We start from the raw sequence: 72,089 nt of genomic DNA, 5'->3' as shown, positions 1-72,089 counted from the left end.
CAAAGGGTGATGATTGTTGGCTTTCTTCACAATGATATGGGTATTTTGTGAGAGAAAGTAGACGTGTAGAATTTGTTTCCTACACTAGTTTATAGAGGATGCATGTTTACACAATGATTTATGTGGAGAAAACCCTTTCAAGAGAAAAACCTCATTCTCCAAAGAAACTCAATGTATTATTCATTAATTAAGTGTTAGAACTCACTTAGAAAGTCCTAGCCTTTGTATGAGTATAACCAATAAGAGATCCAAAGTAATTTTGATAGCATAAGAGTACCTATAAAACTCAATATGAAACCTCCATCGCAAGCACCTAATAAAGATGAGAAGCAATACATGAAACCATCAAAAGGTAATTAAGAAATCATAAGCTAAAACCACCCAAAATGTGGCACCCAAGTTTTTAATCAAAATCCATCACCTAAATCCCAAGATGAATCCATATGCTAAAAATAACATATTCATTCCACTTGTATAAGCTCATTATTATTAGCTCACCAACCTAGGCTCTTAATTTTGGCTCCATTATGTCTAACCAAAAGTGTATTATGACCTATCATAATATGCATCGTAAGTTGGTCAACAGTGGTAACTCCATCTTACAACATGTTTATGCATCACAAATACTCTTACATTTCTAACATGGAGGCTCAACTTTTGGAGGTTACAACTTTTGATTTGTGAAGTTAATTGAGCCTTTTCCTTTTTAAATTGAAGATTTTGAAAGATCCACATTGTCATCACCTACTTAGTTTGATTAAGACTATTTTGACTTTCTTTGGGACCAAAATTAACCTCTAGGTCCCTAAAATTTATATTTTTGTATTATATAAGCCCTAATTTTTTAATTTTTTTTATTCTCAACATTAGGATGGAAGCACCTGTCTAAATTTCTCCCACTTTTTGAACACCTTGAAAGATCAAAGGAAATCAACAAAACTATCAACTGTTTGCTAGGGGCTCATAAACTTACTACATGATATTCTGCAAAATGTCAACTTTCTTTAACATCACCCTACCATCCTCTACCAAGTCATGAAGAAAAATGGTACCATACATCTAAGTGTTAAATAGACTCCCATCAAAGGTTGGGTTCTTTGCCAAACATATACCACTCTAATTGTCACAAAGAAATCTTATAACTTCTTGATGCAACACCACGTTTCAAAATATTCTCTTAAGCTAGATAACCTCCTTGAATGAATGAGTAGTTATCATGTAAGTAGCTTCCATAATGGATAAAATGACCATAGTCTATCACCTCCTCATCTAACTAGTAGTGTCAAAAAATAAATTGAACACATATCCATTAGTAGATCTTCTACTATCGACATCACGTAATCACTATAATCAATAAATATCCACTAAGTGTTGGTCCCTTATAGAATCACCATGATTAAAAATAGAGTAATCAAAGGTGCACTATAAATATTCAAAGAACCCCTTGGTTGCACCCTAACGATCTCAACCAAGATTAGTCATAAAGTAGCTCAACATTCCCATTGCTTGGGCAATCTTTAGTCTAGTGCAAATCATTACATACATCAAACTTCCAATTGCATTATCATAAGGAACAAGAGACATATCTTGCATCTCTAGCAGTACAATAGGGAATTATTCAATTGAAATAAATATTGGAATAGGGACACTCAATGGTCTACTAGTTATCATGCTAAAAATTACAATATAGAGTTCTTCCTCTAGTCCAAACAAAGATTTTGTTCACCCCATCTCTTTTGATCTCCATACCCAAGATATACTTAGCAACTCCCAAGTCCTTCATGCCAAACTATACTAAAAATTTAGAATTTAAATCACAAAGCTCATCCTTACTATTACTAAAAATAACATATTTATGTACAATGTGATAATAAGGAATCTATCACTATCTACACTATAATACACACAATGATCCAATTTGGATCTCAAAAAACCTAATCCCAACACAAATGAATCAAATTTTTGGTACCACATTCTAGGAGGTTGTTTGCTCGACCATACAAAAAGATTCTATAAAATAAAAACCCCTTGCCTTTAACAACATTGTGGTCTACACGTGTCCTATAGATCCCTTATTCCAAATCATCATGTAGGGATGTTGTTTTCATATTCATTATCTCTAAATTAAAAGTTGTTGCTATTAAGAAATATGGGTAAGGATACACAGAGAAGCTGCTAATATTTCTCACACAAACATTACGATGCTTCACTACACCTTATTTAAATTCATTACATATATATAGGAGTTCAATCTCCTACAATATAAGAAACTCCTATAACAACATACTAATGTTATGAGTTGTTTTAACAACTCATAACCAAATAACAAATAACCTACAAGAATGCTTTGATATTCTCAACACTCAACAAACCTATCAACTTATTATGTGACTATTAATAATATTAAGTTGTTTTTCAACAACTTAATATTATAATACTTATTTTATACAACTAATCAACACCTATGTGAAGACTAATTCCCAACAATACAGATAACAAGAAGATGATAGATGTCAACTTAGCAATCGAAAAAAAGTTCACCAAAGTGTATCCCCTTTACTTGGGAATATCCTTTTATAGTCACTATTGTCTTTTACTTTTCAACATTATCATTTGAAAGGATCTTTTCCTTTAGAACATATTTACATCCAACAATTTTTTTACCTCTTGTCAATGATACTATATATGTCCCACTTGTCATTCTTCTTCAACATATCCATCTCTTTCTCCATAGGTGTTGTCCAAGAATCAAAGTTAGCCATGTACATTGCCTCATTCATATTTAAAGGCTCATCAATATTATTAATCAAACAAAAATACATCTCTAATCAAGATTATACTTATTTGGTTATTGTCTTTGTAATAACCCACTTCACTCAATCCAAAAATCTCAACTATTTTTTTTTTTTTTTTGGTATACAAATATTGGTCTCTTGTTCTTTGTGTGTGTGTGTGTGTGTTTGATTCAATCGCATACTCAGGTACATCTATCCAAACGGGATAGGCATCCATCCAACCGGGATGGGCATCTAACCATACAGGTTAGGCATATGTCCATATGAGACATGAGGTTTCATCTATCCAATCCGAGATAGGCATCTACCCAAACGGGGTAGGCATCTATTCATAAGAATAAGATATGCTCTGGTCAGAGACTTTAGACTCATCGGGACCATCCGGGTCCTGAGTCACTCTCTAAATACTTCACTCCCCTACTAGGAATACACCAAGGTCGCCGTCTTTAGGAGTATATAAAAATAATTATATAAACAAGATTGAAAATCGCCTCGAAACTTAGCCTAAAGCCTCGAGAAGTAGCGAATCCATACGGGATTCCTTCTGAGTATGCATTGAATTAATTTTAACCTTCCAATTAGCGTTATTTGTACCCTTTGAATGAGGGGCAAGGAACTTAAAAAAAAACCACCAACTCACCCATAACCAAAACCTAATCCCCATCCCCAAACGCCTGAGTACAAGGGACAACTCCATCCCTAGACTGCCTACATACCCATTTTGGCACAAGATCAAGGCGTAAAGTATGTACTTTTGGTTTCTAACTATGGTTTAATGTAAACTATATGGTGGGTACGAAACTCTTTCTAGGGTCAATGTCCTAGACAGTTTCTCCGCGGTTGCTACCCACGATGGTAGCTCTATAGAAAAAAGGCTCAAGGTGGCCTTCCGCTTGTGGCCCAAGATAACTAAGTCCTATTTCATATTAAATACATCACCCTTAATCCGTTATCATCTGCTAAAATCATCAAGATAAAATAAATTTCTAAGATCATCACACACATCTAAGCCCTAATGGGGTTTTCTAAAGTTGAACTGATTGGATGTAAATTCATTTTAAAATTAATCTTTTTAGATTATCGATCCAAGGGGGATTACCTGCCCCTTGGATTTTAACTTCCAAATGACCCTTATTTCTCCCCTGCGCTTTATAGGGACGATGCCAAAAACGTCGTTGTTGCAACTTTATTAGGCGTTAAGTGCAGTAGTTCAACACATCAACATTACCTGTAAGTGTGACCTAGAGGCACCATAGATACCAAACACTGCTAGATTTAGGTTTCAACTCCTCTTGTTTAGTTGTCTAACTAGGAATTTAACTTTGATTTCATGAATCTTAAATGAAGCAATGTACCAATACAATTATGAAAAAGAAACTAAAATATACAAGGAATTATTGCTTGAAATAAAAAACTAAGGTATAAATTTTTACGTAATTGAAAAGAACATAAACAAATCAACTACTTGGGAAAAGTATTTTTCTTGAAAGAAAACTATGATAATAATTAAAACTCTGAAAAACTTGAACTCAATACATGAAGTACTAATTGCTTGGAAAACTATGATATTTTTTAAAGTTCTTATGAAAATTATTTAAATTACTTGCAAGATACTAATTGTTTTGACAAAACTATTAAACTCTTAAACATGGATCCTATTACTTGAAGGCATTAAATAACAAAAATTCGAAATGAATTTAATACTTATATGTTTGAAAGGGAAAAACTATTAAACAATAAGCTTGATAACCACATTATTTTTAATTACTAATTGTTTGAAAATAAGACTAGAAAGGAGTACAAATACTTGCAAATTGACCAATGTAAATAGCAATGAGGCTCCTAATAAATGATTCTAATCAATCTACTTTTGCTTGCCACATCGTTTGCAAGATTATAAAGAGATAACTAACTACTCCTTTCACTTGAAGTAACGTTAACTTAATCCTTAGACATTTTCTACAAATAATAACTTTTTTTCAAATACTTAGAAGAGAGCTAAAGTTTGCTCCCTAAATTTCCCTCAATTAAAATTGTTGTTTAATTTTCTAAGTGATCATGGAATAGATTTCTTGAAAACTCATTTGCTTGATTAAGATGGAATCCAAAAAATCTAGAACAACCAAATCTAACTTTATTCAGCTTCCCAACTAAGGTTCATTACAAACAAAAGATGTGTACTAAATTTGAGTTTGGCCAAATAAGTCAAGTTTAATAGTCTCATGAAGTGGGATCTTAGTTTTTGTTTCGTTCCATTTGCTAAACTATTTTGATTTTCATGGTTTGGAATAATTTGGTTTTCAAATAAACTTTCTTAGCATCCTAATTAATACTAATTCTTGCAAAATAGATTATATCATTATGAAAATTTTAACTATGCAATTCATCACCAAGTTTAAATGCTAATTAGATTGTTGGCAGTGGGCCAGCGTCCCTCGCGGGGATTCGCGACATGGTTTAACAAACTCTTGTGGATTCTATAAGTCTAGTGGTTGTATTGAGCATTGGCAAGTCGATCTTTTGGTGCAATGACAACCCTAACTTGTAACAAGTGGTATCAGAGCTTGGTCACAGGTTCGAATCATGCAAGTCGCGGCAAGTGACGCTGGGAGGGGGATTGTTGGTAGTGGTCCAGCGTCCCTCGCGGGGATTTGTGACATGTTTAACAACCTCTTGTGGATTCTATAAGTCTAGTGGTTGTATCAAGCATTGACAAGTCGATCTTTTGGTGCAACGACAACCCTAACTTGTAAGAAGATTCATCTATACTAATTACTTGAAATGTAAATGCAACTTCTCCTTTTACTAGTCTTATGAGCCTTAAATTCTAGGAGATACAATCATATAAATTTTAGCTATTAATAGATTTGACTATTTTCATAGCCTTGTATTCTCTATATCTTGAAATCTAACTTTGCATAAAGAAACAATCAAATATTTGACTTTTGAATTAGATCACTTTACTTGAAATACATAAATAGGTAACTACATATCTAAACACATTTACTTGGGAGGTAAATCCATTTATCCCTTAATACTTTACACTAATTGAAATGTATTGAATATCTTGAGGGTGTCTATTTTCTACTAGAATTATTTGAGGTTAACATAGTAATACTTGGTGAAAGAACCCATGTATTGAAATAATTTCATTTATTTTAGCTTGTGCAAAAGCTTTCCAAGGTGCATTATGAATGCAATATCATTTCCCCATTCATTTGTTTTCACAATTCAAACTAATTTATCTAATAAGGAGATTTAATTATTATCCTAAGAAAAACTATTTCAAGGTAGTGGATCTCTTGATGTTTGATTATCCATCTCAATTTCATATGTTAATTGTCCACTAGCTTCTTGCAAATTTTAACCATTTAAAATCCAAAGGAGCTCTTTCCCCATCATTAAAGAAATAATAAATACTTTAGAAATAAGATATTTGCTACAGGAAAAGTCCAAATTTGCAACTTGTGTTGCAGAACACAGAAAACAACTCAAAGTGTCTTTAAGTAATCAAAAAAAGGAAATTGAGGCCAGTACCATGCCCTTCCTCCATGAGTTGATTGAAGGGGATGATGGTGGTCTTCAAGATACCACCAATGCCATTTGCATTATAATTCTGGGGGTTGAATGTAGGGGTAATTGGGACATCCTTGGGGAAAAGAACATCCCTCCCATAGTTGTCGATTCAAACACTCCCTTGGAGGCCAAGGTTGAGGGGGAGGGGACACAAAACCCTACCACACCCCTTGATTTAGCATCAGGTGACATTGATGGGGATTTGGGGCTGGCCATCCCCCCTTTCGACCAAGCCATTGAGGATGATCATGGCACTGGACCCTGTGTGGAACCTGATGAATGTGAGGTTAACAACAATGGTGGGGATAAGCCATTCTCCCTAGATTCTAGAATCTTTGACTTTGGATCTAATTATGGGGAAGGGGACTTATCAAGAAATAAATCCAAGAAAAAAAGAAGGAAAAGATCTCCTAAGGTATCTAAGGAGGCATCAATTAGGAAGGAATCATTGGGACCCGAACAACTCTCTAAACTAAGGAAAAAAAGAGGTAGACCACTCTCAATAGTGGCCTTTGACGAATCATTGGGACCCGAACAACTTTCTGAACTAAGGAAAAAAAGAGGTAGACCACTCTCAACAGTGGCCTTTGACGCTAGTCACCTCTCTAATCCTGGGGATTGGCCTAAGTTCTTCGAGGGATTTAAGTTCCCGATGGACACTACTGAACAACCCTCCTAATGTTGAAAGCCATCTCATGGAACATCAGGGGCCTTAAGGCTCCTGATAGGAAATATGTGGTCAAAAGATTTCTAAATATGCACAAATATATTGGTTGTCTTATGCTTCGGGAGTTAAAATCAGTGGGATTCACCTCAGAGGTTGATTAAAATCCATTTGGAGGGAGGCCACTCCCTTATATACCAACCACCCTAAAGGAAGAGGAGGAGATGCAATTTTATTTAACCCTAACTGGGCTAATAAGGTGGAAAAATGGGGGCAATCCACTTGTGCAAGGGCAGCATGGACTGTCATTCAGAATGGCAACTCCACCTTTGACATATGCTCAATTTATGCCTCCAATGACTACCGGAGAAAGGGAAAGTATGTGGGAATGGATTGCTAACTTGGAGGATATCCCCTGGTTCCTGGGAGGGGATTTCAACATGGTAGTAAATGCTCAAGATAAACAGGGAGGTAATAAGGTGGAATGGAAGGGTAGTGGGAAAGGATGACTAACAAGATGAAATTGATTGATCCTCTAGCAAGAAATAAGGGTGAGTATAAATCAATATGGTACACTTGGTGTAACCATCAATAGTATAATAAAAGAGTCTACTGCAGGCTTGATAGATTTGATTTCAACAAAGACTTCTTTGAAATTATTAAAAATGATGGGGGAGTTCAGTATGTTGTCATACCATATACACTTTCAGATCATCATCCTATTATGATAGGACTAAAGCTAACTGATAATAGGGTGACCCCACCAAACCCTAGCTCAAACTTTAGAATGAACACTAGTCTTTTAAAGGATGAGGACCTGAAATGTGCCCTGTGTCTAGTCAAAATGTTTAATAAATATGGTAATCCCCAAATGTCCAACATAGAGAGATGGAATCAGAATATTAAAACCTGGACCTCACTTTGTCAAGCTGTGGGTAAAAAGAAGGCGAAAGATGCCAGAGCCTCTGCATTACAACTGCACAATGCCCTCCAAGTGGCTGAACTGGAACTCCAAGAGGACCCTGAGAATATATCACTCACCAACCAACTTGTTAGGGTCAAGACCGATCTTAGAAGATTGCAGAATCATAAAATCAAAGGATGGAGAGCTAGGGCTAAATTGAATTGGTTAGCTATAGGAGATCGAGGATCTAAATTCTTCTTTCATATTCTTAAAATGAAACAAGCCAGAGAAAAAATTGATAACTATCTGGGATAAGAATAAGAACCTATCTGAACCAACTGAAATTCTTGAATGCTTTGCCCAGTTCTACAAGAATCTATTCTCTACTGAACCAAGTAGGGAGGAACAGGAAAATGCCAGAAAGATTATTATGTCCTTAGTCCCTAAACTTATTGACAAGGAGGATAGTAAGGTACTTGAAATGGATATTACAAAAGAATAAATCAGGGGAGCTATCTTGGCTCTTAGCAATGACAAATCCCCCGGCCCTGATGGGTTTCCAGTAGAATTTTATAAAGAAAACATTGGATGGATTATTGATGATCTACACTCCCTATACACTGAGGCGATAAATAGTGGCTCCTTAGGCAAGAATATTAACCAAGGTCTAATAAAGCTCATTCCCAAGGAAGGAGACAAAACCCTACTTAAAAATTGGAGACCTATCACACTGTTGAATGTGTCTTACAAAATTTTAGCTAAGTTGGTTGCATGCAGATTGGAAAAAATCTTGCCTAAGATTGTCAGCACTACTCAAAGAGGGTTTGTTAAAGGATGGTATATACTGGAAAACTTAATTACATGTTGGGAGTCCTTGCACTGGCTGAAGGAATCAGGGCAGAGTGGAGCCATGTTGCTCCTAGATTTTGAGAAAGCTTATGACAGGAGAGAATGGGACTATATCATTCAGATGCTTCAATCATTAGGCTTCCCCCCTAGATTTTGTAATATGGTCAGAACTTTACTATGTGATGCCAATGTTGTTGTTGAAGCCAATGGATTAAGGTCCTTCAATTTCACACTTACTAGATCCATCAGACAGGGGTGCCCTTTAGCTCCTGCCTCTTTGTTCTAGTTGTTGATGCAATGTTCTACCTACTTAAGGACTCCTCTTCTACTCCCCTTGTTAGGGGTATAACATTACCTAACAAGGAGGAAATTTTTAATGTCCAATTTGTTGATGACATTGCACTATTAATTAAGCTTGAGGAAGAGAACCTTGCTGCCCTGATGAAAAATATTGATATCTTTTGTCTAGCATCTGGCAGCAAGATTTCTTTACACAAATCCAATCTTCTTGGTTGGAATGACAACCCTCCGGGCTGGCTTACAAAGTTCTCTCTCAATTGGTTGGGCCCAACACAAATTGTAAAATATCTAGGTATTCCCTTCTTTGTCCTCCCAAATCTAAAAGAAATGTGGGATTGGGTAAGGAACAAGATTGATAAGAAACTCTCCAAGTGGAATAAGAATTTTCTCTCCTTGGATGGAAGATTCCATGTGTGTCAAAAAATATTGGCCTCATATAATATCTATTTCTCATCAGCCTGGCTATTTAAGAACTACCAGTTTAACCATGTCCAAAAGCAGATTAGAGAATTCTTATGGTCATATGGCAAGGGTACTAAGAAACGACATGAAATCAAGTGGGAGTGGTGCACTATGAATAAACTATTTGATGGGATGGGGTTGAAAGACCTAAAGCTACAAAGCATCGCTCTTGGTTCCAAGTGGATCCTTAAGGCCATGGAAGGTAATGAGCCATGAAAAGTGCTTATAAGGAATAATATTATATGCTCAATTCCTAAGAAAGCTAAGAAATGGAAGGGCCTCCCACTACTTGATAGTCTTATGGGGCAGTTTGAGGTAGCTCCAGCTAGGTCTGATATCTTCAAGTCCTTATGGAAGGTCGGGGAACATGTGAGACACTTGGTGAATATAAAAGTTGATGGCACTAAACAGGGGAATATTGTTGATGACAGATCAATATGGTGGAATTTATTTCATAATGGGAAACCGTTGGCCACTCTCCAAGGTTGTTATGCATTGAAATGGCATAATAGGGGTATTAAACACTTTGAACAATTGTTTACAAATAACCAACTCAGATCGTGGGAGGAGCTGCAACTCACCTTTTCTATCTCGGAATCTCAGAGCAGGATGTATAACATACTTAGAATGGCATTATCCTCTGCTCTCCCCCCCTCTCGTCCCCTTCTCCCTCGCCCTCCCATGACTGCACTTTGTTTGGACTGATGGCACACCTCTCCCTTCCCTAAAAGCCAAATGCATATATTCTAGACTCACTGAGGCCGATACCATTTTTTTGCACCTTAACAAATGTTGGGACCTAAACTAGGAACCGAAGACCTAGAAAGATTGTCTAAGTAGGTTTTGGATGGCTCATAATGAACCAAAAAAATAATTCTTTGGTTGGCGCCTACTGCTAAATAAACTCCCCATAAAAAATAAGGAAGGTGCTTTATTAAGTTGTAGCATATGCAGAGTACCCGAATCTGTGAAACATATCTTCTTTGTATGCCATTTTGCTAAAGAAATATGGAGACTATTTGGTTTTAACTTAGAATTTGTTTCTCTTGATTACATAGATTTTATTCTAGGCTATATCAAGGGTTGTAGGAGAATTGAAAATATCTTTTGGTCTTGTTTTTCTTTGGAAGTTCTTTGGCTCATTTGGAGGTATCGCAATGATGGCATATTTAATAGTAATACCAGGCACCTCACTGAGTCTCTTAGGAGACTCATTGCTCATTCTATTTCCATGCAGGTCACTGTTGTGCTTAAACTTGACTCGAACAAGTTTGACAGGTGGATCAAGGAGGGGGCCACTACAATGTACGTCTGTGAACTATCACACGGATTCACTTGGGAAAGGGATGAACCAGGCAAAGTAGCTTTTGAACAAGCTTTGATGGCCTTCATGAGGCAATTGGAATGTAGACAGATGCATATGGAGATCATTCAGGAGGAGGCTGACCTGATCAGTGAGCGCACATCCCATCCTCATAAGAAAGATATACTCGATGGTCGGGTGGAAGTGTGGGAGGAAGGAAGTATGGGCTGGGTGGCATGGCTCCCCCCACTAGGAAACAACAGCTCACCAGATGCTGAAATCTTAATTCCTTAGCTAATGCTTAGTATGTTTTAATGTTAATTTTGTCTACAAGTATGTATATCAATTGTAATCATCCTTGATATAGTGGAGGTGCCTGTTAACTGTGTATTTTGTATATGCACCTTCTATTGGTGCCCCGGCTACTGTTGAACTCAGTCTTTTTGTTGATGCTATGTTATGCTTTTTTGATATCTAATCCAAAAAAAATAAAAAAATTGCAACTTAATTAAACTCCAATATGAAATAGATTCATTATTAAATAACAAAATTACTATTCACCAAGAATGAATTTTTTTCGTAACCTTACAAAATAATTTTAATTATCAAATGTACAAATTAATTTTAATGATACAAATAGATAAATAATTAATTTAACAACTTAAAATATAAATTAATTCAACTATTTGAATAACCTAAATATTAATTATAAATTATATTTAATTAAATAAAACAATTTTTAATTAATAATTCCAAAATACAAATGAATTATTTTTATAATGTAATTAATTTTAATTATTCTTAACTACAAAAATAAATTTTATTTATTTTAATAATCGAAATTTAGTAACATAAATAAATTTTAATTAATTAAATAAAACAATTTTTAATTAATAATTCCAAAATCCAAATGAATTATTTTTATAATATAATTAATTTTAATTATTCTTAACTACAAAAATAAATTTTATTTATTTTAATAATCAAAATTAAGTAACATAAATAAATTATATTTAATTAAATAAAAAGGACTTTTGTATAATAAAGAGGGAAGGGTCCCGTGGGCCCCACACCCCCTACGGGTCCCTTTCTAAACTGCAGTGGTCTGCACAAGAAAATAGTTGGGTTTGGTGGGGCTCCAACAATATCTATCCTCTCCACCGACAAGCCACGTGGCCTCCTAGCTACAAAATGGGGCTTAATTATATTTAATGAATAAACAAAGCTATATCGGGGGCTGGCGGTTTGAACAGCCAACTTCCCCCCACCGATCAGCCCTTGAAATAAATGCATGCACCGCTCAAACTAAATTTAAATTGAATTTGAAATTTTAACATATTAATTTATTCGATATTAATATTATTATTTTAAATATATATATATATATATATTAAATTTTAATTTTAAGTAAATAAACTTAAATTCAATAACAGCTTAAATAAAAAAAACCAAGAATATGATTTTAATTAAATTCTAATTTATTTATTATTGTTATATATATATATATATATATATAACAAAAAGAAAAATATTTTGTCTGTATACATATATTGTTTCATATCATATTAGAAATCTAATATTTTATTTAATTATTTTATTTTATAGGAAATGATTGATCTAATCAAAGAGGAGGGTTTTCAAAAAAATAACTTAAATCTATATACATTCTTGAAAGGAAATCCACTAACTCGTTAAACCAAAATGAAAGTAAGATATACTAGTTTATTTCATAGATGCACATATATTTATTCTATCAAAATGTGAACAAGGAGACATGCATGCATAGCTCCTCTATCAAAATCTTAAACAAGAAAAGAGTACATGCATATGTATTTCCTCCATTAAAATTTGAAAACATGCAAAACATATTTCATTTATCAAATCTAAACAAAGAAGGGTATATATCATTATATTTCCTTTATCAAAACTTAAAACAATGAAGGATGATAATGTAATTCCTATATTATTTAACCCTCCCTCTTTTGATTTAATCAAAATATCAAAATGTTTCTTCTGTAAACTACATAACTTTTCAAAGAAAACAACATGCATGCAAATAAAATAAATCCTCATTCTTTCCCATTGTGAAAGAAAACATGAAGGTACAAGTATATTAAAAAGATTGGAAGAGAGAGGAAGAGAGGAACCTAGATCTACATGATGAATGAAAACCTTGTAGTTGAATTGACTCTCATTTACCAGCCAGCCTTTTTCATTCCTCTTGCTGTAATCTAGTAAAATAAATCTTCTCCAAAACCTCTAAAATCCTATCTCATTCTATGCAATATGGCTACAAAATTCATCCTATGACTAACATGATTTGAAAATAAATTTAAGAATTCAAAGACTACTTTTCACAAAACAATGAACTCCCCTTTTTGAAAATCTAGAATTCAATATGTAGAACAAGAGGGTCATTTCCCACTACAAAAGAATTAAATGATTCACATATTCTTTTTTCCAAAATAATTCCATGCAAAAATGATTAATGTCATAGTAGGGGTTACATGCAAAAATTTGAATTAGAGATTATCTTCTAGAATCTTCTCATTTCTTCCTACAACATGTGCTAAATTAACATATTGAAAAAAAAAAAGTAATTTCCAAATTAATTTCATGCAAATTGATAGTGGGGGTTACATGCAAGAAATTTGAATTTGAAATTTGAAGTTGAGATTCTTTCCCAAAACATATTTTCATGCAAGACATATTCCTTACAACTTGTCATAGTTGCGGTTACATTTGATCATTCATTTAAAATCTAAATTTGAATTTCGTTTATAGGATCTTATTATCTCTCCCATGCCATGTGTTCAATCAGAATATTGAGGAAATGATAAATAAATTATGACCTCACATGCGAATCGCCACTTATTAATTCTTCTCAAATAAAAATTTCAACCATATTCAATTTTTCATCTCCAACTAACATTGCTCATAAATTAATAATAATAATAATAATAATAATAATAATAATAATAATAGCAAATCTAATCAAGGTCTAAAAAGAGGGTTACGTTAGTCTTTGTCAAGTGGACCCCCTTAAGTGTTGAGGTGGAGGTTCTATCTCATCTCCTAAACTATTATAACTCATCACATTGCTCCTTTTTAGGTCTTCATAAGTTTTCAATTCAACCTTCTCAATCTTTGGAATTAGTTGAATCAAATCTTTCTTCACATCCATTTCTTGTTTCAACATTAAAAAATAAGATTATCTTTCTAAAAATAACATTTTTGGTGTACAAAACTCTTATAACCATAAGGTCCAAAATCTTGTGCCCTTACACACTAACATCATAGCTAATGAAAGTAAATTTCACTAGCTTATTCTAAAAGTTTATTGCTTTTGACTAGACACATTTGTAAATATTTTACAATAGAAAACATAGAGATAATGTAATGAATGTTTTTCGCTTTCACATACCTATAAAGGAGTCTTGGCAATTGTTGGGACACAAATGAAAATAAATTCAATTTTATGTTTTAGTGATGGTTGGTACTCAAGTCTTAAGTTTAGTTTAATCCCATGTCAATCTAGGGTGTAAACTTGTGAAACACATAATGGTTGTAAATAAGATAAGGTAGTGGAACAACTTCCTACACTAATCTTAAGAGGCAAGCTATGCAAAGCTTTTCATATCTTTACAATAGCTATAGGAACTAAACATAATACCATTCATACCACAACATGGTGATTTACATGGGAAAATCTCTTTTAGGAGAAAAACCCCACACTCCAAAAGTCGTCCAATATATTATTCAAAAATCAACAAGATTAAAATATACTTGTAAAGGTAAGACCTTCAGTCCTTGATAATGTTTGCAATTGACAAATTTTTTATGATGATAAGGATTTGGTTAGATTTTGCAATGCATTGATGAATATGAGTATTAAGAAATTGATTTCAAAAAATTTGTAGAAGTTGTGGATGAAAAAGAAACATTGTTTGGAAATGAGGTTATCCAAATCAAGACAAATAAAAAACCAAAAGGATTACTTGCTTTAGAAAGGGCATTTGACAATAGTGACAAATACGCTACTAAATCTACCCTAACCAACAATCAAGATCTAGAAGAAGTAAATATGGGTACAATAAGAATGCTCCTAAGAAGGTATATATTGGTAAGGAACTTAATCCACAAATCAGAACAATGTCAATTATCTAACTAAAAAAATATAAGCATGTTTTTGCATGGCCCTATGATGACTTGAAGGCATATAGGGAGGATTTATTCTAGCATGAGATTCATTTAAAGCCAAGAGCCAAACCTTTTAGGCAGAAACATAGACCAATTAATCCAACTCTAGCCCCTAAGATGTAGCAATAAATAATGAAACTCAAAGATGGGGGGATTATCAAAGCAATTAGACACTCTACATGGGTTTCAAACTTAGTCCTAGTCATAAAGAAGAATGGGGATATTAGATTATGTGTGGATTTTAGGAACTTAAATGTATCTTCTTTGAAAGATAATTATCATTTTGCCTATTATGGAAGCCATGTTACAAAAGGTAACCGGTTGTGAACTAATGTCTATGATGGATAGATTTTCTAGATATAATTAGGTGAAAGTGAAAGAGTCATAACAATATAAGACTGCTTTCACCACACCATGGGGCAGATATGTGTATGTTAGAATGCCCTTTGGATTAACAAACACGGGAGTACATTTCAGAGAGTAATGGATGTTGCATTTACAAATCTCATAGATTCTATCATGGCACTAAATAAAGATGATGTAACTTCTTCCTCTATGAAGGTAGAGGATCATCGTATGCATTTGGAAAAAAATGTTAGAGCTTTGGAGTAAGGTATATCTCTTTACCCTAAGAAATTTACTTTCAATATTACTAAAGGGAAACTTCTAGGGCATATTGTATCGAAGGATGGAATCAAAATTGATCCAGATAGAGTTACTACCACAGATAAGATTTCAATTCCTAAGATAATCAAATGAATTCAATCATTCTTTGGCTAGATTAACTTTGTAAGAAGGTTTGTTACAAATTTTACTAAAACCATATCAAAGATGTTAAGAAAAGGTGAATCAGTGTCATGGGGAAATGAGGTTGTTCAAGCATTCTATGGCATCAACGATTCCATTAAGAGTGCTCTTGTTTTAAAACTCTTGATTTTTCTAAACCTTTTTAGTTGTTTTCTTTTGTATCATTTGATATTGTTGTTGCAGTTTTGTTGCAAAAGAATGATGAAGGATACGAGCAACCTATTGCATTTTTTAGTAAATATTTGCAAACAACATAATTGAAGTATGATATTATGGAGAAATAGGCATATTATCTAGTTAAAACAATGAAAACTTTCAAGCCTTATTTGGTTCGTGCTCGGATTGTAGCATATGTTCCTCATTTTATTGTTAAAGATATCTTTACTCAACAAGAAGTAACGTGAAGAAAGTGTATATGGATAAATAAGATACATGAATTCAATACTGATATCCAAATTATAAAGTTGTTTAGAGGACAACGGTTAGCCAAGTTGATGGTTGAATCTAACCTTGAAGCATGGCAAGTGAATGTGGTTGAAGAAAGTGTACCATCCATGAGATGCACAATACAAGATTTTGAGTGGTATAAGGATATTGTTTAGTACTTGCAAGACTTGACATGTCCAGCTCACTTGACTTAAAAAAAATTTTAAAAGGGACATTGAAGTTGCAAGCAATAAAATACACTATTTTGCATAGGGATTTGTATTGGAGAAATCTTGTTGGTATTTTGCTAAGGCATGTTGATCGAGATTAGGCTTCCAAGATTCCAGTTGAGATGCATAATGAAATATGTGGAGGACATTACATAGGTAAAACCACTACACATAAGATTCTTAGGTTTGGTTATTGGCAGCCTACACTTTTCATTGATGTACAAAAAAGGTAAGAAGTTGTGATGCTTATCAAAGACTTTCAAGGAATTGAAAGATACAAGTGTCTTGCCACTTAGAACGATAATAGTTGAAGCTCCTTTTCAACATTGGGGAATTGATTTTACTGGTGAGATTGCATAGAAGTCAAGTGGTGGACATGTTGGATTTTACTTGTAGTTGATTACTTAACCAAGTGGAACGAGCCAATTCCAACGAGGAAAGCTACAAGCAAAATTGTTGTAGATTTTGTTTTGGAACACATTATAACTAGGTTTGGGGTACCTATCAAGTTGATGACTACCAATACAATGTGTTTCAGGCAAGAAGAATTTGTTGACTTATGTAATGATTATGGAATAAGTTTGTCTTATCCCTCACCTTATCATTCTCAAGGTAATGGCTAGGCAAAAATCTAGTAACACGAGTTTGATGAAGATTTTCAAAAGGATCCCCATTTTGAAACGAGGTTCCATTTCTTCGTTCTTGGCAGATAAATCCTTGACTCTATCATTACTATTCATGAAAGCATACATTCGTTGGTGGAATCGAAGAAACAAGGCTTCCTGATGAAGTTGGACTTATCTAAAGCCTATGATCGTGTGGAGTGGGGCTTCTTGGGTAAGGTGCTTGGTGCTTTTGGCTTCTGTGATAAGTTTATTCAGTTGATTGACCAACTTATCTCGATTCCTTCTTTCTCTATCATTGTGAATGGTGTGCCTTCCCCCTTTCTTTAAAACTTCTAGGGGCATCAGGCAAGGGGGTCCCATCTCTCCTATTCTCTTCATTATTCTAGCTGAATGTCTGGGTAGATTTATTAGCAAAAAATTTTCTCAAGGGCTTCTATTGGGAATCTCTCCCTTTCTAGTTTCAAAGCTTGTACCCACCAACAATTTATTGATAATACCATCTTAATGGGTACTTCATTGATCAAAGAAGCGTCCACTATGAAGAACCTCCTCAAGACTTATAGTTCTGCTATGGGTCAAACGATTAATTGGGAGAAGAAAAAAAATCCTTCTTCAACACCCCAGAGGAAAGACAGATTAGGATGGCCCAGATCCTTGGTTGCCAAATTGGAAAGCCTCCATCTATTTACTTGGGTCTTCCTTTGGGCACGAAACCTACAGAGTTGTTCCAATAATTAGGCTATAAATGTTATCGGGCCTAATTTATCAGCCTAATTTATCAGCCTAATTTTAGAGTGGGTTACTTTCAGTAATCTCATGATTGTGAGTTCAAGCTAGTGTACAAAGGATCGTGATTCTTTGACATTGCATGAGTATGATGCAATAAAGGGAATTGGCAGGCTTTTATCTTGTAAATCATAACGTACAATATTTTTAAAAATCAGATGAGAGCCACCTACATCAACAACAATGGAAAAGAGCAATGAAAGCCTTGCCATGTCAATTGAGGGAGTCTTAGATAGATTGTTTTAATTCAAATTGATTATTGCATGATTTCATTGTTATTTAGGAGTAATAATTAGATTTAGAGTTGTGTTTCGCTCTTTGATAATCTGATTTATGCAATTTATGCCTATTTGTTTCCTAAGTACATTTAGTGAACCTGACGTGAAACACTCTGACCTTTATTTTTTGTTTTGACATGTTTTGCATATCAATACAGACATAGGAAATTGGATGTCGCAGTTGCATACACAAAATTTCGCAATTGTCCTGACACCATGGCGCAATTGATCAGACAGGATGTCACTACTCTGACTACTTTGTCTCAAATGCAACGGGAGATACGACATAAGTTATGTTTGGTTTCTTCTTCTGATTTAGTACTCCTTTGCCAGATGAACTTGGAGCATAGGGAAAAACAAAATTCATGGGATTTTAAGCTCAAGTCGGTGTTGTGGATTGATAGGGTGACAATATAAAAAAGGCCACAAAAAATTCCTTCTGAGTTGGTCTATGCGCAAACACCTTGGGTACCAGAACATTCAACTAAGTACCAATGATGTCTAATTAAGCATCGTGAGGTTAATTCAAGACTAATGTCAATGAAGGCACTTGAGTCTTGACTATACAAGTCAATGCATGCAAGAGCTCAAAGCCCTTGTGATCTGAGATAAGTAAATCTTTCAGATTATTAATGATAGGGATTGCCTAAGTATACAAAGAGTCTCAATTAAGGAGATCTTGAAAGTCCCTTAGGTTCTCTTGCAAAGAGTAAACCTACTCAAAAGGTACCCTAAAAGAAACGTCATGGTCTATAAGAGAATATCCAAGGGGATTATATGGTTGAGAGTTTATCAAATTAAAAAGATTAACATTTAAGGTTGGAGAGTTACGATCACTTGAAAACATTGGGCCTAGTCTAGGAGGGTTGTGAATGTGCCTTGATTCAGATGCATTTAGATTTTGCAAGCTCCTATTGACTACAGTCCCAAAAGTAGTAGACTAGGTCTTGAAGCTCATATAAAGCTATCATAACACATGATCTAGCAAACCTTGGAAAACAAGATTTGAAGACTTGTGAAAAGTTTTTACATCTTTGTTTTCAAGAAGATTTTCTATTTTTAAACAAGTATTTCTCTAAAGGATGTGTTCCACTCAGGTAAATCTGAAGGTAACCACAACCTTTAGGTTTATCTAATTATTAGCAAAATATAGGTTTTCAGGTAACCACAACCTTTAGGTTTATCTAATTATTAGCAAAATATAGGTTTTCAGTAAGTATAAAATTGAATTAAATTCTCGAGACTTTAGGGACAGACAATGTGGACCACAAAGGTCTTTTGGACAGCCTAGTTAACTCTCTATCTCGGACAAAACCATCTTCACGATGTTCAAGGTCTAGGAAATGCTAATGCAACTACATGACATACTTAACGGATTATAACAACTGAAAAGAGCACTTTGAATAAAGCTGAACTCTTTACAACTCAATATCCTAATTAATTACAACATAACTCTTTTCAGTTGTTATAATCTGTTAAGTATGTCACATAGTTGCATTAGCATGAATGGTGTATTGTACAACATAACTCTTTACAACTCAATATCCTAATTAATTACAATGAATTAAGACGTCTTTTTATAAAACACTATTAAATAGAGTCTATAAAATATAGGGGACAAAATGTGTTAAAAATTAAAGTTAAAACTTCAAACAAAATACTTATTTTCAATTTAATGCCACAATTTAGACGAGAAACTATATTTTGACTCCAAATTCATGGGACAAGAAAAAATTGAATCAATCAATAATAACTTTTAAAAACAAATGCACCACCTAATCAAAATGAATCCAAAACTAATAAAAAAATGTATCCAAAACTGAATTAAAAAAATGCAAGGTATGCAAATTTCATTATTACAATATGTTCTCTAACTATTATCATCCCGATGATGGATAACGTTGATGCAAAAATTTACACAATCTACTCCGGAAGCAGCTGATTACTATTATTAAATTATTTCCACGTGTATCTACAATGGATTTGTTGACATGAACCGAAATATCTAATACGATTCAATTAGATTTTTCTTAGATGAACTTTTAATATAATACAGTTTTGGTTTTTTTTAAGAAAATAAAATTCGGACAAGTAATAAATGTGCTTTAAGACGAAACCAAAATGTGTATTCGTTGTTGGAGTGCCGTAATCTATTTGTATAAAACTAAAACCTTCAAACCTCTTAGATTAACATAAATGATAATACAAGTCAACAAAAAAGAATATTCATGAAAATTAAATATATTAAATTCTAAATTGTATGTTATGATTTTTATTTTTTATTTGTGTGTATAGAGACTGTCGAATGTCATAACTAATATGTGATTGTAATATTTTTGTGTGCTCCTGCTTTTAAACTTCATTTTTTAAAATTTGTGTATTGCATTTTTTTATTTACAAGCATATAGACTGCAGAAAATTCACTTAAATCAATTCTAATATCAGATCAAAATCGTAAATATAAGCCTTGATTTGATCATCCATGTTGCAGTGCATCTCAGAATTTCAACAGTTGAGCCTTCTTTCAGGTCTCTTTCACCGCATTAGCTTTCAGTACAAGAGAATAAACCAGGCGTTATGCCATGAGTGGCATGCAGTTTTGCAACAAAAATTGAATTGTGAACATAAACATGTAGCTAACCACAAGCGATAAACAAATAGAGATTCTCTCACTGTCGCTTCAGCCCCTGTATTTTCCAAATGAATATCCAAAATCCTATGCACAAGTTATTGCATTCCTCAGGAACAACTAGAGCTTAGACCCATTCAATAAGAGAAATATTATTCATTAAATAGAGTGCATGGACATGAAAACTGAAGATATCCATCCATTTAACATTTACTTATCGAATCATCAACTTCCATGCATCAAACTGCCTTGAGAATCTATATCTATGGAAGCTTCGTAAGAGATGAAAAATCCTGCAGGGTTGTAAGAAAGTGGCAGCTCTTTCATACCCCGTAAAGGCACCAACTCATGTAGGTCTGCCTCTGATTAATCACTTGGAAACTTGAATACGGTATAAATTTATATCAGCTCTGAGATTAATCAATTTGAAATTTGCATTTGGCACCATTTTCTATCTTTTTGTAATGTGTGAGCACAGAGAAAGGAAGAAAAATATTAAGTTAATTTTGCATCGTGAAGATCAACAACAATCAATGAGTACAAAAAATCAACATTGTATTAGACTACAATCTTAGGCATTACTTATACACTGCAGGCTATTTTGAAGCAAATCTGGTTGGCACATAATGGAAAACCACCTAAAAAGGAGATTGTGATCACTAAATAGCCACAACCACATCAACACGTTGTCTTAATGCTTCAGTACGTTTACTTCTTTCCATGGCATCAACCAACCAATTTATCCCATCTTTGATACCCAACCTGCAGCAACAATGTATTTACAGAAAACAGTTAATACTAGCAATATGAACATCACATCATCTATTTCTAATTTCCATGACTGGCAATGCAAATACAGATTCATGCGAGTCCAAATGTGAAGGAATTTTGCATTTTTAGTATCTTACCCATCACATGCAGAAATTGATTGAAACATATATGGCCTTTCATCCAACTCTTTCAAGTCAAGATATCTTGCCAGATCTTCAGCTGACACAGCACCTGGGAGGTCCTGTGTTTAAGCATATAATCACATCCAATGAATAGTTGCAAACAAGAGATTGTACTTCAAAATTTGAAGTATGAGTTACTAGAAAATACATTCAATCCAAGCTCAATCAAGGAAATAGGAATGAAAAAAGGTTTCAATTCAAATTCCACTGGATGCAGGACTGGAAAGAACATTAGACAAAAAATAATCCCAACCAAGCAAAGCAAAAACTGGAAAAAGGTGTAATGTCAAACATTTTTCCTAAGGGAGAGTAGTAAAGGTTTAAAATATATATTATATGTAATCAAAAAAACAGTTCGGGAGATATCCAAATACCCATTTCTGGGTATTGTGTCTCTTGTAACAGAATAAAGCATATGCACCTCAACGATTTCAACCTTCTAAGATACTCAAGTAAATCCAGTTAAATAAAATCTAGAAGAGGCCACTGCAATGAGACCAAAATCTAAAACTGGTATCCTATTGTTCAATAGCATGGAGAGCACCATATCCCTTGCCATGTCATGCTTTTTGGAAGTCAAAAGGTTCTTAATAAAAAAAGCGGTTTTACAGAATAACAATAAATCGGTTCCAAAAACAGAGGTTCCATCTGCCTCAGCCCATTCAAGTATGCCAAAGAAATCCATAACCTGTCCATTATCAAAAATTTCAGGCTGAAGGCATTGCCATAAAACATATTGTCTGTAATAATTAATTGGACCTAATGGAAGAGCCAATTACTGCTACAGGTTAATGGTAAGCAACAGAGATATCAAAAGCACTAGAAACAACAAATGATTGATTGGTCATCAATCATGTGCCAAAGATTATATCTTGAACTACTGATGTTGTTTGATGCAGGACGCTTGTCAAAGAACTTGTGATTTGAAACTGATTGTTTGATTTTTAGAGTAGCAAACACTTCAATTGGTGCTTTAAAATTAACTAGTATCTTTTGTGTTTTGAGCAATAGGCTCTTTTTTGTTTTACCTTTTAGATGGTCTGCCTCCTGAGAAGCCCTTAAGGCTCAGTGAGAGGGAACGACACAAGTGGCAACAAGCTAAAGCCAAGCCCTTCCAAACCACTATAAACAAATGTGTTTGTAATGGAAGTTGCAAGCGATGAGTGTTATATGTTGCCATAACGGCGTCATGTCTCCCTCAGTGCCCATGTGGCACGTAAAAACCTGTAGAGCGTAACCTCTGCAAGCTAGGAGGCCTCCTTTAACGGAGTGGAAAACATTGCTGATTATGGCCACTCGTACGTGTTGATGCGTTTTTTAGGACTACGTCTAACACAGAATAAAGTTACCAATGGTCACTTCACTCTCTCTTGATCAAAGTTTAGCCGTATGCTAAGATTACGGAAAGCTCAAACGGCTAACTCCAAGGTTCCTTCATGCAACGGACATGACTCAATTGGCAGATGTGATTGTTGGTAATCCAAGGGGCCTTATGTTTGGATCATTCTTTCACTTCTTCACTGTGGCTAAAACTTCATCATCGGATATGGCAATTTTGTGATGCTGCTACTTCGAACAAAATAAAATGAACTGAAAATAAAGGGGAAAGGGTTTAGAAGGATCTAAATCTATTTCCTAAGGGCAGTGATATCAATAGTTAATGCTTTGGTGGACAAATTCCAATTAAACCAAGCTCTGCTTCGCCAAGTTTAACTACAACTCTACAAGAACCGGTGCAATTTTCTGAGGATGTTGAAGGATTTTCACATTGAGAAAGTGCACTTGACTACCCAACACAGTGCAATCCAAGCAATGGGTTCAGGCTAACTTTACACTGCAACTTACAATTAGCAAGATGCAAAAAGTATGAACCATGGAAATTCATCAAACACCATTACATTCTCTATTGAAATCAAAGCACTTTATCTAACAATTGAGAATATAAAATTCTACTCTAAGTGAGGAAGGTGAAACCATGCAAATTCTACTCTAAGTGAGGAAGGTGAAACCATGCAAATTTTGAAAAATAACTTAAGTGGACACCATTAGAGAACAATGTTTCATTGTCATTATCTCAAAAACTTATTGCAACAATTTCATACAAATCCCCCTCCCCTTACAAATGAGGGGAGGGGGATCACCCTTTTATATAAGCCTCACGCCATGATTACATGCAAAACCCTAATTAGGGTTTTCCCTAAAAGATTCCCCACACATGATGCAACAGGGTGGGAATCAACAATTAATAACCCATCATGCCCATATACAATTAATTCTACGTGCCCAAAATGGCATCCATTGTGCATTAAATACACTTCTTTCAAATTCGCCCAATGTGTAATAAATGCTCCATCATCTCCTAAATATGATAGTTACATGCGAAAGATGCTGCACCATTGCATTAAGTATGACAACTACCATGCAATGAATTAGCCGCCACCATGGTCAAATATTTCAGCAATGAATGCGCCACTATGCCTTCAAGCAACGGCTGCATGCAAAAAGATGCTCCATTGACTCAGCATGCGCTGACCCGACTGTCACTTGGCGAGAAACCCTTCGAGAGAAAAAAAAATTGATCCATGAAAAATTTTCTTGAAGTTTTTCAAACTTTCCTTGCTCTGGAGGAGATTTTTTATGATTTCCCACCATCTCCTATTTTTTAGCAACTTTCCAAAAATAGGGTTCCATGTTACAAGAGAGAAAATTCTCTCACAAATCCAAATTTGAAAGAATTTTGAAATTTGGATGTGATTTGATGCTCGAAAATGGATTTTACAAAATTTTGCCCAAGGGGAATTTTCTCGTTTTGTTCATCTTTGATTCCTTTCTTGCCTTGGAATTTTATTTTTTTACCTTCAATTCATCCTGGCGTGGAATTCATGTTGTGGAGGAATTCTCCTTTGGAAAGAAATTTCTTCCTTACCCCTGTCCAGCACTTCATCTCCAACTTGGGTGCTAAAAACACATGGTGAAGAAATTTTTCTTGAGGAAAAATCCTCCATACCCTTCATTTGGTGCCCATTCTTGACCTTGGTTCTACTTTACCCCTGAGGAAGGAAATTCTTCATGTCTTAGACAATTTTTCATGATTTCCAAGAACTATGTCTTGAAGGAAGGAATTTCCAACACTTAGTCAATTTTTCCACTTTCCTGGAATTCTAAATTTCCAACACTTAGTCAATTTTTTACTTTTTCCAAGAATTCTATCCCGAAGGAAGGAATTTCCAACACTTAATCAATTTTTCACTTTTTTCAAGAATTCTACCCTAAAGGAAGGAATTTCCATCACTTAGCCAAATTTTCACCTTTTCCAAGAATTCTATCCTAACGGAAGGAATTTCCAACACTTAGTCAATTTTTCACTTGTTCCAAGAATTCTACCCTGAAAGAAGGAATTTCCATCACTAAGCCAAATTTTCATCTTTCCCAAGAATTTTGTCTTGAAGGAAGGAATTTCTAACACTTGGCCAAATTTTCACCTTTTCCAAGAATTTTGTCCTGAAGGAAGGAATTTCCAACACTAGTCAATCTTTCCACTTTCCTTGAATTTCGTCTTGGGAGCAATCCTTCCCTGAGGAAGGAATTTTTTTGAATTTTGAACCTTTCTTCCTGAACCTTGATTTTTACGTACTGCTTCCAACCTTAGGCACATTTCAGAACTAGAGAAGAAATTTTGGAAATTTGTTCCTTGAAGAAGGAATTCTTTTTGTACCTTTTGAGTTCATCTCGTCCGTAGGGAGCTTTTCCATCAATTTTCCACAATTCCTATTTTTTAGGAATTTTCCTAAAATTTAGGACCCAGTTCCAAGAGAGAGAGGATTCTCCTACAATTCCAAATCCATCATCATCTTGAAACTCAAATGATTTTTTATGCCCGAAAATGGATTTTTAAAGAAATTTCCCTCTCTTTCTCAGTTCTTCCTTGACCTTTGATTTCCATGCCTTAGAATTTTTTTACCTTCCAGCTTGGGTGTGGAAATTTCACCCTGATGGAGGAATTTTCATTTTCTTCATTTTTCCATGCTCCTTGCATTTTGGCACCTTAATTCTTCCTTGGGTCATGGAATTTGGCAATTTTTGAATTCTCCCCGACCCTTGCATTTAATAGAATATTTAATTATATTTTAGTCACCTATATTTAGTTCCTTGTTTAATGGTCATTTAGGTTTTAAGCTTTATTTAGCATTTAGCTTTTTCTTTTTAATTAATTAGCTTTTAAGCTTTATTTAGCATTTAACTTTTTCTTTTTAGTTAATTAGCTTTTATGCTTAATTTAGCTTTTAGCTCTTTAATCTTTTACTTTAACATTATGTTCTAATTATAGAACATCATCTTGTAACCTCTATATATACGTGTGTATATCGTTCAATGTAATCATCTGATTATTGAATCATTCATTCAATTTATTTTTCATGGTATCAGAGTGGGTCAACGGGATTCTTTAAAGTTTGGCGAATTTTTTAATAAAAATTCATGCCCTTCTTTCTAGAATATTTTCCAGATTTTTTTTTATTGTTTTTTTATAAAAAAATGATTTTGCTTTTTAGAAGGCTTTTTGAAGGTTTCTGGTTTGTGAGTGAATTTCTTTGTGCTGGGCAGCAATTCATGTTTTTTTAGCGTTCTGGAGATTTTCGGGCCTGCAACCTGGAGTTTTTTTTGCAGATTGAAAATTTTCCTAAGGTTTCCGCAATTTTCAACTAGGGTTTTGACCCTTCAGTTCAAGTCAAAATTTTATTTTTCTTGCAGATTCTTGGTGGGTTTTCCGAGACCTCAACTAGGTCGTCATCAGATTTTTCCGGGTGTATCATTTTCCATGCCTCGATTTTTGAGCCGTCGGATCTGTATTCTGTTTTCATATTCTTGGTGGTTTTTCGAGAGCTTTTTTGGGTTGGTCTCAGATTTTTGTGGGTGCCTCGTTTTCTGCACCTCAAATTTTGTGCCAGCAAATTTGCCTTGGAATTTAAAAACAGTTCACAATTTTTGCTATTTCTGTGGCCATTGGGATTTTTGCTGTTTTTTGGGCACCATTTATGCTGTTTTTAAGTGTGCAAAAAATTTTAATTTCTGGGTTTCTTCCAAACCTTGAAATTTGCACCTTGGAATTTGTGCCAGAATTCTCCTCTAGTGTTTCAGATATTTTGTGCAACTGCTTCTATTCTGATTTTTGAATCAGATTCTTCTGTCTCATGCTTTCACTATGTCGACCTCCTTCAACCTCCATTTTTGCGATGGCATCTTTGACTAACATCATGTTGGAACACAGACAAAAGTTAAACAAATGTCACAACACCTGGAAACAGTGCATGTTCACGATATCTGAATATCGTTGCCTTGATCAGATTGATTCAGGCCAGACCTCGTCTTACAGGTCCCAAGGTTTTCACGATTTTTTCCTGAAAAATTGTTTGTCCGTTTTCTGATTTTTTCCATAAAAATTCATGGGAGGGTTTTCATGATTTTTTCCTCAAAAATTGTTCGCAGGGTTTATAATTTTCCCTTAAAAATTATCTCATCTGTAATCCGCGATATTCGTGTAAGATTTTAGTTATCTGGGATTTACCGTTTTTTTCCACAAAAACGATGATTTGTAACCTCAAATTTCTTGGTTTTTCGATTTTCTCCTCAGAATCGTAAATTCTCTTTTCGAGAGTTCTTATTTCAGGGTTTGGCGGTTTTTTCCTCAAAATCGTGCTTTGTTGCAATTAGTTTGGGTCGCACCTACTAGGGCGAACATCTGCAACCGTGGTATCTTGCAGTCAGTTTTGGAGCTGATACTCTTCTGCAAAAGGGTTTGCCGATTTTCCTCAAAATCATGGTTTCAGTTTTCAGTTTGGTTACCCAACGTTAGGTTGGATGGATTCTGGTATTCTTGGTCATTAACACTTTTCAGATCCAGGGAGGGTCTCCACTGCAGTAGAGTGTTCTTTTCATTTGTGATCAAAAGACCTGCAATGTCTTCTATAGGGTAGTTAGTAGATAGAATGACCATTAAGGGAGGGTATTAGAATATTTAATTATATTTTAGTCACCTATATTTAGTTCCTTGTTTAATGGTCATTTAGCTTTTTAGTTAATTAGCTTTTAAGCTTTATTTAGCATTTAGCTTTTTCTTTTTAATTAATTAGCTTTTAAGCTTTATTTAGCATTTAGCTTTTTCTTTTTAGTTAATTAGCTTTTAAGCTTAATTTAGATTTTAGCTCTTTAATCTTTTACTTTAACGTTATGTTCTAATTATAGAACATCATCTTGTAACCTCTATATATACGTGTGTATATCGTTCAATGTAATCATCCGATTATTGAATCATTCATTCAATTTATTTTTCAGCATTTTGGCATCCTTGAGCTAACTTGGGTGGGATTTTCCACGAGTCATGGAATTTAGCTTATTTTGGGTTTTCCATGACATGGGTATTTTGGCTCCCTAGATCATCCTTGGGCATAATTTTTCACTGGGCAAGGAATTTCATCGTTTTCCCTTTTTCCATGCCTCCTCATGTTTGACAGCCTTCTCACCTGCCTGGGCGCTATTTTCAACTGATGGAGGAATTTTGCTTATCTTGGATTTTCCATGATGCGTCCAATTTAGCGCCCTACCTAGTAGTTGGGCGTGGATTTTACTCGATGAAGGAATTTCATGACTTTTGAGTATTTCTTCAAACTTAGCTGATTTGGGAGATTTCCAATTTCAAGAATCCATTTTTGGGAAATTCGAAGAGCTTTTCCATGCCTTAGGATATTTTCTAGCTTTCCACTTTTGGAAGATGAGTCGACACTTAGCCTTTTTTTTTATCACTCTGCCTGCTCTTTGGCCTTTCCAGATTTAGAAATGATCATGAAAGCTCAATCTTCAGTGTCTGCCTATGAGGAACCTGCTACAAATAGACTTTCCAAAAATAGAAAGTGCTTCAGATGTCAGAGTTGGAGCCCAAAATAGGATGCAGAGACACTATAAATAGAAACTAAAAATATGTAATATCCCAGTTATTTTTTATTTTATTTTTAGGCCAACAATAGATATCAACAAGAAGATAACCCGTTAAGGTTAGAAATCATAAAATGAAACATGCTGAAAAAGCAACCCTTCCACTTTTTGATCACCAAGTGCCCAATGTGGGAAGGTGAGAGCATACGGTGTTGAGGGGATCGTTAGCTCAATTAACTGGAAACAATACAATGCTTGGGCGGCAAGCCAGCCCCTTCTGCTTATCCAGTTGGAAAGCAAGAATACTCGGCAGTGAACCAGCCAAGTGAGACACCCAAAAATACGAATCACTCAACCGCAATATTTCAGCGGGAGGACTGAAATTACATAACAATCTCAACTCGGCTGCTTATGCAGCAGGAGGACCATTACACTCGGACATCACTCGACCACTTATGCAGTGGGAGGACTGAAATTACAATTTGCTTGATAATAGGTGGCAAGCCAACCTCTTCCACTTTTCAGCGGGATGAGAATTACAAATCAGAATTGGTTAGTAGTACTACTACTTAACCTTACAAAAATTAAGATGATATGAGAAGAGAGTAATTGCTGAATATCCAAACAAGAACATGAAATTCTGCTAACATCAAATCTGCAGGCTGGAATTGCAAAACCAGCAGCCTAAGGAATCACTAACAAGCTCACAACTCTCTCAATACATATCCAAATCACCCCAAAACAGTCCCAAACCCACACTAGACTAGCTACGATGACAACCAGCCAAAAACAAGCTACCATAACTCCCTTATTAATTTTGCATGCATCCCAATGCACTTCAAAAACCCACGCCTAGCTTAGGAATTTTGATTTTGTCTAATAAATTCAAAGCTCAACCAAAGATGCCACAAACTTACAATGTATATCGCCAGTACTAGGAAGGATGAAAGAGCCAATACCCATAACGGTCAGTCACTCCAACAAAGATGTATGATCGAAAATGAACTTCAGCCACAGGCAAACCAACAAGTTCCAAAATCGCTCCAAACACCAAAAAGGACTAAGATAAGCACTGAGAATTTAGTAGATTACAGCACACAACTAGGTACTATGTTTCAAGTACGAAACTGGGAAGCACTAGGGAGACGCACTCCGAAGCCTCAAAAGTTCTGTCATCAATCCGGTAGCATAACATTGCAAATTTTCAAGATACCAAGAATGGGAGCCCAAGGCTCTTATTTATAACCTCACACCACCAAATTCAAATGCAAATTGCTTCAAATTCATCTTTCCCCATTTGCATTTCATTACATCTCACGTGGACCCCAAGAGTGGCGCCATTCCACAAGTCAAACCTCACGCCAAAAAGCAAGGACCACAATTTTCACTTGGCAAACACTTGAGATGAAAATAAAATAATATCTCCCTTAATAATTTGACATCCCCTTCTTAGACATAAGTTTCGCCTAGCACTTAGGAGATATTAGGCATTATTCCCAAAGTCAATAAATCAATAGTAATTAATCAAATTAATTAAATATTAAACATTAGGATAAGGAAATAATATTAAATTATGTCACATATGACTCCAGTACTGATTACTGTCAAAACCAGGATGACGCTGAGCCAGGAAGACCACTGAACTGATGCAGGATCAGGACCATGTCCATTGCCAGAAATAGAAATATGCCATACTGCCACTTACTAAAAAATAGTAAGTCATGAACTACTACTCCGAAAAGCATGAACTTCGCGCCCAGTGACAGAGCATGGAGAGCTCAATAGGACAGTATCACTAGAATAGCCATTCCCTGACTTACTAAAAATAGTAAGTTCTCGCCTCATCAATGTTGGACCCTCATTCTTCGTTCCACCTAGCCTATGGGTCTCAGGAATAGGCTAATGGACCACTAGGAGGTCATCAACGAGAAGGGGACATTACAAAATAGTAAGTATGATTTTTGGTGAAATGAAGACATTCTGGGAGGCAGTGAAATCCTTAAAAAATAGGAGCTTTCTAAAACTAGAAAGTTGCTTAGAATTTGCTCAAATTTCACGTGTCGGTTCCTTAGAGGATCCTGACTCCAATGCAATATTCAATTTTCGAAAACCCTAAAAGGAAACCTCTAAAATCTAGGATTGAAGACAAAAACCCTAAAACTGACAAAACGAGCCCTAGACTTAGCCAAATTTGTTCAAACGAAAAGCAAACTTGATCAAATCGACCCCACTCACATACAAACTCAGAGAGACTGATGAGACTGTCGCAAAAAAACCCAAAAAACCAAAACCAAAGGACTAAGAGGGCCTAAAAAGTAAGGGATCCCCATTTTGAATGGGACGATGTGTGAAAACGTCACAACAATACAGATGCCTTGACTACGAGCCCTTGTGTTTAGAAACACAAAACCTTCTATTTGTTGGCGTAGGAAGTTGGACCTTCACAACCGTCTCACAATTTCATGACTCATAGTAGAGATAGCAGTTCCTTAGGAAGTGGTGACCTAAGGAATTCAGAACTTGGTATGCCCGAAGAAGTGAGTGTCGTGGAGGGGAGCCAGTGCTACCAAGTTCCCAGGCTATCTGCTATGAGTAGGCACAGTTGAGAGTAATCTCAAGTGGCAACCCAACAAGTGTTGTCTTGGCCAGCCTTAGGATTGTGCTTGAATGTGTTTTTATTTCAACATCAAGCAAACATTCTGTCTGTCGTGTTTTCTAAATGTGTGCAAAACAAACATTTCACAATCAACACCACACCTGAAATTGAAACACTTTACAAAAACCTTGGTCTAAACTTTCAAGTATCCACGTTGTAAAACGGAAACATTGCAAAAGAACATTGTTATTGCGACATTGAACTTGTATTCTCAAAACAATCATTTTAAATCTCTTGAGACATCATTTTCCGGTTCTGATCTTTTAGGTTCTTGCATAATTGCATCATCACACCTTTAGGACCTTGTATACCACCCTTAGATCATACCCTTGCATACTCTCTTCAGGTCTCATCCTTGCATCACATCCTTAGGTTCCACCATTAAGTTGTACCCTTGCATCAATCCCTTGGATCATAACCATAATCTTTGCATAGCCTTAAGTTATTTTCTTAGGACACACCCTTTGATCCTTGCACACTTTCATTAGATCATACCTAAATTCTTGCACATCCCAATCTCCCTTTGGGACATAACCGTAGACCTTGCATAAGTACCTTAGGTCATTTCATAATTGGTCCTAGCATTTCATTTATTCATATCCTTAGCACTTGCATACCAAAATCCAACAAATAAAAAAAATCCAAAATCCAAAACCCAAAAACATCACTTGCACTTAGGATCTCTTGTCTTAGGTTTGACATCAACTTTCGATCATCAATCACCCTTATCACTTGAGGTGCATCTTCCTTGAGTTAGGGAACCTATCAGTGTATTTGAGTTGGTATTCCACTTGGAGTTCATCATCTCCTATCATAGCATGCCTTCTTTTTGATCACTTATCCTTGTGTCTATCCATCATAGCACAAGTCAACCCTCACATTGCAAATATTTTCAGACCTAGAGTATCCTTAGTCCTTGCATCAAACATCTTCGTCCTCATATCTCATTTAAGGTTTAGCTGCACATCACTTTCCTATCATATAGATTGCATTTAGCATTGAAATCCTTTAGCATATTCCCATCTCAATCACATCACATAGATTGCATTTTTGCATTGATCCTTATCATATCCCAATCTCACCTTCCTATCATATAGTTTGCACCTTAATCTTTGCATTGATCTTTTGTTACATCCTAATCACTCATATCATATAGTTCCCCCTTTGCATTTTAGGCTTTGCATTCCATCTAAAGTCTCATACATTGTCCTAGGTCAAAGATCAAAACTATCATAAATCTCCATGACTACCTTGGCCCAACAAATTCAAGATCTCAAGAGAGAAATATATGACATTCAAGTCTGACAAAAAGATTCAACGACCCTCTTGAGATAAAATTTCATGATATCAAGAACAACAAACTTCAAGGAATGCTAAAAATACTATATAAGGTGGAACAAGTAATTGAAAATCAAAAGCCAAATCTTGAACAAGATCCCATGACTTATTTACCAAGACAACAAGACATTTCTTCAAAATATGCCTCAAATAGACAATTTACACCTTTGGGACAATCTATTGAGTCGTATTTAAAAGAGCTTCTTGAGCACAATCTTATTACATTGCCTAACACAACCCCAGGAGGATGTAAATTCTTGAGTAACTATTGTGTGGATCATAGACAAAACAAACAGAAGACTTCAGATTGCCTGGAATTAAAACATGCGATTCAAGACCTCGATAATGGTGTCATTAAAATTGAAGATCCTAATGACTCACCTAAAGAGAAACAAGGAACTACTCCTAAAAATTATCAAAATCATATACCTTTGTCTAGCACGGCTCCACATGCGGCCTCCATCTCTTCCACGATTCCTTCATCTCCTGAAGTTTCACGAGAGAAATTTCCACCATCTCTTCCAAATGATACACCTAATAAAGCATCCTCCCTAGGGCTGTCTGCAATAGATATGCACAATAATCTATGTCTTTATACAAAACCCTTGTACTATTTGGAAATGCAAGATTCAATGCCACCACATGCTTCTCTTTTAGAGAGTCCCATACAAAGTCCATCTCTCTCATGTCAAAGCATTGATTCTTTGCCAAAATCCGCCATGTGTATTCAAAGTCCAATCCCATGTCAAGAGGATGATTCAGAGCACGAAGAAATAAGTCTTGAAATGGATCAAGATCAAGGCCCTAAAACTTTTCTATTGCATACTACGTTTGACCAAGATCTCATTTCCTTTGAAGATCCCCCTATTCCTATCCATTCTATCCACGAACACGACAACTTTTCGAGTCTCATTGCCATTCCACTCCCTGAGCAAGGTCAAGGTATCCCTTCCATTCTTCCTAATGATCCCATTGAAAGCCAAGAGCAAAGCACCTTTAAAGAGGAATCCAATGATCTTCCTCCTTGTCAAGATTAAAGTATCCTTCCAAATCCATGTCTACCACAAGATCCCCTTGTCCCTCCATCTCCACATCCTAAACCTCCATATACACTCCAAGATCCCATTTCTTTTGATGATCCCATTACTCCTCCCATTCCATCTCATGAAGAGCTTGTCATTGATCACAATCCCCTTCATGATCATGATCCCCCTCATGATTCTAATGTGTTGGTGCAAGATGTTCGCAAATCCCCTACATGCACAATGGGTTCCTCCACTTTGGTCCAACCTGATCCACTTCATGATCCTATCATTTCTTTCATATCATATCCACCTCATAATGGACTTGTGCCTTCTTCCCAAAGCAAAGAGTAGCATACGGGTCAGAATATTTATAAAGCCAAATGGGTAGACCTTCACAAGCAAGAACCCTTCCATATCCAAGAAAATATTAAGGTCTTGGCCTCAGTGACATTCCTCAAGATATTTGTATCCCTACTAAACCAAAATCCAAATACACGCCTTCCCCTTCATCCCTTCCAGCCAATTTAGGTCCCTATATCCCTCCACCCCTTATGTGGGATCGACAAAGGCACACATCTTTGAGCACCTTCCATCCATCCAAAATACCTCCATATCATTCCTATCCATCCACACATTCTTTTCCTTCTCCAAGCAATTTGGATGCCAAACATAAAAGTCATAAGTCAAGCAATCCACATGTATTCAAGGATCAACATGTCCCATCTAAACGACATGTCAAAACAAAGCAAAATATGATCCAAAAAGAAAAAGAAAAAGAAAAATCCAAAAGGCCACAAAGGCCCATCGAGCAAAAGAAAGAAAAGTCAAAAGTTATATGGATTCCTAAGGCATTTGTAGAAGCAATGCGTTCCAAGGAACTACAAAAGCATAAAAAATAAAAAACTATGTGGATCCCTAAGCGGCTCCTTGAAGCACAACAATCTAAAGAAAAATCCAAATTGGCATCCAAAATTGTTGTTCCTCCATCCAAACCTTCCAAATTTATTCCTCCATCACCTCCATCCATTTTGGATCTTTATGTCCCAAAATCCCTAGCTATTTCTCCATCCAAATCTCAAAATCTGAGATCCACATTTCCTCCATCAATCCACCACCCCTCTAGGTGTGTGCCAATGTTGATCTTGCCAGCATTTCCATCTAGCCATGCATAATTCTTCCAACATCCCATCCATTATCCAACACCTCTTTCTCACCCTTTCATCCCTCTTATCCAATCCTTTGCATAAATCCTTCCCTAGTTTCAATCCATTATCCTACCAACGTCTTTGAGCACAACTTCGTAGCCATGGTCTATTGCAAAACATATTTCAAGGGTACCATCTAAATAAGTGAGGTGCTTGAGTCCTTCTTCCACCTCCTATCATGCATCCCTTATCTTCCAAAAATTCAAAAAAAAAATGAAAAAAAGAAAAAAAAATCAAAAAAGTGAAAACAAATGAAAAAGGAGAAAAAAATAAAAGAAAATATAAAAGTGAAAAATCAGAAAAAAGTAAAGAGAAATAATTTCGTCCATGTGTGAAAACCACTTCTTGTGACACCTTGGGCAAGTACCATGATGAAAACCCGACAAACGGGCATTGTGCGTAATCCCTTATTTTCTTGCATTATTCACTAGGGGCAAGTTCCATCCATGCTATCTTATTTGCCACATCCATCTATTATCCCTCATTTACTCTATATCCATACATATCCCTTTTCCACCTTTGATCTTGACAAGGTTAAGGATCTTTACAGGCTTTGTGTGTTCTATCTATTACACCTGATCCACACCCTTCAACTCTTATCCATTATTTTGTCCATCGCTTGCTTCCATCTTTCTTTACCACCTTTGATCTTGCTTATCTTATCTGCCTCCTATCCAAATCTATCCCTTGATCTTGATCAAAACTATGGACAAAATGCAAAACATGTTTTCAAAAAACCTCTTGACATGGCCATTTCTTTGGACCATATGACATTTGTTACACCATATCCTTGCTTTATATTGCTATATTCGATCCCTATGCTTGGATTGACATATTATCCTATTGTGAGATAGTCCTTGAAAATCGCATAAGCTTCCTTCATCATTCACTTATCCATTTCTATCCCATTCATTCATTCATTCACTCAAAATCTGTTTTGCCTTGCTAGACACTAGGGGCAAATAGGAAAAAATCGTAGAATGTCTTGAAAAAATCATAAAATGTCCCAAAAAAACCATAAAAATCATAAAATCTCCTGAAAAAATCATTAAAATCATAATTCATAAGTCCTAAAAAAACCCTAAAAATAAAAACATTTTTAAAAACCCTAAAAATTGTAAAACTTTTCATCAAAATCCAAAAACATTTAATAAACATTGTGAAGACACCAACACTTCAGAGGAGCGTGCAGCTTTGAACTTAAACAAAATCATGACGTGACGAGATTACGATTGAGCAGACATAACAAAATCTTATCGACTTATCAAAACCAAATACATTAACTGTGAATGACAATCACTTTGGCATAAAGCATACTGTTTGTTTGTTTGATTATATCTTTTGATTGTTTTTTTTTTTTTTTTTGGTGACATGTCTTTTAGCTTTTCCAAGATGTCTTAGACTAGAGATTTTACTAAAAAGGCGAGGATGGGGTATGTTCACTACTTTGTTGCTTGTGGATTGTTCCGTAGTAATATGATGACTCGTCTTAGGACATGATTGTCTAAAATCAACAAGGACATATGGGTCTCATGTGAATTGGGGCATTCCTTGACTGTCTTATGTGTTTTCTTTCATGCAATTGGTATGACGATTCATTTGGGTCTTATTCATATCTAGATGAGTTTTATCCTTTTGCTATAATAAGCTTGATGATGACATAAGCACTTTAAAAAGCACAAGAATTCTCATCCTTTTTCATATCTTGTTTCTCATCATTCTTCTTCTCATCACTTTCATTCTTTTTTCTTATCATCCATCTTCTTGCATCTTCTCATTGCTTGCATCTCCTTTCATTGCTTATCGCATCAATCATTTCTCTCTATCATTTTCTTTCGTCATCCTCTTGTCTTCAATCATTTTCTTTCATCATTTTCTTCATCTCCCTTGTTGCAGTGAGATCAATCAAACGCTTTATCCAACTGATGCATTGCTTTCAAGCTTTAATCGCTTTATCAAATCAACCAACTTGCTTCTTGCAATCTCAACACCCTCGGATCAATCAATCAATCCTTGGATCACCTTATCTTGTGCTATCATCAATCCCTATCAACTTAATCAACTTAATCAGCTTAATCAGCTCCATCAACTTAATCAGCTTATCAACTTGGCTATATTGTTCATTTCCATCAATTGTTCAATTACACCTCATCAACTATGCATTTCCATCAAATGTACATCTCAACTTAATCACTTGCGCAATATCAATTATCCAATCTCTTTTTCATAATCTATCAAGAGATCAATCTCCATCAATCTATTCAATCAATCTCTCGAGGGGGCATATCATATCAATCATCACCCTTACCAGGACATCTCTAGGGCATATATCAATTGATCAATTTTCTTCAAAACAACGCGACAAGTTGCATTGTCTCAAAGAGGGGCAAAATGTAGACACATAAAAATTTCCATTAAAATGTCCTCTTATTTAATCTCAATTTTCCAATCATTATCAAGTGGATTCAAATCAAATAATATCTTATTATCCCATCATTCCCCATTATCTTATGATATTCATTTTTTATTATTCCATTATTCGTCACTATATCATAATATTCATATTATATAATATTAAATAAATCCATTTAATAACATTACTCTCTATTAAATCCGTTTTTCCATCCATTTCCTAAATCTCTTTCATATCTATTTCATCTCTTATTTATCATCTTCCACTCCTGTCAATTACACGCACCTTAATGCATGTGGGACAAACATCTCCAATCTAATCTCTTATCCCACATTTATCCTACAACTTGGATTCCACCCTGAGAAAATCTATAAATACCTTGCTCCTCCTCATGTCTAAACCTAGCAATTCAATCTTTCATTTGCATGCTTGCATTTTGGAAGTTTTTTCTTGCATTCAAATTTTCATATATTTGTTCATTGTGCTCATTGAATCTCTTTGATCTCTCATCTTTGTATCATTTCATCATATTTGATATCTTCATATCCGTCCATCATACTTCTTGTGCACGTGCTTCTGAGAACATCCATATCTCGAACACAAGATCTTGAGAAATAGGAGGGCAATGGAGTAGATTTTGTAGCATGCATGTGTGTTTCAATTTGAATATTTGGTTTGCATGTGTGTTCTTTGCAAGTACTTCATTGTTGGTTGATTTATCTATCTGAATCTTCCCTCATAAGATCTCAGATGTGATGTCCCAACTTTGAAATATAATTTAATAATAAATAATGATAATAAAATTAAAATACAAAAGAATAAACATAAAAATTAATTTAATTAAATATCAATACACTTATTTAGTACTGATTAATCATCTATTTATTTCTATCAGCTATATTATTGAATAATGAATAGCCATTTATCTCTCTAATAATCAATTATTAAATAAATATTAATTTGCAGTCAATATTAATTACTATTAAATGAAAACATAGTGGCAGACCAAATCTGACATATGTCAGATTTGTCTGCCTTTGCATACATATATAAAAGAAACAAGGAAAGCTACGTAGCAAAGAGGGAAGCAACCATGAAGGCATATTACAAATCAGAAGGAGGCACTGATCGCTTGGACAAAGACTTAACGTGGTTTCCAATCAATAAGTAAGAATGACTATAAGTGACCAATAATAATCGTCAAACATCTTTGGAAGATAGAAATGATAATGTATATTGATCGGTGGCAATGTCCAAGATTATCATGGATTAAGAGACAGTGACTGATATTATTATTCAAATTATGAAAGACAAAGGATCGGTCATCTGTAATAACATGTATTAAAGGAACGATGAATGACGGACTCATGTGAAGGGATAGCGATCTAAAGAAGTTGAAGATAGTCATTAAGATTAATAACAGTTAGCATCAGCTAAGGATTAACATCCTTAATTCTATCGATAATCAAACATATGGTTAGTTAACCAATAACCGATTTGCTTGTGGATGAAAAGGCACGATTAAGAGGTTATCGCTTGGAGAAGAATTATTTAAGGGGGTTGATAAAGTCAGAATGACAGAAACCAGCCATTATCCTAATCAGATGATTAGTTATCTAATGAGCAAGCAGCGATTAAAGAGATAAATAAAATAATCATTAGTATGCAGGTCCATGTAGTTACGTTATGAAGAGGTACAAACCAATTATGGAGAGAAGAGACGTGTCTCCCAAAATGCATCCCCTCCCATTGTGCAAAGATATAAGAAAAGAAAGTAGATGGGGAAATGAAGAAATACGAAGGGAGGACAGCAAGGATAAAGTGCTGACACAAACAGAAACTATCAAAAAGTTACAGGCAGTAACATCTCTGCTCACGGTAATATGTGTGGGATGCACTTTGGTAATGTGTGGGATGCACTTAATTGGTATGCTTAATATATGAAGTTGCTGTCGTTTCTTATGCAGATATTATAAATATTAATAATAATACAATAATTATAATTATTATAATATTTTCTGAGGACTGCTCTGCAGTTGTATATAATAATAATAATATCTATAAATGAATTAAAATATATAAATGTATATATATATATATATATATATAAATAATATTTTGATCAGGCAAATAAATAGTAGAACATAAATCAGAAGAATTCTTAAATTGATATTAGAAAGAAGAATATGTTTTCTGTTGTGTCTGTCAGTATTTAAGAATTGGGGAATTGAGATGTTTTCAAAGAGGGGCAGTCTAAATCCAATCAATAGGATGAATTCCCAAGATAGGGTAGGGATCAGTGACTCATAAACCTTGAGGATATAAGCCCAAGATAGGTTAGGGCTTGGATCTGTAAACTTTAAGGGAACCTATTGTGTTTGGCCTCTAAGCGCTTTGGTAACATTCCTATCCTCTTCTTCCTTAAACTGAAATGGTAACAAGGGTTGACACTTGCGATAAGAATTATGAATACATAATAGATAAACAATTTCCTTATTAACAAGTTAATTGATTAAATTAAGGAATATCACTAATTTGTTAAGATAGAACCGCCTCCGAAACAATCTAGTTAAGTCTTAAGTGTATTGGGATAGATTAATTATGGTTAAATCAAGCCTAATCTTAGTAGGGGACATTAAATCAGATCAGGTTTTAACCACCTTCAGAAATATTCTACGGGAACTTTTCAAGATTAGCAAGTGCAATAACCAAGGTAGATATTCATTGTGGCTATAAAAGTAACTTAGCTCCTCCAATTTCGCTGATATAAAATGACGTAGAGCTTCAATTTTGCCAAGATCAAATGTGACACAAACAAAATGTAAAGGTGCCTAACACTTCAAATTCAGTGCTTCAGATGGTTTAAATATTGATAAAGCAGAGGAACATCAAGGTCATGAAAAGGCTCATAATGAATGTTAGTACAATTCAATTCCAATGTCCTTGAAACTGCAGAGAGACTTGAAACTGTCAATCAATATCCCCTAACAACTAACCTAAAGCCATGATTTTGAATTTGGCAAGTTAAGAATCATAAAAATTTAATCAGCATTTCCTTCTCGCAATAAACACCAACTGTTTGCATAGAGTTATGGTGCCGAATCAAGTTCATAATGACCCCAAATCTTAGAAAGCAATAGGTTCCCTGATTACCACTTAGTCCTAACTAAAAGCCTGCCACACAGCAAACTCAATCTAGATAACACCCCTTGAGGCTCATTGATCCCTTCATACACCTATTAGGTTCCAAAGTGATGGGTTCAACTTAAGACAAATCTGTCATCTAAACCTTAACTTTAGGTCACCACCCTCTACGCCCATGATGCCCTCCATCTAGCCTTTAGGTCCAGAGAAAGGGATCTGGCTTGAAATGAACCCACCACTTTAAATATAACATGCATAATTTTATTAAAGAGAAGAGTATATAGATAGGAGACTATTAGCCCTTCCAAGTCAGCAATTCCTATTGATTTATCTAGCACTTGCAACTACTGCTCTTAACACATATTTTCCTTAAAACTTATGCCTGCAAAACAATCAAACCCTCGGGATCTTCTCCAAATAGCTTTGCCACAGCAGGTTCAAATATACAGGATAGATGCTTCTGTTGATGCATCCAAGGCCAGTTATCATCCTATTCCTTGCCATTAGGATCTTTATATTCCTGAAAGATCGCCCTTTGTCACTTCATCTTAGGTAGAGGTCAACATGCTAAAACTTTGTCTGCGTATAGGTTCTTTTGGTGAGATTACTTCATTTCAGTTATATTTAATATGTAATATAGCTGCATGCACTGTCCTAACGTTTTGCAGGCTATTTAAGTTGCCCAATATATCCCAGAAAGCTACATCTTAATGCACTCATGCCATAAAATCTGTATGCCCCTCTTATCCTAAGCTCTATTTACACCATGAGTGTAGTGTAGAGATATGATTTCAACGTTTGCAATAAGGCTTAAGGGCTGTATTGTCTCCTCTTCCATTTCAGAATTGGGAAACTTCTAAGCTTGGTTATCTGCATTTTGGCAAACCCAAAGCAATTCCTCCTGATCAGTTTCACATCCAAAGACTTCACTCCACCTTCCACATTTTTATCAGAATTTTACCCTTGCCTCCTACATTTCAGAAATGTCAAATCTACCAATGCTTACTTTTGCTAACTCCTTAAAAAGCAAACTCGTTATCAAGCTCTCAACCCTCCAGTTACAACTACATTTCTATGTATGACTGCACTGATGAAGATGTATTTTTCAATAATGAGCAACTCATTAACAATACATCAGAAAATATCATCAGACTCTGGCAAGAGCCCTTCCCATTATCCACATGGTACTACTGACCTTATGGCATTTTCAATTTCTAATTGATTACAGAAAATACCATGTGTCTAATATCTTGTGCCAGGAACACAAGTGCTTCTTGGCTAAAATATCCTCTTGACCAACCCCAGACCAAGTCCATCACACCTAATACACTCAGGCAAACAGATTTAGTTGGAGGCAAACCCACACAATCTAGGCCATAACAATAGAATGATCCAAATATTATGATTCAGACAAGCTAAGTTCAGATCAAACCCATTCAACAAAACACCAGGCAAGCTAAGAGATCAAATCCATATACCAAACCTGTGTACCCGAACAAAAACCAGTAGCGTAGGCCAATAGTCTTCAACAACCACTAGTATATCCGATATCATTACATAAGTCCAGCCATAACCCCTCCTCTCTTAAAACCCAAACCCAAGATGCAGCCTTTGCCACATCCAAGAACCTGTCATTTAAGATTTTCAAAATGAACCCCTATTGCCAATAGCTTTTGATAGCACTGGCAAGCCTCTGGCTCACATCAAGAACTTTTGCTTCATGCTCTCATGCCACTTACACATCATCTACTAGAAACTTTGAGAATGACAATTTAAAATGGTATTTTCATTTATGCAGCAGTTCCAATTTAAGATTTTGATGATCCCCTTGAAGCCTTCAAAACCAAAGTTGCATGGACAAGGATACGGATACAAATCTGGATACAGTATCAGATCCGGATATGGCCACTTTTTAAGACCCCAAATATGGATACGGCTGGATACGACATTCATTCAAAACACATACACATATTTAACACAATTTTCTAAGTTATTAGAGGAGATTTTCATTACTTCATAAGCAATATATGGATACATAATTGCTACATAAATAATTACTAGTTGATTTAACAATTTACAATATGCAAAAATAGTAGAGTTGCATTGGAAGATTACCAAAAAAAATGGGTCGCTGAAATAGAAAAACATTTTATTTGTCTCTCTCATTTGGTGTAGGTTTTGTTTATACCAATTTTTTTAAAAGAATAGATAATAATCTTGATTTTGACTAAAAACTTAACTAGGAACATAAAAATTAGAAAGCAAAATATAACTTGGAATATCTCACACACCTGCTTATTTGCATAGATTAATATTGGAGCACCTTGGAGATCTTCATGCCTCAAAATTTTTTCTGCTTGAGTTCAAGGACAGGGTTGAAAATCACATGTAAGCTGAAATCTGATTCTTAAAGTGTGCCAAAACATGCAATTGCCATGATGTGTTTCATAAAGGACTCAGTAACATGCTGTAATTGGAGTCTAAACAAAAATTTAGATTTCTAGAATTGGTAATAGCCTATGACTCACCTAAGGCAGACTTTGTGTCTTCAAATCGTGATTGGCAAGCTGCATCAACAACATATATCACAGCATGTGCCTCCTCATAGTATTTTTCCCAAATTGTGCGTAAGCCAATCTGCCAAGTCAAAGATACTAACACTACTTGACACGGTGCTCCAACAGATGCATAGAAATTACTTACAAAGGTAAAGCATAGTTAAATACTATAAGTAGAGTTTTACTTTTTGAAAAATAACTGATATATAGGCATCTTATAAGCATGACAATAAAATGATACAGTAACAACAAAATTTACAGATAAAACTTAAATATGTCTGATATGTATGCAATGAGGGTAAACAATTACCCATTTCCTACCAAAAGACCTAGAGAAAAAGACAACATATGACACATGACAACATTACTTTAATGTGCAGCAATAGAAATCGAACAGAGACATATACCCTGCCAATTAAGAGATATCAATCTCCAGTCCTTATTAGAGGTTTTGACTTCTGGTGCATGTTTCAGCATGCAAGCTTAAGGTCAAGAGCCAGCCAAGAAAATAACTTTACCAAATCCTTAAAGTTATCTCTAGACATATTGTTCGTTAAGTGTCACTGACATCCATGTTATTATATACATGCATGCTGCTATGCACGTTTTCACATCATACATACCTGCCCTCCCAGGTCCCAAAAGACAAGCTTTGATTTGAAAGCCTCTGCACGTCCAATGTTCAGCCCCACTGTTGGGACAATTCGATCAGGTGGAAGCCCTTCTGAATCTGAAAACATAGTTTTCAGCTTTTCCAGTAATGTCTGTTATCAAGAAATAAACATAATTACTTTCAAACTTACATTTAAAGACAAATTGAGTACATAGCATTATCAGATGCCCTAACAATGTAGAAAGCAATTTATGATGAGAAGAGCTTTTTTTATTATTATCCGTACAAACAAAACTCAAAACAAGTACTCAAATTTGCCCTGGATGTATATCATTCCATTCAATACAATAAAAAACAGAATTTTAAGGGATCTGAATTTAGTCCAAAAGAAAGTAAAATTACAGTTTTCCCAGCTTTGTCAATGCCAAGAATGAGGACATGAAACTCTGTCTTGCTGAAGAGGTACTTCCATAGTCCATATAGCAATGAAAACATCCCTTTCAAATTTGCTTCACTTAAAAACCTTCTGACTTTTCTATGAAGGTGCTAGTTTGTAGACTCTATGAAGAAAATCTTCATAAGGTCCACCATAATTTTTCTTGTTTAATCATGGTACCTTCAGTTCAACTGCCGAAACAAGGAGCACGGTAAAAAATGCATGACACGGCTGAAAAATCAATCTCTTTAATCTGCAATACAAAAAAGGAACAAGACAAATTAGGTGTTACAGCTCAATATTTAAATACAAATATATAAATGAAAGCTGAATCTTTAAATTTGTTATCAGTTCCATCTGATTAACTACAAAGTTTGATTATCTTATACTAAACTTTGAAGCACTCAAGTTTTGAAACTTTCTGATGTTTTAATCAAAGCAGGTTGAATCAAATGAGTTCATTTTTCTTGTCTCACCAACAAGATTTGCCAAAATTCAAGCAAAACACTGAGTTTTGTTAAACTTTAAATGAACTTAAATTTATGTTTGGAAACAATAATTGTTTACCAAAGTTCTAACAACGCTGTTGGCTAATTATAAAATGAAATACCATTGTGTTGCCCTTTCACATCTTCTGATGGAAAATTTGGCACTGGCTCTTCACTGAACATAACTTCTATAGTTATATGGAAAAATGAAAAAAGCAAAAATAATATTTTTGTAATCCACAACAGCATCAAGCAAAACAAACAGTTGTTCTAAACACTGCCAAATGGAGAGCAGTCAATGGTAAGAAAAACAGGAGTTGAATGGCAAACCAATAATAAACTGGAAAGTTTTGATAGTTAACAATTAATTAGTCTTAACTGCTTTTAATTTTTTTTTCAGACATTTCCTTCAATATGCATAAGAAAAAGCTCAAACCTTTTAGGCAGATTTTGAGCATGTTTATCAATCTGTGCAGAGTTTCTTTAAGAATCAATTACTGGATATTTTAGGTAAAAAGTTAGGCCTGACTTGACTTCAATTTGATGTTAAAACTATTTTTTAATTTTCCTGACATAAATTTTTCAGACGAGAAAAAATTATATTCCTATGCTGTCAAATTGGGTACTTGGTTTTCCATGGTATAAAATTTATACGTCAAACCAAAAATTCTGTAACTTTTCTCTGATTGTTTCAAAGATGGAAATTTTCATTCTGATATTTGTCATTACTTTTCTTTTTAAACATAAACCTAAAGGTAGGTGCTTAATAGAAAAATTTACACCTGGTGACAAATCTTCTTAGGAATAATTCAAAATGAAGCTTGATATTTCACCAAGGTGGCAAAATAGGAAAGTTCTTAACCAGAGAAAATAAGCTGAAGATGCTATATAAATAGAAACTCTATATAATATTGCTGTATGAGTGATCTTTACTACTCAATGCTGAAGTGCATCACTGGATATTGCCTGCTCTCAGCTGCATTACACCTACAAGTTACCAGAATGACCTACAAGCTTTCCTCCCACTGACTTATCTAATCTACTTTATTTGATGCATGACATTTCAACACAATTTAAGGATGATAGACTAATAAATATCTCTGTAAGTTTATTTCAACATTGAGTTGGTATACAACTCAAATCACACGGACTAGAGGTATTCTAGATCAAAAGAACCATTGACAAAAGTTGGACGATGAAAACAAAGTACTTAGCATGGTTTAAAAATCCACCATTGTTTGCCTCGCATTGTTATTGCTCATCTTTCTTCAGTTTCTTCCTTTCTGCCACGTTCCTTTAAATTTCTTTATATCAGTTTTGCAGATATGTTCTGTTAATTTTTAGCCATCTTGATTTTACAACAATATCATGCAACTTTTTGAATAAACTAAAGCTCAAGTACATATCAAATTGGACTTTCAATAAAGAGATTGCAATATTCAGCTTATAATCTGATTTGTCCCCAAAGAAGCATCTAGAAGTTAGACCCAACACATTAGTAAAGACTAGCAGAGCCATATGAAATATATCTATCTAAAAGATGTGGAGAGATACTAGTCTTGAGACACCTATCTGTACTAAATAATAAATTTAATATAGATGCCTCAAGATTAATCTCTCTAGCATCTTTAAATAGATGTATTTAAGTTACCTATGCTATTTTATTTTTCTATATGGATATTAAATTTTAATATTTAAACTACTACATACACACACATGGACACATAAATAGGTTAAGTAGATAGACAAAAATGACAAACTATTTTATTTAAAATTATTTACTACATACACACATGAACATATAAATTTTAAATTTTAGTTGAGTTACTTTATTTTATTTACTTTAAGAGCTATTTTATTTTAGCTTAGAACTATTTTATTTACTACATACACAGATGAGCGTATAAATTTTTTTTAATAGTTTTCAATAAAGCTAAATAAAGGTACCTATAAAAAAAGGGCTAAATAAGGCAGATTATTTAAGATCGTAACTATTTCAATGGTGCACAAGTAAAATTAAATTTTAATATCTATTTCAATTACTTATAAGTCATAGACACAAATGGACAACATAAATAGGTATGTAGATAGATATAATTGACATAGAGCTATTTTATTTAGCTAAGATTTTTTTTATTAAACTTCAGAGCTATTTTATTTACTACATACACACATGGACACATAAATTTTAACTTTCCTTGAAAAGCTATTTTTTTAATCTAAGTTATTTGATTTATTTAAGCCATTTTATTTTTCTCTGTTTTCAAAAAGCTAAATAAAAACAAATTAATACCTTAAGTACATAGATATTTCAATAGTTTTACTTTAACCTACTATTTTATTTATGGTTAAAGCTATCTATATTTTCTTTCATACTTTTGTTTTATTTTTGTTTTGAAAAGGGTAGTAAATATCAGTTATTTATATGCAATTTTTTTTCTCCTTTTCAAAAAGCTACCGTTCATAACTTCATTTGTCAGTTGACCAAGGTTTTTGTTTAATATTTGTTTTGTTAAATTTATGTTTTGTCAGCTGTGAGGAGTTTTTGTGAACATGGCCACACCATTACACTCTACCCTTGCATCCACCGTAGATCGAAATATCCCAAACCAGGGATACTAGATATTTATAACCAAATTTTCCTCAAATAATAATGTCAATGGTGATTGCAAACTCAAAAATAATTAATTCTCAAACTCACAGTCTCAATTTCAGACATACAACTTAAAATATCAGAAATTCAGTTTGAATATACACTACACTGTGTCTGTCATCAATACTGCTCAGAAGAACTCAGACAATACAACAATATTCGGCAGAAATGGAACAATAACAATATGTATCAGTATTCGGGAGCAATTTTAGAACTGTCCTTAATGTGCAATTTTAGATTGCACCAATGGTCTTGGTTTACAAACGATTTGGAACGCCTTAGCACCCAGCGTTGTAAGTCGCTGCCTTTATTACAATTCATAATCAATCTCAGCACTCCTCAGAATACACCCTGATATGCTGATGGAGCCCACACAAAACCCTCTCGCATTCCCAATTGATGCTATATCACCACACTCCAAATGCACAGACAGACCCGCAAAACAGTGTCGGGGTATTGTAATCATTCCACATGATCTACAATATGCCTGCAGTGATGAATGTTCCTCAACCAATCAGACACAGTCCATCCAAGCTTCACCTTATATCCACAACAAGGGATTCAGTCAGAATCTGGTTGTAGTCGATGGTCAGTGTGAATTATACATTCACCCGTCTCTTAAGCACCTACGATATTAATAATGTCTGCCGCCTTTAGAATCCACAATGCAATTGCATAGAGCCCAATCACAGGAATAACATCCCACCTTCTATAGCCAACAATGGAAATATTGGATGCCTCTGCAATCTTATTTGAAAGGAGTCGCCGATAATTAAAACAACAATAATCCCAATATTCCTAAGGCAAAATATTAACACTCCATGAACATTAGGATATCGGCAGATATGAAGTATATGGCAGTCTTATGATGGAGAGGACGATTACTGAAGGATGATTTAATATATTTCTCAGCTCTTATTAAGATCACCAATAAAATGCAATTGTCCTATTGATACACTCAGAAATACAATAACCATTAAACTTGTCACCTGACAATATATCAATCCTTATTTCTGATTCTAATAAGAAAACTCTGCAAATTTGTCTCCAATGGAGACTTCACAAATTTGCCCACCTATGAACTCCATCATGATTCCACCTCTTGGAAGAGCCAGGTTTTTGTCTAGCCCTTCTATTGAACTCCTGAAGGGTTTCATCTCCAGAAACCATAAGTCGTTTATCAAAATTCAGCATGCCCAATACATCATCGGGAACCCTCTTATAAAGATCTCCAGGAAGAATCTAGAAGATAGGCCAACTTGCTGTAGAAATATATTTAATAAAGTGATATTATAATAATATTTTATTAGTTTAATATTATTTAATTAATATTAAGTCATCATTTGAATATTTTATTTATTTTGTTGAAAGCTTAATATTAATTTAATCAAGAATCGTTTAAAAATTGGGGACATCACAGTCCTCCTGACCCAAACATTGCTTGTCCTCGAGCAATTCTTTGTTGTACCACTAAAATCATTCCACTGCTCCACTTTGATGCAACCCACAATACTGAACCCTGCAAACTCTGTTTTCCTAAAACCTTCCTACTATCAATCTGATTAATGGATCCCAAATCATCACTCTATCACATCCATCAAAAATGAGGAGATGAAAGTATCTTAAGATGTCCAAAACAACTCCAACTCCACATGATCTTCCATGGATGTGCAAAACACCCATCATATACACACGAAAAACCAAAAGACTTATGATGATGTAAGAATTGCCTCTAATGATTAATGATGATAATGCCTCATCATTATGCCAACCTCCAATAATAAAGAGATGATCCATATCTCTCCAAAACACCCAAACAGCTGCTGCCCTCAAAGTGTTTCCAAGAAAATCCATGTTCAGCAATGTAGAACAGTACTTACTGAACAGTGTATGTAGTAATAATTCGTATTAAGGTTGGAACACTTCTACCCTTATGATCATGTGCATACCATAGATCATAGCCAAGCTGAAACTCAAATGTTTGCAAGTCAAGATCAAGTCTCTTTGTGACAACTTATCCATACCTCGGTTCATAGACCAGTTGTGTCTCCACTTCAATAAGTGCATACCAATCAAAGACAAGTATCTCCATGTCATGTGTCACAAGTCTTGGAATTAGGGCAGACTTATACTTCATCAAAGAATCACCAATGCCCCCACTCATGTACACTCCTTCATAGGCCGGTCCCAAAACAGGAAGCTCTACCATGTGAGCCTCTAAAAGAGATAATTCCTCAAACTCACCACTAATGAGCAAAAGCCCAACCAAATTACTTATGCCTCCCTGTACACGTGTATGTCTAATACTAGTGGCTGATCCACCAAGTGTATGCTCAACTATCCCAATAAGATTTTCTGAATCATACTTCAAATGTTCTTCTTGCTTGCCCAACTCAAAGAGGATCATCCTCTATATGCTCCATCTCCATATCTTATTTCCTTGGAAGAAATGGAGATCAAAGATAGGGTTTTTTTCGTTGTGTTGCTTGTAAGTGCTGTCTTGTTTGAGCAGCCAACAACTTTGTATCCCTAGCTCTTTGTAGCCATCCTTCACACATACTTTGTGTCTTCTTTATATCTTTCACGCTTAAATATACAAGCTTGGACCTCTTGTGGCTTGGATCCATAACAAATGCCTCCTATTTAATTCTCAAACCTTGAGTGCCAACATCGGAAGACCTCATAACATTGACATCTTCACATATACGAGTTGCCAAATCACAATTCTGCAGAGGTAAGGAACTGCTGTTCGAAATCAGCAAATCAATCTTTTCCCCATGCCTTCGTGTGATGTCATCATAGACCCTGAACATGGCTCCTTTTATGAGTGGATGATTATCCACAAGTGTTGGTTCAAGGGATGTCTCTAACTGAAAACCAAGCGCACCTGTTGTCATATTTTTGTCCCAAAGTTGCAAGTTATATCATCATCTTCTCCCCTAATAACTTCGTATTGATGTCCCCCAAATTTTCTTCCATGTGTCTACTTTTCACCATCTTCATATTGAGTTGTTGCTCTTTGGAAGTGGCTGTTGTAGAGGACTGAATTTCTAATTCGGACGATGAAGAATGTGTCAAGCTTAACTCCAAAAACATCTCATCAACCTGATTTTCTGATTCTTGAAGGGCCATTTGAGTACTCTCTAAGGAATCCGTAGTAACCTTAAAGCTCATAGGTAACTTCGTTTTATTTTCTTCTTAATGCATCAAAATATATCTCATTAAGCTGGAGGAGATGATCTCTATCTGAAAGTAGGTGTAAGAAATTTGATTTCATCACAACCAAAGCTTCTTTGATTACCTGTAAGTCTGCAAGAAATAGTTCTCCTTCAAGGCCTTTGTGTCCCCTTTGTGTCTTCCAACAATAGTCTGCCAGCATCTTATGAATGTCATCAAAGTGAGTTAGGGCTGCAATAATCATGCCTTCATTTATCCTCAATCGACCTTCCAAGTGACGTGTCTCTTGAAGTCTAATGTCTTCAAGCAAATGTTCTTATTTGTCTTCATTATGCCATTCAAAAACAGCTTCCTTCATAACATCCTTTCCACAAAACTCATATTCTAGAGTTAGGCCAACATCATGCATAATCAAAAGATCACCATCACAACAGTGGGTAGAATCATTTACCTCACACCTATCAATCCACTCTTGATTGTCCTCAATGCCAGGCTCATGTGATAACAAAAGACTGCTGGTCAAACTCAGAAAATCAGAATCATGTTCATGCTTCTTCAAAGTGACTCTATTGTCCTTTTTTGCATCTTCTTCCAGCGTAGGTTGCTTCTTCATAAGTGCTGGTCTATGGGGTATGTACAACTGAAAATCACATGTTCTCCTAGCTGCCTTATGTTTCATAAAACTGATCCCGCTGAAAATCACATGTTCCCCTAGCTGCCTTATGTTTCATTAAACTGATCCCTACCTGCACTTTCTTAGCTGTTATGGTTTTTGCCTTCATCCAACTCCATGGTGAAGTGTCCATGACATACCAAACATTATCAAATTGTAGGACCTTCTTGTTAGGCAATCTCTTAATCTCTACAAACAGCTCTCTAAGACAATATGCCTCGTATGACCTTAAACATGATAAGAGAATTCAATCTCACTACATGACCAAATTTATGTATTGCTTTCATATCTATGAACATCATTACTTTCCAAAACACACATTGACTCCTCACCAATAAGATGTAGAGTTTGTTCATGCGCTGGAACATCAATAGAATTCACGCTTCCACATAGCTGGTCAATCAATGTTGGTTTGGCAAACTCCGTAAAAGCATTTTCTTCAACCTTATGGTTGCCGTGAAGACTTGGGTATCCTCCACTTGCAGAGGAAATAGTTGATACTTGCTTGATCATATCCTCATATGGCCGATTGATGTCTTTCCCATGACCATTTGTAAGCTGCAGGTCGCAAGCAATTGATTCCACCTTCTTTTCTATCCTTTCTTCAATGGTAACTTCAGAGTTTTCTTCTAGCTCGAGTTCTTTACTTCTCTTATTCATTTCAGTTTCTCTACAAGCATCAATTCCCTCTTGACTAGGCACAATTTGATTTTCTTTTGACTCCAATTGAGTTTCTGATTCAGAATCTGATTCCTCTTTCCTTTTCCGTACATAGTAGCTATCGAAAGATTCGGTAGCCTTAACCTCTTCAGGTTCACTTAAATATTCATCAAAAATTCTGATAACCTCCTCATTGACAGGTATAACAAGTCTTCACAGATTACGATATTCTCGAAATGTTAATAGATCCTTCATCCTTTGATATCTGTTATACCATTCGGCAATTGTAGAAGCTGCAATTTCATTATCTCTTTCTTCCATTTTTGCAGTCATCTTTAGCATCTCCATTTCCTCCATTTCTGTAAACAACCTCGACATTCCACAGGCTGTCAAGATTTTGGCTCTAATACCACTGAAATATCCCAAACCAGGGATACTAGATGTTTATAACCCAGAATCCCTCAAATAATAATGTCAATGGTGATTGCAAACCCAAAAATAATTAATTCTCAAACTCACAGTCTCACTTTCAAATATACAACTCAAAATATCAGAAATTCAGTTTGAATATACACTACACTGTGTCTATCATCAATACTGCTCAGAAGAACTCAGACAATACAACAATATTTGGCAAAAATGGAATAATAACAATATGTATCAGAATTCGGGAGCAATTTTAGAATCTGTCCTTAATGTGCAGAGATAGATCACACTGATGGTTTTCGTTTACAAACAATTTGGAATCCCTTAGCACCCAGCGTTGTAAGTCGTTGGCTTTATTACAATTCATAATCAGTCTCGGCACTCTTCAAAATACACCCTAATATGCTGATGGAGACCACACAAAACCCTCTCGCATTCCCAATTAATGCTATATCAATCACCACACTCCAAATGCACAGACAGACCCGCAACACAGTGTTGGGGTATTGTAATTGCTCCACACGGTCTACAATATGCCCACAGTGATGAATGTTCCTCAGCCAATCAGACACAGTCCATCCAAGCTTCGCCTTATATCCATGACAAGGGATTCTGTCAAAATCTGGTTGTAGTTGATGGTCAGTGTGAATTATACATTCACTACTGTCTCTTAAGCACCTATGATATTAATAATGTCTGCCGCCTTTAGAATCCATGATGCAATTGCATAGTGCCCAATCACGAAAATAATATCCCACCTTCTATCACCAACTATGGAAGTATCAGATGCCTCTATGATCTTATTTGAAAGGAGTCACCAATAATCCCAATATTCCTACAGCAAAATATTAATACTCCATATGAACATTAGGATATCAGCAGATATGAAGTATACGGCAATCTTATGATGGAGAGGAATATTACTGAAGGATGATTTAATATATTTCTCAGCTCTTATTAAGATCACTAATAAAATGCAATTCTCCTATTGATACACTCAGAAATACAATAACCATTAAACCCGTCACCTGACAATATATCAATCCTTATTTCTAATTCTAATAAGAAACCTTTGCAAATTTGCCCACCTATGAACTCCATCACGAATCCACCTCTTGGAATAACCAGGTTTTCATCCAGCCCTTCTATCGAACTCCTGAAGGTTTTCGTCTCCAGAAATCATAAGTCGTTTATCAAAATTCAGCATGCCCAATACATCATCAAGAACCCCCTTATAAAGATCTCCAAGAAGAATCTAGAAGATAGGCCGACTTGCTGGAGAAATATATTTAATAAAGTGATATTATAATAATATTTTATTTTTAATTAAATTAATTAATATTAAGTCATCATTTGAATATTTTATTTATTCTGTTGACAATTTAATAAAAATCAATTTAATTAACTATCACTTAGATCATGCATCTTGCCATAAAAAAAGGATAGAACCTATGTTGCAATAAATACAAAGTCAAATATCCACTTCATGTTTTGTGGACCTGCAGCCTTTCATAATGAGAAATGGTTGCTGCAAACTGGTTTTTCCATTTCACGTTGCACCACAAATTCTCTTGCAACCACAATAGCCATGCTTTGGGGCTAGTTGCGGGCCATTTATTGAGGCTGCAAGCACATGCAGCAGGTAGGGTTAAATTTGATAGCCACATTAGCATATTTGCAATGTTTAATAATACAATACATTACAAAAAATCTGGAAACTGTATCAAATGCAGGGTGAAATTTTGGGTGAACCTTCAATAGTTTAAAAAATTATAAGGACTATGGGTCACATTATTTGATCTCTAATTTCTTTCGCTTTTGCCCCCAAGCATTCTGGCATTTTACGGGCAATGTCTAAAAGACACTTATCATTAAAAATTTACCTGGCAGGCAGGAATGACTGTCAAATTCGACCCTTGTGTAATAGCCTACTATTCGTGGGGATGTTGGAATCCACCCACGTAGCCTTTTTTTTACACTTCTCACTGCTCTGCATTTTTCTCAATTCAAGCTTATGTACCATCTGTATTATGAAGGCGTTGTAGTATATTATATATGCATCATACTGCTAGTAGTCTCATACCATCTGAAATATAATTGCATTTGCTTCAATAAAATTTGGGTTCATTTTACATGCATGCTGCCCTGTTTAAAGCTCTCAAGTGTCTTTGCCTTCTTTTTATGGGTGTCTGACTGTATTCGAGTATGGCATGAGCAATGGGAATCTTTAAAATTTGGTGTAAAATATTATTAGTTTTTCTTGTCAATTCTCTCAGATTACTAGTTGTACTACATCTGTACAAGAGTCTAAAGTCTACCTTCTTGGGATCTTTCGAAAAGAATCATTTTTTGCATTATGATAAGGAAGCTGTCTAAGAAAAGCAATAGTGTAATGTTGAAAGGGTAACAACAAAGTGTCCTTAAATACTAGCAGTAGCACCTAAAACAGAGAGTATAAATAAGATAAAGTATCATGAAAAAATTATGGTATGATGAACACGCACAAACATTGTATGGCTAAGCTTCATAATTGATTTTGGAAGTGATATGCAATCATATTCCAATTAATGTTGGTAAAATCAGAAAACATTAAAAAAATAGCAAAATATATGGGAAACTGCTTCTATTCATTTATTATTTTCAATCACATCCAACCCCCATTTTCTGTCATGTTGTCAATGGCATCATGTTTCTCATTTCTTGTTTTTGGTTACATAGGATGGAACACACTTAAATGTTGAGACATGGACCAGCTAGGACTCGAACCTAGGACCTTCCATACGCTGCTAGAGTGCTCTACCACTGAGCTACTGGCCCCTCTTGGACCAGTCCATCGTCGGTTCGGGTGTGGCTTATTTCCAACACCAACACCCCCCTTAAGCCACACCTCTCGTGTGCTTGGGGCTCCTAGCCTGGACCTGGCTCTGATACCATGTTGAGACATGGACCAGCTAGGACTCGAACCTATGACCTTCCATACGCTGCTAGAGTGCTCTACCACTGAGCTACTGGCCCCTCTTGGACCAGTCCATCGTCGGTTCGCGTGTGGCTTATTTCCAACACCAACATTAAATCCAGATACTATCTTTCAAAAATCAAGTATATGGTTATATAATTGACAAATCGTGTCATTTTGAGATAATCTTAGAAAAGATTGCCGATATTTTTCCTGTATTAGCCAGCATGCCTAATAACTGAGATGAAGTCCTCATAAAACCCGAATTTTTGAAAAAACTGACATTTTCCCTGCACTAAACAATTTTAGTAAATCTGCGTTCAACCTGTTCATATAAGACAGTGACATGGACACTAGCATATTGATACACTGCTTTCACACAATTATCATATGTAAGCCCTAATAAGCAGCAAGCCTACAATCCAAGAGTGATAAAATTGGCCAGCTTATGAAGCTCATTGAAGAACAATGGCAACTAATATCTAAGCAAAGGAAGCCATCTCTGAGAAAATAAACACCAATAGCAGGCATGTTGACTTCTAATCTTATAAAATTTAAATACCAAAAGTAAGACTCTTTAATTAAGACACATTGCATGCGGATACATTTTATGCAGGAGCATTACAAACCAGCTCAACACCTTACATTATTGAGGCAAGTGTTATAATTACCATCACAGAACAACTTGCTGTAGCATGCAAACACCTTTCATTTGCTCCAGTGCACTACATAAGTGCATTAGCATCCACTCAAGAGAAACTTAGGCTAAACTTGCACTTGCAATCATGAGAAAAAACATATCTCATGTCAAGTAAAGCAATTTACGGCATAGGAGTCCAGCAGGCCTATTGTCTAGTAGAAAGGCAAAACAATTGCCGCAATGTAACCCAGGTTCAAACTCCACTGGACATCCACCCGATGTTAAAACATCCATGATTACGGGGGGTAAGAACAATGAAAGTAGATGAAAGTCCCAAATGAATTTCAATGGACTACATACCCCCTTGGATGTGCCTTTTCAGCCATACAGTTTCCCTAAGAAAGACAATGCTCTAGATCCCTACATTAAAACAGGGCATGGAAAAGCATTAAGTTTGACCAATTAATTGATTAAAAAAATATCAAATGAAGCCATGCTCGATGCTGAATGCTGAGCTATTGCCGTGATAACGATCCAGGTTCAAATCCCACAGGCTATGATCTATGTGTTGAATGAGCATGATAATGCAAGCCCGCCAAGCAAAGATAACGGGCAAATCCCTGGCAAATTTTGGTAAGATTGAATCCCGCGGATATGACTTCTAAGTTTGATGGGAGAGAGAGTGCTACCGCTTTAATATCTAATGGAAGTGAATCAAAAACAATTTAAACACATGCCTACATAGATCCCAAAGCCAAAGCCAAGAGTGAGAACAAGCCCAACAGGAAAATGAAAATATCAATCTAGCAGGTTTGTAGCAATATCAAACTACAACCCAAAAAAACATATTGCTTCAGTCCTATGTTTCATCATACCCTAAAACCAATTGGGTTGTACAGCCAGGGCTTAGTGGTCAGATCAATAACAAAAGCAGCTCATGTTCTACAATTAAACTCCATCGGATCACATTCTCCCAGTCATGCCCAAAATCACTTATCTAAGTATACAAAGACCAAACCCCAAAAAATTCTATAAAAATAGGACAAAACAAATGATTAGATTTTGTTGTCCATTTAATTAGAGTTTACATCAATACAAGCAAGAAAAGATGGGCATACAGTCCACCTTGTAAACCAAATACAAACTACAATAACCAAACATTTAAACTAAAAAGAAAAATCGATCGATATGAAGTCAAATTATGAATCCTGACGAACCTGCTTCAGCAGATGATATGGAGATCGGGAAAATTGTGTCTACCAGTACCCTGTAGATGCTCCTATTCGCACTAGACCGGGGATCTCCAAAAACAATTGAGAAGGACAGCAGATTAAATCTGCGACCAAATCGTTGAAGCTTTTTAAAAGCAAGACTGCGTGGACATTTTGTGATAAATACTTGCTACGTGCATTTTTTTGTCAGAGTAGTACCAGTAGCAGCCCACTTGAAGAAATTCTTGGCAGCAAATCATGCAACGCCGTCAACAGGCAGTGATTTTTATTTTTAGTTTTGTTGCTTACCGTACCTACCAAACGTATCGAGGTAGAATATGATCTAATTTTTCGCCAATTTAGCACCAGAACTGATTTGTTATGTTGTTTTCCTAACCATAAGAAAAGGCTTTACAAGGTTATTCCTGTTTCAAACTCAAGGCAGTGTGATAAGGGTGTAAATCACAAACACATAAATATGCTAGTTAGTTAGTTAGTTAAATAAAATGAAACAATTAAATAAACAATCAACTCAATTTAAGAGTGAGTATGACAAGCACTTCCAGCCTTGGGGTGCAAGGGTAGTGATAGGTAAAATGGAGAAGACATTAATAAAATTTAACATTTAAAAATGTAATATATTTTCTAATATTCTGTACAATATGGATTTCATAATTATTTGGGTCCCATATATTCATATATACATTAAATGCTCTAAGAAGACCTTGTGCATAGCTTTTTTGTAAGAGAATGTGCGTATATGGTATGTAATTGAAAATTCCATAAATGATCTATTCCAATTCCTATAGCTTCTTTCGTTACTTCTTTGATCTATATTTATTTTGAACAAACACATGTTAGTTTCCTTCTTGTTGAAACACCAGGTACGATAGCATGGGCGAAACAACTTAGAAATAAATGCAGACGAACAAAACGCTATAGATGGTTGCCAAACACAATATTACAGATTTAGTTAAATTACCTATTGTTGAAGAGTTTTTTTTAAGTTGTTGAAGAGACTTGTGAGAGGTATTGCAGATGTTTTTAACTTTTTGAAAATGCAACCTGTAGTCTAAACAAAAAATAATTAGATGTTTATTATTTTAGGATTACGTACAAGTAATTATACATGCGTGAGCTTTTTATTGTGAGAGCAACTATAGACGCTCTTCTTCTTTCTTTCTAATAATGTTGTATGGATTTTTCTTCATTTTTGAATAGCACTTGAAAGAGAATGCAGATTCTATGCGCCAGCCTTTTATGGTTATGACTCTAGATATCATTATAAATGTGAGGCCTTGGCATTCAGTTTTCCCAATATCAATTGTGGCTTTATTTAGTGTTAATCCTTGTGATTTGTGTACAGTGCCATGGTTAGTGGTGTTTGTGTTCGGTTTCCTCAGGTTACTAGTTGTATCGGTATAGTTTTTGGATTTGTTTCATCCCATGGTGGACCACTATAGTTTTCAAAAGTGATTGTGACATATGCTGGCAAGTCTAGTGGTTTTAATCCGAATGGATATATAATGTCTTTGACCTCTCCAAGAGAGTCATTTACAAGACCAATTTGGATCCATAGGTTTGCGGTACGCATTACTTGTTGATATTTGCTTAGTAACACCTCTTGGGAAAGTTGATTATCATTATCAACAACAAATAATTTATTTTGTTCATTTACCGCAAGGCTGAGTGCAATAGGAACATTTAGTTATTTCAACATTTTTCTATTATGTAATGCCACTAGCTCATTCGTAGCAAATAAATGTATGGATTGGTCAAAATCTCTTTGTTCAACTGTTATTATTTGCTTGTTTGTGCGAGTCATCAACAATTCCTAGTCGTGGTTTATTGGTTCTGCATTGCGCATGTTTTGCAATGTATGACGAAATTGTGTTTGGATTGGATCATCACCCGCTTGTCTAAATATTGTGTGTAATGTTACAATTGTATTGAATTTGTGCCACAAGTTTCTTGTAGATGTGTGTGATGCATAGATAGGTTTATCCATTACAAGCAGTAATTGTGCAAAGTCGCCTACAAGAATTAGAGAAATGCCACCGAAGCAGATATTTTGTTTTTGGGGTATTGCTTCACATAGCCTGTTGTCACTTTTTAACAATGTTTTTGGCCCAATAAAGCTCATCTCATCAATGAGAATGTATTGTATACTTTTCATGACTTCTTGAAAGGTTGCTAATGTTTGTCCTTGCAATGGTTGCATATCTCTAATTGGAACCTTGAGGGCGGAATGTATAGTTGTGGCTTGTATATTAAATGATGAGATTCTTGATGGGGCAAGAACAAGGAGTGGGTATATTGTTGTTGGTGCGTGATTTTGAAGTGCATTTCTTATGCAATTGATTAGATAGGATTTTTCAGTTCTTGTTTTGCCTTGTATGACCATATATAATGGTTGTTTTGAGGAGTTATCTTTTGAATAATTTGTAATGATAGAAAGTGCTTGTTGTTGTTTTGGTGATAATGTGTAGTTTTTGTTGTTCAAATTTATGGGTGAATGAATTTCTATTTGATACATCTTGCTTGTGTGTAAAAATTGAACAACAACTCCATGCAAATTTGGAGGAACATTGTGGTTTTCCGGTTTGTTGTTGATGTCAAAATCATGTCAGCCTAACATCTCAAGTTCATTAAATTTGATACTATTAGCAAGACCCATTTGAGAGAATAACCCCCATTCATCACTAACTCATTTGACTGCAAAATCCAAAGAAAGATGAATAATTAGATGTTTCGTTGGATAATTAAAATTTATGCCCAACGTTCATCAGAATTTCGACGAAAGTTTCTGACAAAAATTTCCAACAAAAGTTCATCGGAATTTCCAATGAAAGTTCATCGGAATTTCGACGAACGTTCATCGGAATTTGTATGAATGTTTTTTTAATAAATAAAAGTGAGCTCGACAATTTATAAATGACTAATTTGATCATCAAATAAAATACACAACTAAACATTAGATTTATGCTTGGATAATAGTTATATGTATGTATGTACACATGTATGTGTATATACATATATATACATGTGTGTGTATCTTATATTTTTATATATAAATATATATTATTAATAAATCTATATTATATTTATATATATTTGTATATGTGTATATATATGTATATGTTTGTATATATAACTATGTATCTTTAATATAATATATATTTAAGTTACACCAAGTCATGGGTACCTAACATTATGGTCCCACACCATGATGCTAGTCATAATTGATTATTTTAATTTTCATAAAAAACTTCTAGCCTCAATCCTAATGGGTTGTGCAAAGAATCTCATCCATTAGATTATTTTAATCTCTACCATTGGATCTTAGGGCTTGAATGGAAAACCCTAACATCTATTATGATGGAAAGTAATCCTATTCTCTCATTTGAGCATTTTCTCTATATTTCTAACCCTAGCCTCATCCATGGAAGCCATTGTTGCAGGTTTCTCAAAAGTGCTTTGGCTTCATCAAATAAGCTATGGAGATCAAAGATTTCACCCAATCAATTCTTATAGCATTTTTAAAACCCTAGATCTAATGTAATTTTTCTCTTATATTGTTTGCAGATTTTCAAGTTGGGAAGGAGTGGCGGCCATAAGCATCTGAGGGAGATCAAAATCTCCATTTTATTTGTTTTGGGTTAGCACCAATTTTATTTTGATATTTTTTTTCTTTCCCTCTTGTTTTCTCAGTGAAACCCTAGATCTAATTTTTTTGCATCTTTTCTTTGTTTTTGCAGATATCTCACAGGTGTGGACTAGAAAAGAGTGGTGGCCATGAAAATATTATAGGGTTTTTGTTTCCTTTCAATTTGCAAGATTTATATGTTTTTTATTATTTTTTTTTACAGGAAGGGGTTTGAAATTCCCCTCCCTTTCAACTTTGCCATGAGGACTTGTGGCCTCCATGGAGGTTGCAACCCCCACAAATGTGGGTTCTGCGGCCTCCATGGAGGTTGCAACCCCCACCATGCATGTTGCAGCCTCCATGGAGGTCGCAGCTCCAAATTTTTTAAAAATATAATTAATTTAATATATATAAATGACTACCATGACTAAATAAATGACCAAATAGTTCAGCAATCAATGACTACCATGACTAAATAAATGACTAGTTAACAACAATCAATGACTAAATCAATGACTAAAGAGACATTGTACAATGTTTTGTGATTATTTTGGACAAACTTTTCATCGATTTATTGACGAAAATCAGTTCCAATGACCGTGCCACTATCCGACGATAATTCATCAAAATTTTGACGTATATAAATTTCGTCGAAAAAGCGACGAAAAAATTGCGATGAAAATTGTATGGGTGTTTCGTCAGTAATCCAACAAAAGTTTGTCGATATATCAACAAACATTCGTCAGAATTTGGAGTCAAATACAGTAGTGCATCCATTTGCAAGCTTTCTTGTTTTTCAATATCCTTGTCAAAATAGTTTTCATCTTTGATGATATCTTCAATTTGATTAGTCCGATTAACATGTCATGCATTGTATTTTTGTGTGTTCATGTGCTTCCAAATGTTGATTATATATTCTTTTGTTAGGCCTATATCATCATCTATTTGTTGAAAATGTTTATATAGCAGTAACTCACTCCAACAAAATGTCTCAAAATATTCAAAGTCTTCTTTTGGAATAGTATAAAATCATGGAAAGACTTGAACTATTGCTTTGTCTTTTCTTTCTCACCATTTAAATCCTTTGCGAGAAGAAGCATATGTGAGGGATCTTGTTGATTCAATAAGTGATATAGTTTCTAGATGAGGTGGGCATTGCATGTAGGATTGTATGTAGTTTGATTGTATCTCGCTACCACTGTTTGTTGTTTTTAAATAGTGAACACTTTTTTCCTACATTTAGCAATATAAATTGACGGTTATAGACCACGAGCGGTAATTTTTGTAGCATGTGACATGTTTCTTGTGCTCCTATATCTCTTTTAGCAACAATATCAGCCATTAATTTTTGGTATGCTCTTAAGGCTTGGTCTTCTAGTCTTTTAGTTGAACAAATTCTTGTCAACATGCTAACACAACTCTCTGATTTTTTTTCAGCTCTAGATGCATACTTGGCAATGTATTTGAGGACATGGATTCGTGAGATTACAGGCTGGCAATCTATATTAGCTCTCCATATTGAGAGCATTTATGGGTTGTGGATGTTCAGTCTGTCATCATTTCTTGATGATTCATAAGATTTGTGTCTCGCTTTATCATTGAATAAAGTAGATTCCATGCACTCTTTCTATGTGTTGTTTGTTTGAGAGTGTTGAAGGTGTATTGTTTTGGGTGAAAATCTTGTGTAAATCAAGCCACTTTGTATCTGTTGCACTTAATGTGAAAAACAATGTAGGGGAACCTATTTGGTTGATCATAGTTGTTAGATTTGTTCGAGACTTGTTCCAATATGATCATGTTCCTCGTAAAGTATATCCAAAGTGCAATAATTTGTTTGCTAATTGATTATCTGGTAATTTTTTTAAGTGGGTATGGAGGCCTTCAATTATGGTTGGTACATTGTCCTCTACTTTTTTTTAATGAATACTATGGAAAGAGATTGGTTGCAGTGGCGCATCATAAGGTTTAGAAGGAAGTATTTGAAGCGTGGATGTTGTCCAAATCTATTGTCATGGAACCGCATAAGGTGCAAGGCATATTCATGAAGATGAACTTCCCTAGCAAGTGGTTGTATAGGCAATACGTTTCCATTTAGGAAAAGTGTGGGTAAAGCTATATCAAATAGACCCTCGATAGTGTACTCATTTATGGGGGTTGGAGTAATGTGTGACCATTCAATAACGGTATCATCTTCATTTTCTATGTGTAAAGATTCTTTAATGATTTGAAGCTCACAACGTTTGTTTGGTAGTTTAACCATAAATGATGTTGAATTTTCTATTTCGCTATCCAATTTATATTGAGTATTTTCAAGTTCAATGTCTGTTGATGTTGCTTCTTCATTTTTAGCTTGAACTGTGTGTAAGAATTCAAAAATGTTTGTGGTAGAGTTAGGTAGTAGTGATAATGCACCGACATTGATTTGAACATCCTTGTAGTAGGGGTCATATTTTATTTTGTATGCCAATTCATTTTGAACATGACTTCTATTGACATAGCAATCATAATGACTCCCATGTGTATTTATTCTTCGAATTATTAATACAACCAAGTCTTCAATTCTATGTAGTAAACATTTTGTTATTGTTGTGATGTCTTGGGGAAAGTTGATTGTATATCCACTATATTTATATTTTTCATCATGTGCATGTGTAACTTGCAATATTGGGTTCACACGTGCAATGAGCATCTCTTCTACTTGGGTGAGGATTTTTAAAACAGTTGGTTGTTCACATGGGTCCATGTTGTTTTTTGTGGAGAATTAAGGTATTCCTTTCTTAGAAATGCACCTTCTATAAGTAGATTTGTTGTTTGGCAAACAAACATGCATACCAAGGCACCGTTCCTTACATATATTACATGATTCTAACTTTGATAGTGCATCTACCCTATTTCTAAATTTTTAAAATATCTCTATAAATCTTGTGGATCATTTCTTATCCATTTTGTTAATTGCACTTGGGTTTTGAGGCCTTTGTTTAGGTAGATGTGTTTGAATTGGGCTATAGGTTTTTTTAAATTGGGAACTTGTAGCGGCTTGCATCTGAATAGGTATTGGTTGACTTGATGTTTGTTGTAAGTGTTGTGTTTGTTGCAGACAATGATGAACACTTATTTCTTCTCTATGGCGAGCATAGTACAAGCGGCTCCTCTTGCGAGACTACAAATTTTTGGTTTGATCATGGATCATTGGCCTTTTTGAATCTTCTATATTAGTATTCATTATCTGAAATGCCAAATAAAAATGAATAATTTTACAAAATCATACACATTAGGAATATTCAAATCTTTTAGATTAGTATTCATTGTTTGAAATGCAAAAAAAAAAGAGAATAATTTTATAAAATCTTACACATTAGGAATTGTAGTCACACAAATCTGTCCAGCTTAATTAAATAAATAAATGCTATTTATTTGATTAAAAATCCACTAACCATCAGTTAATTAAATAAATATTTAATTAATTCATCTCCAAACATTCTTCTATTAATTAAATAAATTATTCAATTTATTTTAATTAATTCATTAAACCAAATACAAATCAATTAAATAAATAAAATCTATTTATTTAATTAAATTCCCCTTTTCCTCTTTTAAATAAATTAAATAAAACATTTATTTAAATCATTATCCCCCCCCCCCCACTTGCATTTTCCTACAAATGCAACTTGCACACATTTATTGAAATAAATGAATTTTTATTTTAATAAAATCTTATTTTCCCTCACACACCAAATCCACTTGCAAAATCTAATCCCCTTCTAGATTCTTCTAACCCCTTCCTAATTAGCCTAATCCATCTCCTAATTATTGTCACATTCCTAAGCAAAATGGAGTCACTTCTCAAAGACTCCAAAGTCTTTGAAAAGCATTTAATGCTTTGTGTGTTCAACAAATTAACCCCCAAAGTCTTCCAAGACCACTAATGGCTCTTACATGACCATTTATGGCTCTTACATAACCATTTATGGTTATTTCAAACGTGTCCCCCCAAACATTTATTGTTTTGACCATATTTATCCATTTCACATTTGCACAAGAGTTTATCCATTGGATAAAAGCTTTATTCTTTGAATAAAGAGTTTATTCATTCAACCAACCTTGACTCTAACTCCCAAAGTCATATCAGGCATTTAATGCTTATTCCCTCTCCTCTCAACCTATCTCACATTGACACTTGTCATCTTGGGATTGGGTTGAAAGCCCTCACATGGATTTGAAATCATTCAATCCTGACCCTTGTTGAGATTGTTCAATCTCAGCCATCCATTGCTCCATTTTTCCTATAAATAGAGCCCATTTCTTCATAATCCAGATCCTGAAAACTTGTATGCATTTAAGTTATAGGCATTTTAAGAGAGCATTTTAACATAATTAACTCATATATTGTCATTTTGGTTAAAAATAAATCATTTTAGCATCAATAGCATAGTATTAGCTTTTTATTTCACATTTAGAGCTCAATACTACAATCTCAATCCTCCATAAGCATCCATAGTGCAAAAAGCTGCTGAGAGCTACACTATTTTGGAACTTGGAAAGGAGAGGAACAAGGGAGAAGGAGCCAAGACCATGCTAAGAGGCATTTGAAGATGTCTCATTATCTTTGTTTCTTTGGTTAGATATATTAGCATGTTTTTAGTGTCTCTCTTGGTCTTTTTAGATTAGTTTTTTATTGACTAACACTAACGATCTTTTGGTTTTTTGTGTGTTGTTTGTCATTTGCTAACCTTGTCCATTTAGGAAGGCATCATTTGGTGAACCCGACGTGAAATCCAAGCACCAAAAACATATTTTTTTTTTAACTAACATGTTTGATTGTTGAAAGTGTCACACAGGTTGCGCTTTAGCACTATTGAACACGTTCTAGCGCTACTGACACTTTTTCTTTTAGCGCTATTGTTCTTACAATAGCGCTATTGTCCAAGTTTCAGCACTTTTGGATTTGTTTTGGTGCTTTTGTCTTTCTTTTGGCGTTGTTGAAAATCTTTTAGCGCTTTTGCCTCTCTGGTTTTACCCTTCTTTGAGCGCTTCTGTTTAAACGCAGACTAGTGCTATTGCAACAGAATATTGTAAAACTCACCTTGTAACCAAAAATTTGAAAATATTAGGCTTGTGGAAGCCCCCCCTTGGACATAGATTTTACTAACAAATTGTGGTTTGTGCAGGTTAAAATTCACCCCTAAAAATCACAAATTTTCCTTTTGGTGCATTAAGAACTTGAAACAGAGAAATTTTTCATGCTTTCTAGTTAGGATCATTTGTCTTTTGGTGCTTAAAAAAATCAACAAACAAATTTTCTTTCTTGCATCAAACTTAAAATTCACAATCCACATTTCAATTTTTGGGCAAGTAAAAAGAACAATCCACTTGTTTTTTATTTTTTGCAAACAAATTTTACTTCAAGCAAAACGTGTTTTTCATTAAGTTGACCAGGATTTTCAAAATTCTAGATTACAAAACACATTGCCTTTGAAGTTAAAATGAACATCATGGCTATTGGAGCAACATCTCCACATAGTTAGATCACATTTGAAATGGTGGATTAAAAAGAACAAGTGTCTTTTGTGTTTGGCACACTTGTGCAAAAAGTCAGTCGAGTGGTCCTACCTCTAACACACACTATCCTCTCCCTTGGCTTTCATGGTCCTAGGTGCAAGAGAAAGTGTTAGTAACACTCAAATTTTATCTTTTTAAGAGAGGCCTGCCAAGGGATCGATACTCTTGGGAACGACCTCGAGCGGTAAATCCTTCGAGCCACTATAGAAATCAGGTGAGAGCGAAAGCTGTAGCCTTGGGTATAGCTGTTCCTACAGTGTAACTGGCCGAAAGGACAAATGGGCCCCACCACCAGTTACAAGGCTCTTAAGTGAGTCACTACAGAATGAACTTATGTCCAAAAACATCGAACATGACTAAACACCTTTAAGTAGTAGCCCACCTGTTCTATTGATTGAGAATATTTGCGATATAATTTAGTGCAAGAGCATAGATGGTTTTGCTCCCAAGATACTCACCATACATATTTCCTTGAGTAGAAACATAGCTTTTTGAAAGGTCACTGGTGACTTGATAAAAGTGGTGACTCCCCCATCATAGGGATCATCTATTTGTTATGCTCGTGCAAGACTTAGTATATCACATCCTTACCTGCCACGGCGGGATTCATAAGGTATGCAGTACCAAAGTCGAAGAAATATCAAGATGTGGGCTAAATTTATCGCAACTGGCCATTTGACCTTAGGGATAAAAAGTGTTTGAAGTGTGTTCGTTTTAAAGACCAAGTGCAAATTGAGCCGACTTCAGGCTTTGGAAATACACCTTAAAATACATCTAAAGGAAGGGTCATATACAAGTCCAAGGATTGGGTTGATCTAGACCCATACTCATTTGTGCCTTTTTTAGGCAACATTCTGGTGTTTGTGTGCTTGCTTTGTTTTCTTGTCAAAGAAAAATCAGAAAATCACTTCCCAAAAGAAAAACAAAAGTATTCATCCAACCAAACATTTTTCAAAGCAACCAAAACACATCAAAAACAAAGTGCAAACAAACAAGAGTCAAAACCTTTATGACCATTCTTCACATCTTGCGAAAGAAGAAGCGTCATCAGAATATCAACTTGAAAAGAAGACCATTAAGCTCAAAAGCTTTGATCAAAAAGAGGAAATTCTTCTATATTAATAGACAAATCTTTGTCTCACATAGAGTCTTTCTACATCGCATGCGTCTATACTTTCAAGGTAAAACAAACGAATTTGATTCAGAATCATTGAACCGCAGAGCTTTTATGCAATATAGAGCTCTAAGTTATCACAAAAACCATGGAGGTAAGATTAATCCCAACTTCTTCCCAAATGTCTGTATCACCTACAACACAGCTCGAGAAATACCATCAACACCTGAAAGGGAAGAAGTAGAGTTTGTCCCATTTGTAACACAAAGCTTTTATTGAAGTTGAAAACACTTTCATCCATCATCTTTCTCATACATCATCACTTCATCATCAATCCGTTCCAACTCTCAAAACATTAAGAGGTTCTTGCTCCAAGTTCTCTTTTAGATATTGCTTGAAATCAAACACATCACATCACTTTTTAGATTGTTTCTACATCTAGGATAAGCTCATCCTAAGAAACACATCTACGCAGGTTAAAACTAGTTCATGAGTGAATCCTCTCATTGCTAGGTAGTCCAATCTGTAACACATCTCAGATTTTCTCTACACCTTATCACATCAAATCTTATCAAACAAGCAAGCAATTCAAAGAAGGAATTTCGGTTACATCTACCTTAAAAGTGTTAAAAATCCACATACCACACAATCCACCAATCATCAATTTCTCATTTCATCAAAAACTCATCATCATTTTCATGCAATTTCAACAAAGACTCATAAACAAAATGGCTCAAACCCGATCACAGTCGCGGCAATGAGAAATAGAAATAGAAGAAGAAGAGGAAAATCTCAATGAATTCCAAGAAGCACTTGGAGGAAATGCGAATGACGAAAACCCAAGTACTCCTACTCCTGCAACAATAGAAAGGGCTCAGCATGACCCCCTCTTTAACAGATTGTTTGACGAAATACTCAGGAGCAATGCGGATGCTCACTTCTTAAAACTCGCTCAAGAAGGAGCCAAACTCCCCTCTGACTTTGATCTTGCCCAATTAAGACAAGCATCAGAAAGACAAAGTCGCCATGAAGAGGAAAGAGGTAGAGATCCCATCAGATATAACATTCCTCGAGGCAACCCACCACCTCCTCCTCCAAATGAAATGGAGATGTTGCGGCAACAAGTCGAGAATCTCGCCCAACAACTTCATAGTGGTGTCAAGATTAACCAATTCTCACTCAATGACATCTGTCCCTATCCTTTTGATAGGAATCTTTATATGTCACCATTTCCCCGAGGATTCGAAACACCCAAATTTGAAAAATATAGAGGAAAGGGGGATCCCCGTGATCATGTCCGAGAATTTAATTCCGCTTGTCTCGAAGTAGCATATGAAGACATATACCTAATGCGCCTTTTTTCCCAAAGCTTGGGAGGAACAACCACATCATGGTTCTCTCGACTACCAGGTGGCATTAGAACATTTGAGGAACTCATCCAGAAGTTTCTAGCTCATTACTCTCATAACATTGAACGCGACATCACCATGGCTGATCTGTGCAACACCAAACAAAAACCAGGTGAACAATTCTCAGTATTCCTACAACGATGGCGTCAAATGTCTAGCAGACGTTCTCTTCAGTTACCTGAACGAGAATTGGTGGAAATATTCATTTCCAACTTAAACGAAGAAATGGAATTTCACCTAGATGTAAAAGACACGGACTCTTTTAATGATATGATCACCAAGGGTTTGAAATGTGAAAGGGCACTCATCAAGAAAGGACTCATCAAAATCTTTAATGAACCAAAAGATGGTCCTCGCCCACGCTTCAATAGTGATAAACCAAGCTTCTGGAACAAAAACAAGAATATCGTCAACGATGGGGTTGTGGATGCCCGGACTATCCAAAATGCACAACCTGTGGTTCGGTTTGCAGGACAAAATCCTCCACCTCAGAATAACACAAATATTCCTTCCAATCAAGGTTGCATCACATCTCATGATGAACCTAGACCTCGTCAGCAAAAATAGAAATGCACATACACTCCCTTAGGGGAACCCATTGAAACAGTATTATGACAACTCATTTCTCAAAATTTGGTCACTCTACCTAAACTATCAAACTATGAGCCTTGGGTCAAACCGGCATGGTGGAGAGATACTGAACACTGTGAATTCCATCAAGGAAGAGGACACAAGACAAGTAATTGTCACCGATTGAAAGATCTCATTCAGGATCTTATTGATCGAGGAGAAATTGAAATTGAATGACATGACCCAAAAACAATAAATAATGATCATCTGATGTTCAAAAATCCACTTCCATCACAAGATCAAAGGGGTCCTTCCACTTCCAGGCAAGACACTGATACCACAGATTATACGCAAGCTGCGTATAATTACACTGTAAATCACCTGTATGATGCCAATGAACAAGTTGCAACCATAACCTTCAAAAATCCCAACTCAAATTGCAATGTTGTTACGCGTTGCGGCAAAGTTACCATCAAAGCAACTCCACAAGGCACCACCTCCATCTCAAAGCAGTACAATCTTGTGGAACAATTAGACAAAACCCCTGCGCTTATATCCATTTTAGAGCTTTTGCGTCTATCGCCATCTCATAAAACAATCTTGGATCAAGCACTCCAAGAAGCGTCAATCCCTGCAAATCTGAATACAGACCAATTTCAAGCAATGGTTGGAAGTCTCAAGTCATCACCTTGTCTCACTTTTTCCGAAAGTGACAACTCTTCCTTCCAACAACCTCATAACGCTTCGCTACACATTGAAGGCTTTATTAACCAGCATAGGATCAAGCGAGTCTTGATAGATAATGGAGTAGGCCTGAATATTTGTACACTACAGTTGGTCACAGCATTGGGATATGCAGTAGAATTAGTGGATCCTCGTAAGAAGATCACAATCAAAGCCTATGGCGATGCAGAGCGTTCATCCAAAGGAGTTTAGGTACTCCCAATCCGAGTGGGCCCCATGGTAAAGCACATCATTTGTCAGGTTCTGGACCTTTCTCTGCCATATAATCTATTGTTAGGGAGACCTTGGATACATGCCATGCAAGCCGTTCCATCTACCTACCATCAAAGTATCAAGTTCCCACATAATGGTGTAGAGATCACAATCCTGGGCGATGCAAATCCCTTTGCATATTGCCATAATATCAGCCATCAACCAGAGATTACCGTTCCTAATAATAAAGAAGCCATTTCCTCCACATCATATATAAGTCCTGCCTCTCTTGCTAGTTCAAACACCATTATACCAAAGCAAGAAAAGCTTAAGATGAAAATAGCAGAGGAAGGTCCTGGAAAATACAACTTGAGTCAACTCTTTTGTGTGGGACAAATGCCCACTTCTCCTCGAACACATGGTAAACCACAATAGTTACTCCAACAACCACTGATCATGCCAGCATGTGCTTTGACGCCTTTCATCCTTGGAAAGAGTCAAGAAGAAGAAACCCAAGATGAGGACTTAGCGGAATGGATCTATAAAGATCCCATCACCATTGATATACCACAAGCTATGCTTCCTACGGATCAATATGGCAAAGGCCTCCTCATTATGCAAAGAATGGGGTATGATGGTCAGAGTGCTTTGGGATATTGCAAACAAGGACGACATGAACCCTTGTTGCCGGAATTCAAGCCCAAAGGTAATACAGGCCTAGGCTTTGAAAAAGAGATCTTTCCTAAGCTCAGATTTAAAGGAAAACCCAACAAACCATTTTGTCCACCTACTGCAAAGAGGACACCTTTCATAATCAAAGCGGCATCAAGCATCATCCCAACTGCCCCATCGAGGCTCACAACCCCAACGCAACCATCACCAATGCCATTTATTCCACCAAATGAACCCATAATCCCACCAGCAGCACCATTAGTAGCAACAACTATATTGAAACCCACAGTAGCATCTATGGCACCAACAGTTCCAGCAGAAACCACTGAGTCAATATTACCAAAACTCCCTATACCAGATTCCTTTATCCCCATCAACCGCCCTGCAACACCGATCACTACAAAGGTACATCAACCAATCACATTTGCAGTATTTAACTCAAAGGACATCCCAGTATGGTATAGTAATCGAATGCTGGAAAGTGACTCAGGGACCGACTCACATGAATGGGAATTTGATTTTGTACAGCTTAACACTTCAGATGAGGAAGACACATCACCACCTCCACCACGCAAAGACATCCCTGTTTACGGAGAAGCACAGATAAAGACCACTTGGGTTCCTGAACTGGAAACATCTTCGACAGACCCTACGTCTCATCCTACGCCTGATTCTGACAAGGAGAGTACCATTAATGACCTTCACCATAACATCTTAACCCTCACTGATGCATCTAACGCACTCAACCTAATCGATGAAGTAATGCCCATTATCCACCCTGAACTCATTGAATGGAACCAACCAAATTCCCCATGCCTTGACTTCTTCCAAAACAATGAGGCCATCATTGACTTTTTGGAATTAAGGGATAACCTACCAAGCAGGGATCACAAAGCTGGATTCGCCATTGAACTTAATAGCGCAACATACTTCGGGGTGGATGCCAAACCTTTCAGCTGCAAAAATATAACAATAAAACATGGATCTTCCAGTGAAAACCACACTGTGGCATTGTTTGATCCGACAAAAGTAAAAAGAAAGAGCGTATCCAATGGTGAAAACCTCTCTGAGGCGCTTGAGGATGAAGGGTTTGACATTCTCCCTGCTAATACACAACAGGAATGATCAACGATTCTCATCAAGGAAACCAAAGAATACAATGTGGGGACTCCTGAAAATCCTCATCTTATACATCT

General features: G+C 35.4%; 1 protein-coding gene across 1 annotated transcript; it reads right to left on the bottom strand.

Moving 5' to 3' along the window:
- Nucleotides 1–20,962: 20,962 nt before the first annotated feature.
- Nucleotides 20,963–57,416, bottom strand: LOC131038132 (uncharacterized). The gene is made up of 7 exons (XM_057970459.2): nucleotides 56,994–57,416; nucleotides 44,070–44,356; nucleotides 43,678–43,818; nucleotides 43,025–43,133; nucleotides 42,788–42,849; nucleotides 21,744–21,847; nucleotides 20,963–21,597 (listed from the first exon to the last, which is right to left on the bottom strand). Exons 2-7 carry the CDS (start codon nucleotides 44,160–44,162, stop codon nucleotides 21,495–21,497), a joined length of 612 nt encoding a protein of 203 aa, XP_057826442.1. The 5' UTR covers nucleotides 44,163–44,356; nucleotides 56,994–57,416; the 3' UTR covers nucleotides 20,963–21,494.
- Between the last annotated feature and the right edge of the window lie 14,673 nt (nucleotides 57,417–72,089).

This window comes from Cryptomeria japonica, chromosome 11, assembly GCF_030272615.1.
Source record: "Cryptomeria japonica chromosome 11, Sugi_1.0, whole genome shotgun sequence".
Taxonomy (NCBI): domain Eukaryota; kingdom Viridiplantae; phylum Streptophyta; class Pinopsida; order Cupressales; family Cupressaceae; genus Cryptomeria; species Cryptomeria japonica.
This window is presented reverse-complemented; position numbering and strand designations above follow the sequence as displayed.

What these genes read in the sequence shown, in the direction of transcription:
- LOC131038132 (XM_057970459.2), bottom strand. Translation starts at nt 44,162, where the DNA reads ATGTTTTCATTGCTATATGGACTATGGAAGTACCTCTTCAGCAAGACA. An exon ending in AGACACAAAGTCTGCCTTAG is followed by an intron (nt 42,850 to 43,024) that starts GTGAGTCATAGG and finishes GAACTCAAGCAG; the next exon opens with AAAAAATTTTGAGGCATGAA. An exon ending in TAATCTATGCAAATAAGCAG is followed by an intron (nt 21,848 to 42,787) that starts GTGTGTGAGATA and finishes GCTTAAACACAG; the next exon opens with GACCTCCCAGGTGCTGTGTC.